Here is a 72,089-nt window from a genome sequence, read left to right as displayed (position 1 = left end):
ACTACTATTACAGTTAATATTACTATTACTGCTGCTACTGCTATTACTATTACTAGTGCCTACTATTAATGCTTCTATTCCTATTAGTTGTGCTGTTATGCTACTACTTACAATACTATTACGTTTACTATTATTGCTCCTACTACTATTACAGTTAATATTACTATTACTGCTGCTACTGCTATTACTATTACTAGTGCCTACTATTAATGCTTCTATTCCTATTAGTTGTGCTGTTATGCTACTACTTACAATACTATTACGTTTACTATTACTGCTCCTACTACTATTGCGGCTAATATTACTATTACTGCTGCTACTGCTATTACTATTACTTGTGCCTACTACTAATGCTTCTATTCCTATTACTTAGTTGTGCTGTTATGCTACTACTTACAATAAGTTACTATTACGTTTACTATTACTGCTCCTACTACTATTACAGCTAATAATACTATCACTGCTACTAGCCTACTGCTATTAGGCCCCACTACAGCTACTGTTACCACTGCTTTTTATCAGTCTATTAGTCCTCCATGAGGAAAGGAGCATGGATTGGAGACCGCCCTCGCACGTAGGCCGCTTGGATTGTCCCATTGTAGAATGGTGTGCATGCCCGAAGGCCCCCACGCTACATATTTCTCTGCGGACTGCTTCCGATCTTCCATACAGTCTACAGAATCCTTTTACTTTCCGCGTATGCATCACCGTGGTCCCTCAACGCCAGTCCCACGAGTTACCATGAGCCCAGGGGAGAGCCCACGGTACATAGCACTACCACCAGCAACTAATTACTACATACCACGGGGTCCAAGTTCGTTGGCTGCTCTCAGCCGAGTCTACGTCGGAGCAAGTCAGAAACATGGGAAAGAAATGGAGATGGTGATGAATAGGGCTAGGATTTTGATGAAATTGCATCTTTTTTCTAGTAAGCCAGAAACATTACTGCTTTAGTATTTATATGTTATATGATAAACTGAATGTTTTAAGACATATTTGTTAGGGCATTTTTTTTCATTTTTTCCCTCTTTCAACTCATAAGAGCATCTTTGTTTTATTCGGTTATTTTTTAGGCATTTTCACTTAATTTTGGCCATAAATCCCCATTATTAATGTAAAATAATGTTTATTTTCTTTGATATTTTCTCTGCATATTTTATCCATTAATACCCATTATTTTGTATAATATTTTAATCGTTTTTCTACACAAATATTGCCATTTTAACGTAGTTCACCCCATGTAATGTATCAGTCCAACCACCCCTTCAATATAAACTCCTCTATATCTGCTAATTCCGAATAAGAGTGGCCTTGTGGTAGACTACATGAAAACTAAAAATAAAGTAAATCCATGGCGCTGCAGCCCATGAAGGGCCAAGACCGACCAGCTGACTGTTGACCTCATGTCCACATGCCAAAGCACAGGTGAACGATCATACATGGAAACTACGTCAGGTAAAATAATTAATTGAAGTGTACTACTTAGAAAAAATCATGTAAAATTTAATTTAATCACTAGTCAAAATATTAAGTAGTAAAAAACCTCTTTTCCTACTAAGTCAATTATGTAAGATCAAATTTTAGGGCATTTTTAAGGGCATTTTTGAAAGATTTTTAGGTCATAAATGCATTGTTTTTAGGACATTTTTTCATAATTTATAGGTCATCAAAATCCTAGCCCTAGTGATGAAAGAGGGGAAGTGTAGTTTTATTTCTATATCCACTGAAGCTTCCTTCATTAATACAAATTTATGAGTACTATGTGTAGTAGCATTACTATTATTGGTACCAGTTAGGACCGTTAAATTTTCATTATAGAACCTGATTTTTATCTGATGTAAGTACAATTAAATTTCATAGTGAATTATGCACAACTGTGAGACAGATTTGCCTCGAGTAATTTAAAATCTTCGTTTTCGACAGTCTGCCCTCCATTGTCGGTATAACAGTTCTGCTACTCGTATATCTGGAAAACTTTTGAAGATTGGGCGTTTGAATCAATGAATGACTCATTTAAATTCATTCTTCAGTCGGTCAATCAATCAATGAGTCGAAATAACAAATAGAGGTATCGCCAGAGTTACCACCACCACTACCACTACGACGACCACCACAGCATCATCGACTGTTGTTATGACGCTTGTATAATTCAGGGGGTGATGCCTTCAAGGGTAATATGTTGGAATTCAGCTCGAGTAGAGACGTCACATGTTTCCACTCGTGTACGAGGGGACTGGCTCCATTTTGTAGAGGATTGTCACAAATGTCACAAGGCCAGCAGATGGTTTGTTTGGAGCGGACACCCAGCGATGAATGCACAATGAGGTGATCCTTCATCGGCCGGCAGCCTGATCCATCTTGTTCAACATAAACACGCAGCCATAATGGCAAGAAAATACTTGCAACAAAAAGGGACGCATGATGAATTAAGGCAGGCGTGTTTGTTTTTATTCAGCTGGAAACTGCTTTTAACCTAACCATTCGCACATCAGGCAGTCCACTTCTTTAACTTCGATCATTTTTTGGTCAAGGACGAAATATCCGCTACACAAATTCGGGTTTCATAACAGAGAAATATTAACCTACTTGAAGATATCTACCTCTAAAATGAAAGTTAGGACATTCGTAGAGAATGGCGATTAATAGCTCTATAAAGAAGAGTTGTTGGTGAGAAAATGAGGCATTTCATCTGTTTAAACTGTTACATATCACAAGATACAGTTAAGAATGTAAATACTAAATGAAGGGTTCAGACCCATAGTGGGCCAAGCGCCATTTACTAAAACCGTAGGAAACCAGGGTTATAATTAAGTTATTACCATAATTCAATGGAAACATATAGCAAGTAATATAAAGTATACACATTCAAACTAAATGATATGTCAATCTTCATTAAACTATGGTATTCACTTAACTTTAACCCTTGATTTCTCCGTTTTTAATTAATGGCGTTTGGCCCAATATGGCGCTGAACCCTTCAAATATCGACATTTATAAATAGGTGTAAAATAATTCTCATAGCTTTTAAACAACATACTCACGTACCTATAAGGTAAGGTACGCAAATAATATCGTATTTTCTGTGTTATTCATAATCTTTGAAAAATAGACATGATATTATGATCGCTTAGAGAAGAAAGTAACGAACAGATCAGAACTACAAGTCTTGAGTGTTGACTATTGCTGAACAATGACCTAATAAAAAAGAAATTCTGCGCCGATGATGTGAATATGTTAGGAAAAAATCCAAAAACGATTAGGGAAAACACGGAAATTTTACTTGAAGCAAGTAAAACGATAGGTTTGGAAATAAGTCCCGAAAAGACAAAGTACATGGTTATGTCTCGTGACCAGAATATTGTACGAAATGGAAATAGGTTACTATAACAATTGGAGATTTATCTTTCGAAGAGGTGGAAAAATTCAAATATCTTGGAGCAACGGCAACAAATATAAATGACACTCGGGAGAAAATTAAACGCAAAATCAATATGGGAAATGCCAGTTATTATTCTGTTGAGAAACTTTTGTTGTCTAGTCTGCTGTCAAAAAATCTGAAAGTTAAAATTTATAAAACAGTTGTTCTGTATACATGGTTTTGAAATGTGGACTCTCACTTTGAGAGAGGAACAGAGATTAACGGTGTTTGAGAATAAGGTTCTTAGGAAAATATTTGGGGCTAAGAGGGATGAAGTTATAGGAGAATGGAGAAAGTTACACAACGCAGAACTGCACGCATTGTATTCTTCACCTGACATAGTTAGGAACATTAAATTCAGATTTTGAAATGGACAGGGTATGTAGCACGTATGTGCGAATCCAGAAATGCATATAGAGTGTTAGTTGGGAGGCCGGAGGGAAAGAAACCTTTGGGGAGGCTGAGACTTAGATGGGAGGATAGTATTAAAATGGATTTGAGGGAGGTAGGATATGATAATCGAAACTGGATTAATCTTGCACAGGATAGGGACCTATGGCGGGCTTATGTGAGGGCGGCAATGAAACTGCGGGTTCCTTAAAAGCCATTTGTAAGTAAGTAATAGCAATGATTTTTAAAAATTTGTAAGGAACCCCTGATAGTGGAAATAGTTATTTCTTTTAAAGCAGATGTTGGGAGAGAAAGCCTATGTGTATGAATTAATCAACCTATATTATATTTGTATTCTATAATTTTGAAATATATATTAGTCCTACTTTTCACGTGCGATATTATTCTTCTCTAGTGTTAATATTATATTATATAATTCCATTGCCGCTGTAATTATATTTTAGCTCCTATTTTATTTTACTTATTTATTTTTATTATTATTATTTTTTATTTTAATATTATATCTGAACTGCGACCGAGCACGAGCGCTGCTCATTCGGTCTCAAATTTTGTTAATACTACTGTATCTTCTTTTTATATTGCTTGTATTATTTTATTTCTATTTCTCTTGTTTGTTTTGTAATTATATTCTTTATTCTGTATATTTAAATTAAAAAAAAAGAGAATTCCAAAATTTTGCTAGGAAGCTTGGAATTGTTTCTCTAGCGCCAATGAGTAAGCCCACTACCCCTACATGGTCGAATTCGCATTTTTGGACTTCTAAAGGGTGGGACTGATGGCTTTCAAACCTGATGTTTGGGTCAATAATATAACCTTTTCTTTTGTTTTTAAAGGCAATTACATCGATTCTTCTGTGGCTTCCATTTTCTGCTAGGCCGTGGACTTCTTCGAAAACCTTGAAGTCATTATCTCTTAGTGCTGCAGCTATAATGGAGTGAATGTTATGATGGCGCGTATTCCTTAATAAATCACCGTAAGATCAGGATCCCAAAACGTGTGCAAGTGTTTCTATCTCTCTGTGGCAGCGCCTAACTGTTACGTATCAGAAGATCAGAGGAGATTGTAAATACCAAATATTGACATGTATAAATAGGTATAAAATAATTCTCATAGCTTTTAAACAACAAACGTATGTATAAAATAAGGTACGCAACTAATATATTTTCTTTGTTATTCCTAATCTATGAAAATTATGATCGCTTAGAGAAGAAAGTGACAAACAAATCAGAAATACAAGTCTTAAATGTTGAATATTGTTGAAAGAGGACCGAATAAAAAAAAATTCTGCGCTGTAGCCTGTCGATATAGGTCTACGTACACCCGCAAGTAGAGTACATCACCCAATTTTGTGAATGAAATTACACTTGTATTAGTTTGAATGTTTTATTTTTGTTTCAGTTTACAAATGGAAATTATAGATCTATGGTAAGAGAAATAATAAATGAAGCGTATGCAATGATTTTTTGTTCATATAAAGCGACATTCGGAAATTATTAGTTTAGCTCATAACAGTTTTTCATTATGGTTCACTTGAAGCAGCTATATCATACGTGTCCATTATATCTTTAATATGACGTAACTCGCGATTACAAATCCAACGAGTGTTCACACAGATCTGAGATATTACCACAGTCTAGTATATACAGTCACGAAGCTCAATACGTAGTAAATATGCATCCATAGATAGTTGCTAACCACTAGGGTCGCTAATATCGCCTCATCACAGATAATGCGAAATAGTACCGGCACAGTCTATTGTTTCTAGCACCCTCACAACTCAAGCTTCGTGCCTGTATATACTAGACTGTGATATTACTGAGACAGGCCGCGCGGCACTGCTAATTTTAGGGTATGCGCATCTTCTGCCCCTCATGTCCGTATCGAGAGAAGGTGGCTTCATTGTCCGTGGTCACACAAGTTATAATGGTTCATGGCCTAACTGCTAATATGTAATATTGATTTTATGCCAAGTTTACCCAGAAACTCTCTCATTACAAGCACTGAATACCGGTGGGTACCGGCCAAACTGAAGCCCTGGCAGTAATAGCTACAGAAAAACAATATTGTGACATCTTTGGGACTTAATTGCTTCACAACAAATGTGTCGCAATATTAATAACTTTGCATTACTCTTAGGCCTGAGTACGAATAGTCTTAAATTGGTTCCACATCCTAGAGCAAGGAAGAACTGGAACATAAATAACAAGAGAAAATCAATTATCTTTATTTCTTCATTGTCCGTACGCTATTCACAGAAGTTTAATTAGTGGGAGGGTCTGCACCTGCGCTTGAAGAAATTCAATTTACCGACAATAATGAGCAAGTCATACTCGACACGATCTAAAACTGTACTATTGTAAGCCATAAATTTCGCGTGATGGCTATTGCGTCATATGCATTGTCATCTAGGCATTTGAAGTCGACTTATTTCTCATGTAGCAACAAGTAAAAGGAGTGCAAGGAGCGATGTATTGAATTGTAAAAATTTGAGTTTTCCTTGTCCCACAAGAGCAGAAATAAAGTTTACAACATCCATTTGCTTGTGAATAAATAGGCTAGTTGAAAAAGGCATTCCATGAAATCGGGGAAGATACGATGAACTGACTCATTGATCCCTCCCTATCACTGTCCACTCCTGGAACATAGTTGAATTAGGCTCTATACTTATGGTTGCCATACATCTAGAAATATCAGGATTGTCCTGATTTTTAGCTTTAAAAATTGTTCCGACCTTAATAAAAAAATCAAAATCTCGATTTTGAAGATGTTAATAAAAGGCAAATTTGAGGGAAATATATTTTTCTTTGACAAAATAAATGAAATGTGCATAAGACGATTTATTTCTTCGTGCTTTCTGATTATAAATCTGAGCATACATATTTAAAAATGACAAATATTATATTAAGACTAACTTAGTAACTTTCGAGGAATATCACTTTTGTTGACGTCGTATAAAATTTTGCCGAATATCCTTTTGCGAAGATTAATTCCATATGTAGATGAAATTATTGGCGATCATCAGTGTGGTTTTCGGCGTAATAGATCGACTATTGACCAGATTTTTTTATATTCGACAGATAATGGAGAAAAAATGGGAGTATAAGGGTACAATACATCAGTTATTCATAGATTTCAAAAAGGCGTATGGCTCGGTTAAGAGAGAAGTTTTATATGATAATCTTATTGAATTTGGTATTCCCAAGAAATTAGTTCGATTAATTAAAATGTGTCTTAGTGAAACTTACAGCAGAGTCCGTATAGGCCAGTTTCTATCTGATACTTTTCCAATTCACTGCGGGCTAAAGCAGGGAGATGCATTGTCACCTCTACTTTTTAACTTTGCTCTAGAATATGCCATTAGGAAAGTTCAGGATAAAACAGAGGGTTTGGAATTGAACGGGTTACATCAGCTTCTTGTCTATGCGGATGACGTGAATACGTTAGGAGAAAATTCACAAACGATTGGGGAAAACACGGAAACTCTACTTGAAGCAAGTAAAGCGATAGGTTTGGAAGTAAATCCCGAAAAGACTAAGTATATGATTATGTCTCGTGACCAGAATATTGTACGAAATGGAAATATAAAAATTGGAGATTTATCCTTCGAAGAGGTGCAAAAATTCAAATATTTTGGAGCAACAGTAACAAATATAAATTACACTCAGGAGGAAATTAAACGCAGAATAAATATGGGCAATGCCTGTTATTATTCGGTTGAGAAGCTTTTGTCATCTAGTCTGCTGTCAAAAAATCTGAAAGTTAGAATTTATAAAACAGTTATATTACCGGTTGTTCTATATGGTTGTGAAACTTGGACTCTCACTTTGAGAGAGGAACAGAGATTAAGGGTGTTTGAGAATAAGGTTCTTAGGAAAATATTTGGGGCTAAGAGGGATGAAGTTACAGGAGAATGGAGAAAGTTACACAACGCAGAGCTGCACGTATTGTATTCTTCACCTGACATAATTAGGAACATAAAATCCAGACGTTTGAGATGGGCAGGGCATGTAGCACGTATGGGCGAATCCAGAAATGCATATAGAGTGTTAGTTGGTAGGCCGGCGGGAAAAAGACCTTTGGGGAGGCCGAGACGTAGATGGGAAGATGATATTAAAATGGATTTGAGGGAGGTGGGATATGATGATAGAGAATGGATTAATCTTGCTCAGGATATGGATCAATGGCGGGCTTATGTGAGGGCGGCAATGAACCTCCGGGTTCCTTAAAAGCCAATAAGTAAGTAAGTAAGTATAAATATTATATTCGTTAGACCAAAAAATACGATTGTTGTAGTTAATCTTGACAGACACTCGAAAGAATGTGGCAGGTGAACGATGTGCGAAAATTACAATTAAATAGAATTCATTATCTTATGAAAAAACCTTTTGCTATGCAGAAAGAGATGGTTGTAGTATTATCACAATATCATATTTAAAATACTGAGGACCGTCAAAAACAACTGCCGCGAGGCCCCAACTAGGGACCGGCAATGTTTACACAGATAATTTCCACATAAATGTTTCGCTGTGAAGCTGATAGGGGGCGACACCGTACAGCGATCTGCTTTCTGCCGGGTGATATTATCTTCAAACGCGGGCCGCAGTAGTCACTTGTTCTAATGAGGACAGTCTGCACCGCGAACAACAGACCTTGAACATGAACCCCGGTGTACAGCAACTGCCTCATTCTAGCAGTGCCTCTATCGCACTCCTATTCACCATCATCATCTAAGGCCTACAGTCGCCCTGAGTGGCGCAGTTGTATAGCGCTGGCATTCTGTGCCCGAGGTTGCGAGTTCGATTCCGTCCCAGGTCGATGGCATTTAAAAGCTCATTTCATATCGAAGCTTTTATCGTGTAGTTTTCTTTGATTTCTGGTAGACAACCCTCTTACTGACAAAAGGTTTTCAACGCAGTCATCTGCGTAACTGACTCATCATAATTAGTAGGCCTATGTGGACAATTCCAGGTTAGAATTTCCTGCTCAGACTATGCAACAATAGTTTTCAATGTTGATTGGATTCCTGCATGGATATAATGCCAACATCTTCAAGCGAGAGGATGTGAATATTGTTGAGTGTTCGGTTAAAGATAGATCACTTCCGAAGCCTTTTGTGCAAAGAAAGGCTTACATCCTCTCCAGTTCTTTTGTTATGTACTTTCTTTCTTAAAACACCCATCCATTTCCTTCTTCACCAGTTCCTTGTCATCTCTTATAATATTTCTATCATACTTTTATAGCACTTCCACTACCGCTATTGAATTCATATTAAATTACCGTAAATGGGTTCTATAAAATATTAGTTTTAAAAGTATTTTCTTTCTTTCATTTGTCGGAAAACCTACAGTCCTATAAGATACAATAAAGTTACTAATATTAATATTTTTGTAAAACAGGACATTGCATACGTCACTCGTAACTATTAATGGAATTGTTCTTGAAGCTTTTGTGGATCATTTTTTGACATGTTACGCCTGTATTCGACCTATAGGCCTACTAGTAGAAAAAATTAATTATTTTTGGAACGGAAATTACGTTGACGTCATTCGATTTCGGTTAGCATGGAAATGCTTACAGTATATAATAGACCTACAGTATAGATAAACGTAACAATTTGAACGAGTCCATTTTTTTTACAAAAGGAGAGTTCGCATATATAAAGTTACATAACCTATTTGGAAGAGTTTATTATAATCCATGGTTGGGGCATTGCAATAGACTAGACGCATTAAAAAAATAATGTTATTCAGTTATGCTTTGATATGGACGCGAAACACGCGTGCACAGATATGTGCAACTAGGTATAGAATATTAATAGAACTACCAGGTTGACATTGCTCACATAAAGATGGGTAAATAAAAATAACAATGTCATGTAGGCTACTTATGCACCGTGTTCACAAATTATATTTTATAACACTATATCTAAACTAATTTTGAGCAGAAACATTGAACAGAAATACTTGATATTACCATGTGAACTTTGACATGCATTCCATATATTATGTGCCCCACATATGACACCGCAGATCTCCAGGCGGTTATCCCATTCTCGCCAAACCCTCTCAAGTTGTCTTAAGTGAAACCCTCTGCGGTCAGTGGTCAGACTTCGGCCTGTCACGCAGGCGGCTTGGGTTCGATTTCCGGTCAGGTCTGGGATTTTTCATTGTAAAATCTATAGTGACACTTGTGACGGACAAGGTAGCAGTTGGGGGTTTTCTCGGGGTTCTCCTGTTTTCCCCCATACTAGGCATTTACATCATTCTGTCACCATTTTTCCATTTCGTTATAATTCCGTAGCATTCCCCGATCGCCGGCTGCCTATGCACGGAGGTTGCTGGTCTAGGGACGAGTGCGGTTGCCTGCTCGAAACCTGGGTATTTTTTGTAAGTTGATTTATTATTTCAGTTTTAGCCTATTTGTAATATCCATTTCCTTACTAATTTCTTCCAACCAAAAGCCAATTATTTATTATTTTAACTATCTTTAGGAAGTAAATGTACGCTAGAATCTTTGAAGTGAAGTGACATTATAATTGGTCTTTGAACAGATTTGATTTTTGAATCTTAGCCTATATGTACTGTACTTTGTTGTATGTTGACGTCTACTAACCTATTAATGCCAATGATGATATAAAAGAAAAAACAATAGAACATAGCAATACACTCTTCATGTGATTAATTTCCTCCCGTTCTCATATATTTTGCCTACGAAAATATATTACAAATTTTTATTGAAGCTATTTAGAATAACCTTCCAACATAAAGGTAAAGTACGGTGAGTAAACAAGTCTTCAGTACATAGGATCGTGATTTTACGACATGTGGTGATATCTGGTAACAGTTGGCAACACTGACAAGACGGCAATATTTGCTGTTTGAGAACTATTCTTATGTGATTCTCACTATATACAGAGAACCTTACTGTGCTCCAACCACGAGAAAGTCTCCGCCGGATGAGACGAAGGAGGGTAATGCTGTGAATGAATGTTGATGTCATAAGATGTCATAAGGTCACACACGTGGGTACTCTTATCTCTATTGGCTAGCTCTCACAGCACAAACCATAACATTGATACAGACATATTGATACTACCCTAGTTACAAAATTAGATCACAGTTAATCTCCTGGGGTGCTATTCATAGACTTTCGCAGCACGCGCTACGAGGGTACTAAGCTAGCCCCGGCTATCCACTGGTTACTACTTACAGAATTCAAATCATATCCTATCGCTAACACTGGTTTATGAATACGAAAAACGCTGATAATCCACCGAAAGCCCGCGCTAAAAATGTCTATGAATACAGCCCCTGGTCTTTTAATCTCTTCAAACAGGAAATAACACATGCAGGAGAGCGCATGGTTTTTAAACTGGCGTTATAACGGTAATATTATTTGTCTACTTCGTTCCAATAGATGAGGCAATAGTAAGCACATTCCTTTCACGGTTAATCTCCTGGTTGGAGAACAGTAGGCCGTGTCTCAAAGCTCAAGTCCACACTACACACTAGTGACTAGCAACTAGGTGACTTGTAAACTACACACTAGGGAGCTTTGGAAATGTATGCGTGAAACATGGCCTTCTCCATAGACTATTTTTCTAAAAACCATGACATCAAGGTGCAGCACTGAATTAAGAAGGCAGTGTCCTAATGCAGTTTCATTACGAGTTATGTGGAAAAGGTACGGACTTAATATATTACAGTAATGTTTAAAACATTGTACAGAAGGTACTAACAATATCAGTGTTCAAAGTTAACGTGTTATTCTACATTATATTTACATTATTTGACTTCCAAAGCATTTTAAGATTATATAACCCCAATTGCTGATGAGGTATCCATGTTTGTTTAGTGAACAAGTCAACAATCGAGCAAGCATTTTCGTTTACTAGCTACTACGGACTTGATTGCTATGCACTATGTAGCTTTGGATCATAACTTCTGACGTCACATCCGGCTATTTAATCAACAATCTAGTTCACTTCAGCCGAAAATGTAGCTTTGAGACACGGCCTTAGTGTCGTCTGCCGATGTGGGTTTGGGAATGCGCCACTAAAGGGTTAGCGCAATAGATCTAAATAGGTCGCAGTGCTGGGCCCTAGTCCTGAACTGTTATTGACCCCTGGCTGTTATACAGCACATTAAATATTAGTAAATAAATAAATTATTATTGCAGAGCGTTCGCCTACGAGTGAGGCCAGGAAAGCGGCATGTACTGATACGTCGCTTTGTGCGCGCAGTTGTTGAGACACGCTCGACAATCAAGGACATCAAGGTCGACAAGTTATCAGTTGTGAGCCGGATGTTGCAGTATTTAACATGTACAGTGCAGTTTCTTGACACAGTTGTTTAAATATTCAGCGTGTGTGCAAATTTGTTAACAATGCAAAACGCAAAATTCGCGCTTCAACAGAGAGTTTTTATGTATGATGCATATGTGAAAACAGTCATGTAGAGAGGTGCGTAGGCAATTTGAAGTGAAATATCCGGGTGCTCCAATTCAGAGTAGAGAAACTGTTAGACGTCTTGTTAACAAATTAAGAACAACAGGGTCGATAAATGCTACAATTCCTAAGCAAAAACGAAGAGTATTGACGGGAGAAAAAAACAATGAAATCAGTGTATCATTTACACGCTCTCCTAATAAATCTCTAAGACGTGTTTCACAGGAAGTTAGTGTTTCAAAAACATCAGTCTTTACTGCTGCTAAACTTTTAAAATTAAAACCCTACAGAGTATAGTATAGAAAGCGGAAGCTTACGAATAGACGATTCCCGCAAGCGACACCGCAGGCAGACCGCTTTCCTGGCCCCACCCGTAGGCGAACGCTCTGTATTATTATTATATCTATTATTATTATTATTATTATTATTATTATTAATTATTGGAAAATTGACTGTTCTTCATAGTTTATTTCATTTGTTAATTAGACATATTTAGATCGTGCAGAAATTTGTATTTATTTATTCTATTGCCATTACCCTAATTCCAGTAGGCTTATATACGATACACGCAATCACAGGAATTTCTTCAAATCCCCTGTCACTTTTTGTGTAAAATATTACAACGTACTTTAGAGGAGGTGTGTGCTGCTATTTCTGAAACATAGTGTGACGTGGTTAACATTTTCGGAACACCCTTCCGCACTCTAATGATGCATTCCACTGTTCTCGGCCCCGTGTAATGCAGGCTGACGTCTTCATCGCGTATACTCAGGCCGGCCGGCAGGCCCCGCTCAGCATCTCTGTCCTGCAGGCTACCACACAGCCGGTTAACTAAATACTGTATGTCATATGTCCATGTCAGCCGCTTCGGAGATAAATTCATTAAAAATCCATTTCGGCTCTGAGGAGTTTGTTGTGCAGATTTTCACAAAGTGTCATAGGCCTACAGTCGGTTTATACACTTTTTTTTTCCGATGTCTCGTCAGGTCTAGAAATTCAGTTGTTCGCAAGCTATAGAACCTTTTTTACTCCCTTCTGTAGGCATTATGGATTTATTTCAAGTTATATAAATTGAAGTTATAAACAGCATTTCTCCAAAAGTGTTTGGAGATATAGAGAAATTAATTTATTCCTTACGTCAGCCGTGGCGAGAACGTGACTCGCGAGACATTGTGGCTCGCAGTGATAGCTATGCTTGCTTCTAACCTCCGCCACCCCCACCCTCTCACTCACTGGAGTCAAACTCCGTTCCATTTGTATTTGTCTCTGACCTGCGAGTGGCACATGTCTCTCTCGAAACCAAGTACGAAAGTTCCAAGTAGGATGGGAGGACGCATTTTTTTTGCTGTCAATATGTTGAGAATATTAAATGTAAAATTTGTTCACAGGTATTACGAGGAAAACGGTTCTATAACATAAAACGGCATTATACTACATGTTACGGATGAATCATTAAAAGGTTAAGTGTTATTGTTGTTGTTATCATCATCATCATCATCATCATCATCATCATCATCATCATCATCATCTCTGTACGTCGACCCTTTTTCAGCAGATGTACAAATAATGCGGTTAGCTCTTCAATTTGAACTCACTGATTTATTATGTGATGTCAAATGAAAGCTACATGTAAGAACTTGACAAATGTTGAACTTTCAAATCTTTTCCAAAAAATAAATATCCGAAGCTTCGTTCTTTCACTTGCTGTGTTGAAGCCATGTTCGCTACAACTTACGTTTGTGAAAAATTACTTTCAACAATTAAAATAATAAAAACCAAATTTAGATCACGACTGACAGACAAATACCTTCGTGATCAACTACGACTGGCAGTAAGTGACATAATTCCTGATTTTGAAACTTTGTCGCAGCTTGTGATATTGTCCATTTATTGTTCATTTCTTTCTTCGTTACACGTACTAAACATTAGTTTGTAGCCTTGTACTGTATAAAATTATATTTAAGTGCTTGACGTAAGGAAAATGAAAATCCGTTAATAAGTCAGACAGTTGGTTCACTTCCCCTTCGGGTGTCCGCCTCCCTCCATAGGTGCTATGCACGTTGCAGGTTACACAGTGGCTCGGCGCACGATTACATTTTCGCCACCGCTGCCTTATGTGATTGTGCATTCAACCGAAAACTTATTCAGAAAAAAACTGGCAGGGCATTTTAAATCCCGTTAATTGCGCAGCTACGTCTTTATTCCTTTATTTTCGCTTGTTATTTTATTAATTTATATTCTATTTAATTTTAATGAGATGATTATGAGAGTTAAATGATGAATGAACCCGAGGCTATAGTGCAGCCAGAACGATTAGATTAATGGGAAAATCCATGGTCCCATTGGGTATCGAACCCGCGGCCGCATGTTACGGACCTTATGAAAAATTAATTAGACTCTTATACAGCACTTAAACTGGGCGGCTGGGTTGCTAAGATGGTAGAGCAACTGGCTACTACACTAGGGCTATACTATACTAGTCCACCTTAAAGCGAGGAACATATGATGGGGACTGCCCTCACACGTAGGCCCCTTGGGTGGGCCCATTGTGCTACCCGGAATGAAATGATGTGCATGCCTTAAGGCCCCCGGACTCCCCTACAGTCTACAGAATCCCTTTACTTTTCCACGTAGGCATCATCACCATCGTCCCTCAACTTCGGTCCCACGAAACACCATGAGTCCAGGAGAGAGTCCACGGTACATAACACTTACTTACTTGCTTTTAAGGAACCCGGAGGTTCATTGCCGCCCTCACATAAGCCCGCCATCGATCCCTATCCTGAGCAAGATTAATCCAGTCTCTATCATCATATCCCACCTCCCTCAAGTCAATTTTAATATTATCTTCCCAACTACGTCTCGGCCTCCCCAAAGGTCTTTTTCCCTCCATCCTCCCAACCAACACTCTATATGCATTTCTGAATTCGTCCATACGTGCTACATGTCCTGCCCATCTCAAACGTCTGGATTTAACGTTCCTAATTATGTCAGGAGAAGAATACAATGCGTGCAGTTCTGCGTTGTGTAACTTTCTCCATTCTCCTGTAACTTCATCCCTCTTAGCCCCAAATATTTTCCTAAGCACTTTATTCTCAAACACCCTTAGTCTCTGTTCCTCTCTCAAAGTGAGAGTCCAAGTTTCACAACCATACAGAAGAACCAGTAATATAACTGTTTTATAAATTCTAACGTTCAGATTTTTTGACAGCAGATTAAACGACAAAAGCTTCTGAATCGAATAATAACAGGCATTTCTCATATTTATTCTGCGTTTAATTTCTTCCAGAGTGTCATTCATATTTGTTACTGTTGCTCCAAGATATTTGAATTCTTTCACCTCTTCCAAGAATAAATCTTCAATTTTCATATTTCCATTTCGTACAATATTCTGCTCATGAGACAGTCATATACTTTGTCTTTTCGGGGTTCACTTCCAAACCTATCGCTTTACTTGCTTCAAGTAAAACTTCCGCGTTTTCCTTAATCGTTCGTGAATTTTCTCCTAACATATTCACGTCATCCGCATAGACAAGAAGCTGATGTTACCCGTTCAATTCCAAACCCTCTCTGTTATCCTGAACTTTCCTAATGGCATATTCAATAAATAAACTACAGATAACGTTATTATTTATAACTTGATGAATACTTGAATTATTTTGAAACACGTAAAACGCGTAACGAAAAAATATGACGTGTACTCTTCACTGCACCGATCTCTTCCCTTGACACAAAATATTGTACACAGGCATGCATTTTTCTTATAAGTCGAAGCCTTCTGTGCTCGAGGTAGCGGGTTATATCCCAGCCCAAGTGGATGGCTAAAGTGTGTTTAAATGCGACAGGCTTATGTCAGTAGATTTACTGGCATGTAAAAGAACTCCTGCGGGATAAAATTCCAGCACACCGGCGACGCTGATATAACCTCGGCAGTTGCGAGCGTCGTTAAATAAACCATAATTTAATTGTTAATATAAATTGGGACAGTGATGCTCACCCTACTTATAAGAAGCCTGGGCAACTGTTAGATGTGAGCACCTGGACTCCAACCCGGACCTTGAGCTCTGTTACTTCTCTCCCAGCTGTGTCGGTAGCGGTACGACATCCATGCAATAATCAAGCTGTCATATCTTTTCTCTGTCATTCACGTCTCGCTCTTATCCCTTTGACCCTCCTCTCCTTCTTCTCCAACTTGATTCCTTTTAATCTGTGTACACCCGCTCCGTTTGAAATTCCACGCATCCGGCGCGAGCTTAAGGATGCATTCCATCGCATTCAGCCCAAGCTTATCCGAGAAGTAATGGAGTTCAGAACACTCCCGAAAGAGGACCAAATTATAATTACATTCGAACAGAAGGCTACTGAACCTGACATTCACTTGTGCAGTTCTTATTGGAAAAAAAAAATAATAATTTACTTCTTTTCTCCTTTCTTCTCCACCCCTCAGTAGTCCCACTGTCAGTGATAAGTAGAGCCCTGTGTTCGGTTACTTTGAATACAAGTTAGATGTACATCGATCGTATTAGCTTCGCTTGGTAAGGAGAGCAAGTTGCGAGTCAACAATTCAAGCTGCAGGGAAGCAGTCTTCCCGCACGCTCCGGTACTGCGTGTTTATGTTACAGTCAGAACGTGAAATCCATCAAAACCCGAAGGTTCTAGGAAATTCTAGTTCCGACAAAACTCTTTAGGAAATTCTAGTTTTCACTTACGTGATTCAGTTACATCTAGAAATAACTACTGCGTGTTCAGTTCAAAGTGTGTCATGGCTCGCTGTATGCCGTCATGCCGATGAGCCTAGAGAATTCAATCTTCCTACACTTCCGCAAAGGCGTATTACCTATGTGCCAGAGAAGTTGCCTGGCAAGTACGGCGTTCATTATGAAGAGTACTTACTGATACGTACGGTATTGCCGGTAGTGGCAGGAATGTGAACTGTTTGGAACACGTACTGTGGTGAGTTTTTTTCTTTATGGGGAGAGGGTTAAGACGATTACTTACGTATTTGTTAACTTAACTTCGATGGTGAACATGGACACGGAGCATTTGATTTGTGTTGTGGAATGTTGCCGTTACCGATGATAAATACCCTGCGTATGATTTTCCCGCGCAAAATACAGTTCGAAAGAGGTTATGGTAGCACACAGATACAGTGTACACACAGACCGCCATCTGTTGCTACGACGTTCAAGTTATACCGTACACGTTCTCAAGTTCAGATTGAATGCTTTAAATAAGAGGCAACTTCTCTGACATAAAAGCTGAAACTCGCTTCAAATCGCTGACTCACAACAGTGACGTCATGACACACTTTGAAATGAACACCCAGTATGGCTCTTTAGGAAATTCTAGACTTGACTAATATAATTAAGTTACATCTAGAAATAACTGATTGTTATTATAGTAAAAAGTCGTAACGATTTCAGAACGCGAAAATCCGTCAAAATCCGAGGAAATACACTTAGTACATAATTCAGTTACGTATAAAAAATAATTTATTAAAAAGACTTTAGGAAATTGTTACTTACACATGAACATTATTATTACTATTGTCGTTGTTGTTGTTGTTGACAAAATACTTTTATTACACAATAATTATTATATTATGGGATGCTTAAACATTACTAATTTTATTGTTGAAGTAGGAATAATTAATTATGTTACAGAATTCAATATTATTATTTTTTGTCTCACAAGTCACTTGTTGCGACAAGGCATGCTATTGTGACGTTTAGAGTTGCAGAGAATGTTTTTCACACACAAGCACCGGTTTGAAACAGTTTTTTTTTTTTTTTGCGAGCACAACGGACGAAAACTTGTCCGCTGCCGATGGCTTCTTTCTTTGCTGCAGCCCTCAGCGAAATTTCTGCATCTGGCACCTGTTCTCGTGTCAAGAAAATTTGAGGACATATATCAAATTCGGATATGAAAGAAAGAAAAAAAGAAAGAAAGAAAGAAAGAAAGTGTTATGTACTGGGTGTTGATGAAATTAACTACAATATCAGTTTTTAAAGTTCAGTGAACCTACCTGCAATATAGTTTATTCAGAATCTTTGCCACTTATGTTATTTAAAATGTGTATGAAGATGGTGAACTTGAAAAATAATTAATTGAACAGGTGAATGCAGAGCAGAAAGAAATGACAACATACCTAAGTGAAAACTAGAATTTCCTCGGGTTCTGACGGATTTGGCGTTCTGAAATCGTTACAACGGGTTTTTACTAATAACAATCACTTAATTCTAGATGTAACTTAATTATATAAGTCAAAACTAGAATTTCCTAAAGAGCCATAGTTATTTCTAGATGTAACTGAAATACGCAAGTGAAAACTAGAATTTCCTAAAGAGCTTTGTCAGAACTAGAATTTCCTAGAAACTTCGGGTTTTGACGGATTTCGCATTCTGACTGTATCATTTACGTCTGTCGTATACCTGTACTGCGTTCCATAATGTCTGACAGCCAAAGTAAATATTGTCGGAGAAGGAAGGGAGAAAAATAATTGCTACTCAACCAATGGCAGAGGTCACATTAAAGACTTATCTTCAAGTTGGGCGGAGATGAGACGCTTCAGACCGCCCAACTTGAAGATAAGCGTGGGATATGACCTCTTCCATTGGTTGAGTAGCAATTATCTTTCTCTTTTCCTCTGCCGGCAATGTTTACTTTGCCTGTGAGACATTATGGAACTCAGTAGTCAGTCAACAACAGAAGTAATACCCTAGATCATATTATATGTAACAGATAACTCATCGCTATGTTAAAATCGGCAGCACTTTGAAGAGAACAACCGCCAGGATCGCCATCCGTCCGCCGTAAACGAACACGAGATGACAGTACAGCCGCTAATGCAATTAAAATGGGAATTATGACGTGACTCCTTATGTAACAACTAGATGGCAGCGTAGTAAACCTGACAAAAGTTGTTAACCTCAAAGCCTATAAGGCCGACCTATCTGGTTATATATGATCTAGGGTAATACTCATGTACAAAATACCACTTGGATTTAACAACAACAAACCTATGTATTTAAAGATAGCTTATATGCCATAAACGATCACTTTTACCAAGGATAGACAAAGCAAACAAAAATTCAGGAGCCGGCCCCTATATTTTCAGGAGTTATCACATTTTGCCCATACATGCAATGAGAAACAACATGAATCCATACGGAAATTTCTCGAACACATTAAGAAAGATGAAAAATAAATTTCAGTTTGTATGTTGCAGATAGCTAGCTGGGCACCGCAATGTAAAACACCCAGTCAAAAAGCCCTATATTTCAACCAACATAAAACTAAAAGTATTGCCATCAGTTTTATCATGAGCAGCACAAGAATAATAATAATACTCACCTCTGTTTGCTCACAATAAGGTGTAAATTCAAACTTTACCCACAGGAATTTGAAAAAAGGAGTGATAAAATTAATTCATGCCCATGTAATCGAAATCATGTTCATGCGACCGAGCACGAGCGCTGCTCATTCGGTCTCAAATTTTGTCAATACTACTGTATCTTCTTTTTATATTGCTTGTATTATTTTATTTCTATTTCTCTTGTTTGTTTTGTAATTATATTTCTTTATTCTGTATATTTAAATTTAAATAAATAAAAAAAATATTTAATATTGTTTACCAAGGCCAAATTCTAACCATCGGTGCTACAATCTATTTAACAATACACCATAAAGTATTATAGTACTCATTTACATGTATTTGGAGTAATATAATGTAATCTAATTTCAAGCCAAGAAGACCTGATGTGAATATCTAATGGAAGACAAAATGTAGTTGGTTTGATTTACACGCAAAGCCCGTTCTCGCAAGCACCAGTGCATTTTGAGCAGGCGGGACCCTCCTGGTACATCGGCCGCGTTTTGACGTTCCCTCCTGGTCCATAGTTGCAGACGTAGTACTTGTTAAACCGTCCGTCATCGCCCTTGTACGCCACGAATCCACAGCCAACATACCGTGTTTCACCCCATACCAGCTGGGAGTAGTGTAGAGTTAGTTTATCGGGAATTGGCCTGCGAGAAGAAATACAAATTAAAATCACAATCAAAGAGAGCAGACAGTAAACGTGTTACCTCGAGGCAACTATACACAGTGTGTACATAAAATTTCTTTATATTGTATTGGAATAGACGAGAAATAAAGAAAACCGCAAGTGAATATGATGAAAGGTATATTTTAAGTTCCAACGGCCATACATTTGCGCTCAGAATTAGGTGAACAAATTGCAAATTACTTAATTGAAAATTTGAAAATATTATAGGCATAATCCTAGGTTTATTGCATCTAATATTTATAGATTTACGTTTATTTTATTTAATTTCATTTACGTTTATTTTATTTTATTTCATGTAATTGTAATTATTGTATACTATATATCACTGCCACCGGGTGTATACCCAATTGTAGTGTTAATAAATACTTACTTACTTAATTACTTACTTAGTTACTTACTTACTTACAACTTCACTGACGACGCTACGTTCCACACTTGTGGAAAAGTAAATCTACACAAGTCTTGCATAAGAATTATTGAAAAGCCAAATGATTTAATTTTATGAGAGAAAAATTCGCCTGAGGTTAAGGTAGTGGTTTGCAGTTACAAAAAAAAAGTTCTTCATAATCAGAGAGAGCAGACAGTGAACTTGTTATCGCGAAGCAACTATATACAGTGTGTACATAAAGTTTCTGTTTATTTTATTGGAATAAGGGAGAAATAAACTGAACCACAAGTAAATATGATCAAAGATTTATTTTAATTTGTCGGCCTGGGTAGTGTAGTCGGTATAGCGCTGGCCTTCTGTGCTCGAGGCTGCGGGTTCGATCCCGGCCTAGGTCGATGGCATTTAAGTGTGCTTAAATGCGAGGAGCTCATGTCATTAGATTTACTGTCATGTAAAAGAACTCCTGCGGGACAAAATTCCAGCACACCGGCGACGTTGATATAACCTCTGCAGTTGCGAGCGTCGTTAAATTAACCACAATTTAATTTATTTAAGTTCCAACGACCATAAATTCATGTGCAGAATTAGATGAACAAATTGAAAATGAAATTTAATTCAAAATTTGAAAATATTATATTCACTGACGGCACTACGTTCCACACTTGTGGGAAAGTAAATCCACACACGTATCGCATAAGAGCTATTGAAAGGCAAGTGATTTAATGTAATGGGAAAGAAATTCGCCTGAGATCAATGTAGTGGTTTGTAGCTACATAAAAAGTACTTCATTTAATGCACACTAACAGGATCTCTTTGCCTTGACATTCTCGACAGGGCTGATGTCTATTTCCCTTCATATTTATACGTACAGTATAACCCTAGATCATATACGTAACAGAGAGGTCATCGCTATGTTAAAATCGTTTGCACTTTGAAGAATAAACGAACACACGAGTTGGCAGTACATTCGCTAATGCAATTCAAATGGGAATTATGACGTGACTCCTTATGTAACAACTAGATGGCAGCGTAGTAAACCTGACAAAAGTTGTTAACTTCAAAACCTATAAGGTCGACCTGTCTGGGGTATGATCTAGGGTATAACTTGCATACATAACTCTAACAAAACATTGGAAACAAAGGCAGAGTGGAAGCATGTTCACTGGAAATAGGCTATTGCCATTCGCGGAATCGGAGAATAGTTTAAAACATAGGCTACTCTTTATGAACTCATACTTCTGCCAGAGAAATAAATCGTTAGTCACAGCATTGAAATAAAATGTGTGTGCTTACATGTCAAAGACATTGAAGAGGGCTATACATAAATGCTTCGACTATTGTATGAGATATGAAAAGTAGTTTGACACATCAGCAAAAATTCCAAATTATAACACACAATTATTGGTAATTATTATCAACTAGAAACTCAAATCCTCTGTCATCCAGAAGCACAGAAAAATATAGCCTATCCTACTACATCTTGGTAGGATCAGTGGTATATGATGGTGGAACCTGGACCATAGGAAACTGCGACTTTACCTGAATCATGGTCTGTGAAATAAAGTTTTTAAGAAGGACTGGTAAATGTATGAATTGGAAAAAGAGACAAACATTGATATTGTGGACGAATTAAAAATAGAATTGGACTTGTATCACATGGATAAATACAGACTCATTTGGAACAACCATGTGCCTCGTATCTACAGAAAATGTTTACCTCGAAGGCTTCCCGATTATAATTATTCTATTTTATTTATCTTCATAAATTGCCATCATTTGGTATTCTATATATTTGCATACAACGTGATTAGAGCAATTATTTCATTGGACCTAGTATTAGGAGTTTATTCTGCAACTGAATGTGAAATTCGTTCTTTAGACACTGTTTTAGTAATATATGCCTAATGAATAAAGATGAAGATAATGGCGAAGACATGGATGAAGACGAAGTTACATTGGTAGACGCATGTGAAGTTGTAGATTACAACAGTATATGCCTACTGTATAGGTGAATGAAGATGAAATGTTTGAAGATGATGAAGTAAATATTCATTGGTGAATGAAACGATGATGTTCAGTTTTGATCGCACTCATCATAGATGGACGAAGACGACGATTATGAAAGCAAAGCCCAAAAATTCATAATTCATTTCGGCATGAGTGAATTCAATACGCATTTCTAAAGTAATTTCTCTTATTCTTTCGAGCGTAAAAATATAATACGTTAGCACTACATGTGCCTTTTTCTTCCGGCATGTTCTTTTTCCAGGTTTACTTTTGTTACGGTATTCATTAGACTTAATTATTTAGACCCAGTTTCTGAGGAACAGTATTTAAGAGACTGTTGCTTCTGTATTTTCAAAAGTATTACGTTAATGTCTTTAGAAAGAAAGCCATTGAGATAGTATGATAATTATTGTGATGTAGTTTATGCTGTGGGCAATTTTATTGTTTATGATGGCTGTACTGTTTGGTTTATTTTTCCTGAACGTACCCTAATCTTCTCCTCCGCTGATTGGAGGAACGACACGCATCGCCGGCCTCGGCTGGGAGACCGGGCGAACGTGCAGTTGGTGAGAGAACTCGACGCAGTTACGATATCAAGAGAGAAACGGGCAGTCTCCCGTCTCGGCTGAGATAGTCGTCAACTCATCGTATTACGTGCTCGCGGTGGTCGGGTTACCGCGCTGATTTGGAGAGCTACGACTTTCGGCTGTGTGGTATAATTCACCGATGGAGCATCGTTTGGATATCATCGCTTTACAGACTAAGGGATGGTCTATTTCATTCTTAACAGCGCGCTGGCCAGCATTCCTAATTTTCATATTCTACACTACAAGGGATCGTTAACGTCCATAAACCTACAGGGAAGTTCTTTGATGTCGCTACGCCATTAATGTACACAGCGGCTCACTTGTTATGGTGTGCTTCGCAAGGATTTGAACTTTAATTCAGTTAAAGGTTGGAGACTACAACTTTATATGACTTATTACAGCCCGAGTCTATCTGGACTGTATTGTCAATGAGTGTTTAATTTGCTCTGTGATACATCGCCATTCTTACTTTCATTTTGATGGTAGACATTAACTTTCTCTCTTTCATTCTCTCACTACTTATATTGTTATCAGATTTATAATTCTTTGTTTTTTGTATTTTTATATTAACTTATCTCTCTCAGTTTGTTTATATTAAATTGTTATAATTATTATGGCTTTAGCTTTATATTTTTTGTGAAAGGCAGCCAAAAATACCTAAAGCTACGATCCTTTTCCCTTTCCTGGGTATTACTCAGGCACGCTGATACAACATTATTATTGTTGACATAAGACAATTTTGACGATGATATGTAAAAGAGAAGATTGTGTTTGATACCTAACTTGTTGGTGGGGAAGACAGGTTTTCCTGCAGTAGGCGCTTTATGTCTCTTCGATAGCTGTAATTATTGCTCTTACAGACTTCACATGAAGCTATTACTACTCTACTATCTAAAGTTTCTACTTACTTGAAGGATGGAACGATGTCTTTGCTGAAGTCATTCACCTCGTTGTACCAACTCTGCATGGCTACGTCCCACTCCTGCACGTCGGTTTCTTCTTCACCAAAAGACGACGAAGTGACCAAGTTCTGACCCACGGAGAAGCGATCTGGGAAACAGTGCGCGAAAACTCAGTTTTATTTAGTGTGTTATATAACGACGCTGTATCGACTTCTAGGTTATTTAGCGTCGATGGATTTAGCGATGGTGAGATGGTATAAGCCAGCGGTGACCAAAACTCGAACTGCAGTGATTACATGCGACAGACAGCCTATGAAGTAAGGAGACGGAGGAAAGGTACTTGGCATGAAAACTACAACCAGTGTTGGTTTGTATACTAACATCTTGATCAATCCCGCGGATAAAAATCTCAAGCTTTGCTGTATCAGTAATGTCACTGCTGTCATCAAAAGCCAATGAATAATATATGATTTTTCTTGCTCCCTTTTTAACCTTCCTCTTGAATATAATCAGGAATTTTCTAAATTCTCCTCTCGATACTAGGTCGAGAAATTCGTAGTTTTTCAAAATTGAAAACGTATTATGAAAAGTTATTTAAGCTATTTTAATCATTTCTCTTTTGAGAAATTCTGTTCTATTAAAAAGCTTTAGAGCACGAGATATTTCAAACCCCATTAGGTAGCTGACTTCCTTACATTTATTTATCTCATCTTTTCTTCCTGGCTATGATTTAAGACATGTCAATTCCTGGCGTTTAACAGTTCATTGGCACATAATATTGAATCTGTTTTTCAACAATATTATTATTAAATGAATAACTAATAAATAGTTACCCTCATCTAAAGCTTAAGAAGATTAAAACTGAGATAAAACCTAATAATTTTATCCTTCTAGGGAGGAGATTTGAAAATATCAATATTCACACACGCACAGAAGAATTATAGAAACACGTACTTAGTGGTCAGTAATAATAATAATAATAATAATAATGATAATAATAATAATAATAATAATACATTATTCAGCATGGCAATTAATGTTTCTGTATACTCCTAATTGAACCGTTGAGCAAAGTAAACATATATTTTGTTCAACAGAACAACAAAAACGTTCTCCTTCACATTCTTTACAAAACCAGCTCTTACTGCTTATAGAGACAGAGTTTGTAGAGCGATGTGATACCGCCACTGCTTGCCTTCAGTACGTGCATGAAACACACAGCAATGTACAGGAAATTCCTTGTACCCATTTGAATGTCTGTGATTACACACCCGCTTTGATCACCGCTGGTATAAGCCTATGGCGAGATGAGTCCGAGAATTCGCTACAGATTACCTGACATTCGCCTTACAGTTGGGAAAAGCTTCGGAAAAAATTAAGCCAGGTATTCAGCAGAAGCGGAAATCAGACGCACTCCCGAGCTCAACTCCGGGCTTGCAGGTAAACGCGCTTTCGCCAGAGCTATAGTCTACCAGTAAAATGCCTTCTTAGCTCAAGGTAAAATGTAACACTCCACGGCATTTTTAACGTAACTGACTTTGACTACATCCTTTACGTAGTCTAGAGTTTGAACGTACCCACATTTCTGCAGGGGTCGTGTCCGGAGCTAGGGCTACACTGGTCCGCCCAATACTGTGCTACTGCCGCCAACTCGCCGTCCCATTCCTGTAAATAGAATCAACAAAATCATCACTGTCATTATTATGTGATATTCATCGTCGTCATCATCATCAACAGCAGGTCTGGATTATAACTAGACTTCGTTGAATTGCCACACGCAGCATGCAATCAGGTTGCCGATGTACGGTAGTATAGAGGGGGTGGGCGACCTCCCGGTCTCGTAGTATAAGCAGTTCATATTAAGAGTAGTGACCGGTCCAAATAATAGAGCAGCTACAGCTAATGTATACCTAAGTAAACACTTGTTTTTGAATTACTGTGGTTGGAATAGTCAAAGCTTAACATTTGTTCAGTGCAGACAGGAATTCAATCAAACATACTACAATGAGAGTGTTGCTGTTACAAATAATTGCCCCTGGAATATCTTACCCCCGCAGCCAGTCTTGACCCGTTGGGGAACGTGGTTGGATGCTGTTAATTATTATGCAGAACATTACGGAAAAATAATGGAGGTAATTGGATAGCACAGACAGTTCCGCTGTTGCAGCTGTAAAATCATTGGCTTCTGAACAGCTATTGGAAGATATTCAGTTCATTGATTCTAATTTTAAAATCGTGTCCAAAAGCATCATCCTGTTAGAATCGCCTAAACTACAACTCTCAGAAGCCCTTAATATAGTGGATAAAGTATCACAAACCGTTATCCAAAATAACAATTCACTAATTTAAGAAAAAATGAAATGTAAGTTGAGAAACATTATTGCTAAAAATTGTGCCTATTCACAACTTCGTATTATAAATTATGTACTATCGGGTCACGACAAGGCATCTGAAGTAGTGACTTTCCGTTTTTCAAATATGTACGTATTACATCGTGTGATGTTTAACGTACATTTTCCCAAAATAAAACTGTTTAAGTGACCATCGGAGGAGGTTACTTTGCAGTCGCTGAAAATGTACGTAACTCTTCACTGCAATGCATATATTCAAGGATGATGTGAGTATCTTACATTAAATTTTAAGAGTTAATATATCTCACTATAAAATATTTGTGTATTTACATGTTTAGACATTTCCTACTTCAATGATCATTCATTATATTTCTTGACTGCAGAATAGAGGTTTTATTGTAACCGCAGTATACTGCTCAGTGTTTACATTAGAGGCATACTCAATCCGTTCCACGCCCCCTTCTCATACAGTCTATACCGCGTGCACAGTAAACCTTGCGATTCTTGTGGCAATTCCACGAAGTCTAATTATAACTAATGAACTGTTCATCAGAACCTTTTGTTGTACTACCTTGTAGCCTCTATAAGATTTCCATTCTACAGTCTTCTGTGCACGACGCCAGAAACTTTGTCTGCTACAGTGCTCCCATCGTTCTACCGAAGTTCAAAGGTGTTTGTCGGGCGTTGCATGCGTGCACTTCACCTCAGCCTGTTGTGCTGCTTAAGGTATTATTTATTCGTAGTAATGTAGTTAAAACTATAGTATGTTTTTAGGACTACGAAGGGAGTATCGTTCATGCAAAGTGTAGTGCAAGCTATTGTGTTTTTTTCTGATTGTTTGAAAATGTTGTATGGCATATTGCTACGAATTTTTGTAGTTTTAAGTTATGCAGAAAATGGAGGAAAGTTTCCGACATGTCATTTCAAACATTAAAACAGATTAGTCGAATAGGCCCTACTCGTATTTTAGAAGAACCTTCGGAGATGTTATAAATGTATTGAAGCAGTAGGACACATTGAACATCTCTTGTAACACAGGTGGCCTATGGTAATTACACCTATTTTCCTTTTTATTTTATCTATAAACATTTTGCCCGCTAAACAGAGTTTAGAACTTAAACTTTGTGCCATAGAAACGGGGCGCCGTCTGATTTAGCTTTAAATGTGCCATGCGTATCACAGAAAATGTCACTGAGTTTGCGATGATTCATTATATTATAAGGACGACCATATACTAGAGCAGCGATTTTCAAATGACGTGTCCGCGTAAAAGCCCGCATTTCTGCCAGTGGAATGTGGGAGAATGCTATAAAGTAGCGAGGAAGAAAGGACTAAAAATTATTGTCGAAGTAAATTTTGAAGTACCATAATATGATGCCTACATTATTGTAAATGGCTGATAATAAATATTTTGAGTCTCATATAATGTCGTAATGCAGATGTAGAGTTGTACGAGTAGATGTGCGTGTCGAGGAGAATATAGAGCAGGGATGCAAAACTGTGCTACAGTTGAAGCACACGTCATAACCCGGAACACGTGACTCATCCCTTCCCTTCAACCCTCGCGTCATTGTACGGTAGGGGGAGAAGAGAAGAGAGAGCAGTGTGTTTGCCAAACGTCACAGAAACGTCATTGAAGGCTCCGGCCTTGTGGATGGGGGAGGGAGCTCTTTCCCCATGTTTCCACCCCTTTCTTCCCTAGTTCTGCACCCGTGATGGAATGTGTTGCGTGCTGACTGTGCTGTTGTGCTTAGACTGGCCGCCATGCACCACACCACGCGTTCCTCTCCAGCCTTCGAATCCGTATAACATAGCTGTGGTGTGATTTGCCGTACCGCATAAGAATGTGGAAATAATATTTCAGATCTTAATATGCTACGCATTTATTTTTACAACTTGAAGAGCAACAAAACTGAACTGAAAAACTGTTTCTTGCCAATTGGATTTAAATTGCTTCCTGCTGAATAGATTGGAATTCAGACTGACGAAGAAGCTGTGGGATGGTCTGAATGCGAGTAGCCTCAACGATCTCCTTACTTACCAGCTTATGCATGTCGGCTGCGGGTGGCTGTGGGCCGGGGTTGCCCCGCGTCTCCTGTCCAAGCGCCACCCGACTGCGCACCTTGTTGTGCGCATCAAGAATGGCCTGTTTATCTTCATCACTCGTCACTCCGGAGTACCTCACATCTGATCCACATTTATCTCCGAAACCCTGAGATAAAATATTTTAACATTTTACTAACATTATTTACAAGTGTATTTAACTAATTGCAGATTTCATAACTTTAATGTTGGCTTATGAAATCCGTTTTGTATTACAAAGTTCGTTTGTTATTCAATATATTTCTTAATCTAACGAACATTATGGTTATGAGAAGAGGACTACAGTTTTTGGAATTTTTTTTTAATCCACCACCAACAGAAGCAGGCTTCCAATTACAGGTGGCTTACATAGATATATACACAAAATAGGCTACATAATAAGAGAAAAAAAAAACAAAACAAACAACACAGACGAAAGAAAGAAAATACATAATGGTAATAGATGATAGAATATAATATTACAGTTAATATAGTGCCAAATGTCAATATAATGATGCAATATTATTTAAAAACTAGAGTGAAAACATTATAATACACTTCTTCATAATTTAAATATTTAAGGAAATACAATTCTTTTTAATATTTTATGAAATTGTTCAATTGTTAAACTACAATCCAATTGAGAATCACAGTTTAAAGACAGAGAGTTGTAAGTATTAAGGCTGGTTCACAATAAACCGGAAACGGAAACGAGAACGAGAACTGAAATATTGTTAAAATAAATGTATTTAAATATGAGCATTCACAATAGTTAATTGTGAATGCTTACATTTAAATACATTTATTTTAACATTATTCCCGTTCTCGTTGTCGTTTCCGTTCCCGGTTTATTGTGAACCAGCCTTTACACATAACAAACAATGGAGAGTTCTTGAAGAAAACAGTTCTAGGAATAGGAATAATAAAAGTTTTCTTCTTCTACTGTTTTACAATTTTAAACTCTATTGGATTATTGTCATAGGTATCCTGCAAGCAAAACTCAGCTCGGACTCCTCGCGGCGCGCATGCTATACGCCTCTTACTCCCCTGCAGTAGGCGTGAGGGCATGATGGGAATGTGAGCATACGTCATCTGCGCGAGACAGTCACACCCGCTGGTTTCTGCGCACTAAGTTTTCCTTGTTGGATACCTATACATTATCATATAATTTACTAATGATCCTCTGCCGAGCAGTGTACAGATACGGAATTAAAATTTTGAGCGAGTCTTGATGGAGTCCACCTGTATGTAGGCAACAATTTCGCACGACTTTTCACAAGTAGCATACATAGAGGGGCTCTTGTTTATTGTAAATGCGCACTGTGTTTTAAGCGAAACATGTAGAATTATATAATAAGGGACCTCCAAATATTATTTCTGTATCTGTACATATGAGTGGCCAAAATTTCATTTCCTTTCCAAGTTCACTTGTAAGGCACCATGCATCAGCAAGCTGTTAAAATATTGTATTCTTGATTAGGTTGATTCATTTAGTCACTGCCATTCTTTTCTATTGCTGTGACTTTAAAACATGTAACTGTTTTGTAGCGTAAGTTAATTGCCATTTCGTCCACACCTGTGAAGTAACGGTTAGCGCGTCTAGCCGCGAAACCAGGTGGCCCGGGTTCGAGTCCCGGTCGGGACAAGTTACCTGGTTGATGTTTTTTCCAGTGTTTTCCCTCAACCCAAAATGAGCAAATGCTGGGTAACTTTCGATGTTGGACCCCGGACTCATTTCACCGGCATTATCACCTTCATCTCATTCAGACGCAAAACAACCTAAGCTGTTGATAAAATGTCGTAAAATAATATACTAAAAATTGCCATTTCTTACCGAATATATGCAATTAGTGTGGTCGTCGCAGACAGAACCGTAGCCACAGTCATCGGCGAGAGCCGCCACTGCCAGACCCATTACAAATATCAGAGCATTCATCGTTGATCACTAAAACAAATCAGACATTTTTAATTTACTTTCCACTTTCAAACTGAAAATTTTTCAGAAAACTAAACAAATAATACAAAGTACCTCTAGTGGTGTATGTTGAGAATAAAACACAATTTTTACGCTGGATCAAAATAATTGTGGTGAGTTTTGAATCCTGCCTGGAATAGGGATATTCGTTCGTTGTCAATGTCTTGTACTGTGCTGTCTGAGGAGAAGGTCTGATGTCGATCCTACTTTATACGAGTCCTACTCTGTGTCAAGATTGTGTCAGTTTGAGCTGAGTCCAGATAATGGAACGATTTTCGCTAGGAACAACAATATTATGGATGTACATAGTAGTATTATAGTAGAGGCACACAGTAACTAGACAGGTATCTACTGTTAACTGTGTGTTGTGCTTTCATTGAACCCTTATTATGCGCAGGTCCATTCTCCCTCTGCCAACAGAAACCCAGTACCCACGAAGTATGAAAGATCGCTGAAAGCCGTATGAAGAATGTGTGTTCCAGCAACCCACCAAGGATGAACTTCAAATTTATATCGTAAGTACTTTTTGAAGCTTTTGTTCCTTATCGGTCAGTATTCGCAAATATTTTATTTCATCTTTTCTTCATTGCATTCCGGTAGCTCAGAGAGTAGAGCAACTGCTACAGACTGGACGGTCGTGGGTTCACTCCCGAGTGATGGCGGGATTTTCTTGTTGCCATACTTTCAGAACGGCCCCGAGTTTCACACAGCCTACTATCAAATGAATACCGGGTCATTCACGGACTAAAAGTCGGTCGAAGCGTAGAGTCGACAACACCACCTCATTCTAGTGCCGATGAGCTCTACCTCCATGGCCCCCAAACACTATCGTGGCGTATTCATGTAGCCTATAAGATTGACAGCTTTAGTGCAAAGCATTCTAGTGTTAAAATATCTGGTTTATACAACAGGATTTATAGCACTATAATCTAAGAGGAGGGGCAAGAATTGGGAAATGCCTTCGTACGTAGATCGCTGGAGTGGGCCCATTGTAAGCGTACTACCACAGTCTAGTAGGCTATATACAGTCACGAAACTCAATACTTAGGGAATATGCATCCATAGATAGTTGCTAACCACTAGGATCGCTACTATCGCCTCATCACAGACAGTGCGAATTAGTAACGGCACAATCTATTGATCCTAGTACCCTCAACAACTCAAGCTTCGTGACTGTATATACTAGACTGTAATATTACGCGGAGAGAGTATACCTAAGATCTCCGCGCTACAGATTCCCCTGCGGGGACACCCACCGAAGTTCCCGATCCCACGAGCACCATGAGACCCGAAAATGCACACAGAAGTTCAGAGACAAACACTTACCCAAGCAGTAACGCAGCCGTTTGGTGAATTCTTCGCAAATATTTCCGTAAACTGGATCGCCGATCACTGAAATGTAAGGAGATAAGAAAATACAATAAATCACATTCAGAATTACACAAGATCATAGCTGAGCACCCAAGTCATAAAAATAACGTCATTAAAGCGTGAATGATTTAATATATAGCCAAATAGAAACGGGTATAAGAAAGGCTAAGTCATAAAATTAGCAGTACTTGCTAACTTGTTGCTCATAATCGATGTAGATATTCATTCTTAATAATTAATTAATTACCATAATTATAATGGTAGTAAATTTATTACAACGAGCATTCCAGTTTAGATTTCTCACGCTACTTTCCGAATTATGATCGTTTTCTATAATATTATAGTCTACGTATTTTGTCCTGAAATCATTTCACGTGGCTGGACACATAGGCCTACAAACCACCTTCTCTGTGACACAGAAGAAATTACATTCAAAATTTCAGTAATCGTAGGCTATTTATTTTTTCTTAAAGTGATGTCACTTCACGTATTATACTATTGAAATTTCACTGCAACTTTTGACATCTGCCGATATGTGAAAAGTATGTTCAGTACTTGTCTGAGCATGTTATTGGAAGCTACCCTAAAGGAAATTAATGTTAAAAATGCTTTGTTTAATTAATTAATAACCGTTTGTCAATATCATATTTCTATCAAACTTATTGTAGGCTATACAATCCATATCCGTCCACTTATCTTAACCCTTAAATTGGTAAAGCTTCATTTCTCACACTAGTTTATTAAACCGTGTCGGACTGTAAAGAAAACAACTATCGCAATGTCCATATTTTATATGTTGTACAATATTTGTAAATTTTATGTTTCTTCTGGAATTAATGATGTTTTGTTTAGTCTTTTCCAATTATTTATAATTGTGCTATTTCTTATTCTTTTTCTTCTCCATTGTTTTCTTTTTTTTTCCATTATAACAATTGTATGGTAAGCTTAGTCTTCTAGGCAGCCTACACTTGGAGGAAGCTGAATAAAATTTATTCGAAATAAAAAAAAGTATTGTAAAATTTTAATTTTCCTATCAATTCTTTCTATTGTTCTATTAAAGTTACAGCATATAGCCTATTAACTTGTTGTATCCTATAGGATACTTTGTCAATTTAAGGATTGATTGTTTCGCTTATTTCAGGTCAAAGTCAACTAGAACTCAGTTTATTTTAGTTGACTATTTAACGACGTTGTATCGGCTATTAAGTTATTTACCGTCGATGGATTTCGTAATAGCTTGATAGCATTTGACGAGATGAGACCAAAGATTCATTATAGATTTCCAGACATTCGCCTTACGGCTGGGAAAAACCTCGGAAAAAATCTCAACTAGGTAATCAACCAAGCGGAATGGAACTCAGGCCCGAGCGCAGCCCGAAACAAGAGTCAAATGCGCTACCTCCTGAGCTACCCCTGGGAATAACTGGAATCTAAACGGCCTAGTCTTGTTCTTCTTTGTGACTATAGAGAGTCTTATTCCTTTTTTGGGACCTGAAAATATCTACCATAGTAGTACGCGTAATGAGGATTGTTTGATTTCAGTGAACCGTATATGAAAATATTTCATTTTTATAACTTGATATTATGGCCATTTTATTTACATAGGAGTCTGTGCCCTTAAAAATACTACAGACTCAACTACTAGGCCTATATCCTTACTTGAATCAATACAAGGATAATGGTATAACAACTTATGTTTTATTTTCATAAAATAAATTTTAAAAGTTCTTAAAATTGTTCGCATGCATCAGTAGGCATACATACATTACTGAACTCCTTCATTAATTTTACATATAAAAGAGAAATATATTCCTTTGATCTGCCAAAGTACTGAAAGATTACTCGCATTTAATGTGGATTTGGAAAAGAACCGCGGCTTAGAGAAATGTACAAGTTGAGAAATTTTGAAGAACTTTTTTGTCATATGCTATTTCTTACCATACGAATAATAAATAAGTATTATACATGATCTGAGTAGAAATATGAAGAGAGAAATTAAGAAAAAAAAATACACACAAAAATTTTGCTTACAGTAGGTTGAAAAAATGCCAGACAGCAAAAATGGAGAAATTCTATCTCCACTAAATTATAACTTCACTACATGTTTATATACAGGGACATCATTTTATTTTTACTAACATTTTTAATATTAACCTGGCTATACCTTTAGAGAACTGGAAACACAGTTTGCTACCCCCTTCCACAACTGTAGTTCGATGATACTGGCGTAAAACACAAAAAATCACTCTACTAGGTATAGGAGGGAAGAAAAGTAGTTCATCCATTTACGTAAACTAGGAAATATCGCGATTTTCAGTTCGATAATTTTCATTAGGTTTTTGTTTAATCAAAATACAGTACTGTATTAAGAATAAGTACTGTCTACAGCACATTAGCGTACAATATAGAGAGAGAAGTTAAATTGAAAAATAATCATAATATGAATATTTAAACACATTTTTGAAAATGGTGGCCGTTCATTTCGATACAGGCTTCAGTTCTTTTGTGCATATTATCGCACTATAGACTATTGTACCTAATTCCAATTATCAGTTTCGTCCTTCGTACTAGTAACTCATGTTGAAATAATTCTGTACCTACTCTATAAAAGAGTACCTTACGTACTGTAAATTCAATCTTCACTTCTGCCCGACCCTCACAGATAAAATTACTCAGACATGCTATCTACTGCGGTTATGCCGCAGGATCGTAGAAAGGGGGGAAATCACGTGACAGTTAATTACTTAACGAGGCCCTTTTTATTTAAGTTATTTTAAACAGTTGTATAATATTACGTAAACGTCCAGTTCCTAACAGAAATTAATGTTTTCAGAAAAGAGCTAAGACAGGCCAGCTTTTACAGAGGGGTGCAGCAGAAGCAGGTGGGGGAAATCGGGATGCGACGTAGGCAAACGGACAGTACCTGTGCTAATATATGATTCAATATTGAAAGCTCTTTCGTCACTGGAAAACGCGAACATATTTCTGGAACATACTATACTCACTAACTCAGTGCTGTTTACTATATGCGGCCTTCATTCTGTGTGAAGGACAGTTGGAACTTCATTAGTAGAAGCTATGGGAGTGAAGTACATTCAAAAACTCAGGTACAATAAAAATTGAAGTAAAAATAAAATGATGTCCCTGTATATATATACACACACACATTATTTCCTGCCTACACTGTTCTGAAGTAGGCCTATGAAGTATATTTCTGATCACATTCTCCGTGAAAGTCTAAAATCCCATATAATAATGGCTATAAGTATTTTATCTGCAAGGTTCGGCGCATGCGAAATGAAGTAGTACGAAGAACCCTATAGAGCATGTGTCATCTGACTGTACGATAAAAACGTTATTCAAATGCAGTCTTTCTTTGAAAGTTAAAATTTATTCGTACTAGAGTCTTCCTTTTCTTACTTTGGATTATAGTACCTACCTCTGTGTGAGTTTTCAAGCAGTGTTTCGACGTGATTATTCTGTATGACCTCCTGTCAAAACTCTTACACTCAAATACACAAAGATTTTTAAATATGAACACTTACCCAAGCTACGACACCGACTGAAGAGCTCGTGGAAATGCTCCATTATATAGTCATTTTCCGCACACTGGGGTGCTGATCACTGAAATGGAAGTTGATAAGAGAATATCATAATTCATATTCCATTTTACACAAGACAAGCGTTGATGGAAATCAGTCATAAAACATATTCTTGGGTAATGAGTGAATGATTTGAAATTTATTGAATACAAAGCTGGTGCGATTGAGTAAGAGAAAGAAATTACGATATATCACTATTTCAACACATATGCGAACAGATTGTAAAGCAGCAGTGATGAATAAAAAATATATCACTATTTACTAATTAATTTTTGTTAATCTATATTGGTATTTAGGCCTACCGTTAAATATGTTATGATTTTTTAGCTTTCTGTCTCTTTACTTTTTATTATTTACACGTAGAAACATACATCCGCCATCCCCCAAAATTTGATGGAAACGAAAGTATGCCCACATTTTAGCAGAGTAGTTAGGAGAATAGACATAAAGTACCACGAAAAACCAGAGGTATAATTATGCCTACAGATATATTCAGAACAACGATAGGAGATGAAGCAAGTTGAATACATATGCCATGAAAAATCAGATGTATAATGATACCTAGAGATAAATTTAGGATACCGTTAGGAATCAATCAAATTTAATTCAAATACCACGAAAAAGTAGAGTTGTAATGATACTTAGAAATAAATAGAGGACAAGGTAGAGGATGAAGCAAGTTGAATTCAAATACCACTAAAAATCACATGCGTAATTATTATAGACTTCCCTGAGGTAAATTCAGGTCAACGAGAGGAGTGCTAGCAATCTAGCGAAATTAATTCAAATAGGCCTACCACGGAAAAGCGGGGTCCGGCCCTTTTTCCAGGGGCAATTCACCCAAAGTGACCTTTCACACGGATAAATACGCTAGGGCAGTTCAAGCTGGATAATTAGTCCAATAAGATTCATCCTATAATTACATTCTCACCCAACTTATCCAACAATACCAAGCTGTCGTATCCATAACAACAGCAGTTTTGTTCATCGTGTCTTAACTGCAAAATTTTCGGTGATAGGTTTAATTTATGGGATTAATATTCTTTTAAAACTAAAGTCAGGAGAACGATAGGAATTCAATCAACTTGAATTCAAATGCCTTGAAAAATCAGATGTACAAATTATAACTAAAAATAAATTGACGACAACGATAGGAGATGAAGCAGGTTGAATTCAAATATCACTAAAAGCCAGAGGTAAAATGATACCTAAGGGCAATGGGACATCAAGCAAGTTGGATTCGAATACAGTGAAAAACCATAGAAGATCAAGCAATTTCAGCTCAAATACCACGAAAAGAATAGACATAATATAATGATTCCTAGAGATAAATTGAAAACATTGATAGTAGATCTGGAGGCTGAATTCAGATACTTCGGAAAAAAAAGAGGTAAAGTAATACCTAGAGATAATAGATCAACTTGTTGGATTCCAATTTCAAGAAAAACTTTAGAGGACGAAGCAATTTCAACTCAATATCACAAAAGAAACAGAGGTACAAAGAAATAAATTAAGATCGATAGGAGATCAAGCAAGTTGAATTCATATGCCATAAAAACTGAAGTATAATGATGCTGAGGACAACAACGACATATGGCAATGAAGCTTGAATTGAAATTATAAAATCTATGATCCAACAATTGGCTATTTTCAAGTAGTTTACAAGGATCAAACTATTGATGTGGTGGATCTTACTGTTATTGTTAGAGGATCAGCGCCAAAATTTGTAGTTAATTTTTAAAAGGGATTAGTTTTGGGCTAACAATTATTTTTATATCCTACTTTAATTCCATTGAAAGGGATTTACAAATTGTTCTAAATTATTTATATAATGCTTTTTAATGTCATTCTTATACAATCTTTTTAGGAACTTTGGTTACTCGTTCTAATAATTGTTATATCATCCTTTGTTGACACTGTATTCTTTATTAACCAATTATTGTAATTTTTCTTTTTTTGTCTTGCTGTCTCTGTTCTGTTATTGTATTTTTATGGTATCCTTTGTCTTTAATGACAGCTCAAAATTGAGAATTTTTAAAATAAATATCGACACGCTCTTCAAAATATTAAAATAATCCCGAATAAATATGGAGATTTCCTCCTAGTCTACACGACGGCTGCAGTAATATCATTTTTACTTGTTAAATTAACTTGAGAGTTTCATGCGATTCCCAAATAGTCTTAGTGGATGGTAGGACTACATTTAATTATGTGCGATATATTTCGCTCAAATGGGAAGGAAAATGTTGAATTAAATTTATACAGTTCATGACAAAAATTTGAATCAGTCGTAACAAATTATTTTCGTTCAAAGTAATTTCTAGCTTGTCCCAAATAATTTTGTTTTCTCTCAAATGGCACGGCCCCCAGTTGTCACTGTTTTGTAACATGTCATAAAGAATCGTCGGGTGCAAGGAAGTAAATTAGCTTTCTTAATCGCGATATTAGATGTAAATGTCACTCTGCAATACAGCAATATTTTACGTTGAGAGACAGGATAGCCGTTATTGCCTCTGTACGTCACTCATTTTAATCTATTACTTTCCTTCCGCAAGTCACGGAGAAACATTTTGTCTGCAATCTGGATCGAATATGCACTCTGTTAGTTCTTAGTTTGTCGGTCTCCTAGTCGGTCAGTTGGGCTGGTGGATTGGTTCACTGAATTGCACACAAAAGGGATTTTATAGTGCATAGAAGCAAGATATCTGACTTTGAATTGTGTGGTATGGGTAGCTACTGTACATGCTTGTAATTAATTTTAGAAATTTAAATATAGACTTACTCGTAGGTATATTGGAATCGCTTTAATAGCATTTATGAGAACTTGTCTTTAAATAATAGAACTATTACACTACTAGCCGTACCCGTGCGCTCCGCTGCACCCGTTAGAAATAAATATAAAGTAATTACATAATTGAAATAGGACATTTGATCCAAGGAACATTCGTGTTTGATATAAGGATAAATCGTTTATTATATTACTTAAATTAAATTGTATTTGTTTAATTAAAATGCGATCATTTTGATCCAGAGACCACTCCTTTGGTCATAAAAATTATTTTAGGAAATACAGGAAATGAATGTACAGAATAGCCTATCAAGTTTTCTGTGCATAAGAAGCTATTTTAATCTTACCTGTCCTCGATTCACTCAGAAGTTACTGTAATAACATTATAGCATTATGTCCATATAGAGAAACTACACTTTCCAATGGTGAATTAATAATTAATTATACAAATCGGTTAATTTAGCTTCCGATATTACTTCATACAAACACAGAAACATTATCTGTAGGCTATCTTTCATAGCTTTCGATTGTTGCTGTCCAAGGCCCCTTATAGACGAAGTCATTTTTTTTTTAATTTCATTATACGGCCTTAGATGGCAGTTATTTTAATTTTAAAACTCATTTATCTCATTAAATATCTGTCCTATCAAATTTTTTCAAGGAATAAAATGTATCGCAAATTATTTTTTAAAGAAACTTTTGTTATGTAACATTTTTCACAAAAATCAATAATAAGCGAGATATTTCGATTTATTTAATTCAGGCCCCCTTATAACCCCCCTTTTAAATGTATTTTGAATGCCATATAGCCTAAAATCTAAGTTACAACGAACTTAATTTATATTCCAATTTTCATCGGAATCCGTTCAGCCATTATCGCGTGAAAAGGTAACAAACATACAGACAGACATACAAACAAAAATTTCAAAAAAGCGATTTTCGGTTTCAGGGTGGTTAATTGCATATGTTAGGACCAATTATTTTTGGAAAATCGAAAATTACCAGAAAATTTTCGGCTACAGATTTATTATTAGTATATAGATTATAGTATTTTAAAATACAGCTCTAAATATTTTACTTATTTTTTATGGAACGAACACTGCTACACATAATATACATTATACCTAGTGTTCTGCCCAAGGGCAGGTCTTTCACTGCAAACTCAGCATTATCCAATCTTTTCTATTTTCTGCTTTCTTCTCAGTCTAGACTTAATCTCATCTATCATCTGATATCTTATTCTGCCCCTAAGTCTTCTCCCGTTCATCATTCCTTTCAGCGCATCCTTCAGTAGGCAGTTTCTTCAGCCAGTGACCCAACCAATTCCTTTTTCTCTTCCTGATCAGTTTCAGCATCACTTTTTCTTCACCCGCTCTTTCCAACACGGCTTTGTTTCTTATTGTTTTTTTTTTTCATTCCACATGCTCCATTCTTCTCCATATCCACATTTCAAATTCTTTTAGTCGTTTCTCTTCAATTCGTCGTAATGTCCATGTTTCTGCCCCATACAGTGCCATATTAAAGTACTTCACTAGTCTCTTCCTTAGTTCTTTTTTCAGAGGTCCACAGAAGATGCTCCTTTTTCTATTAAAAACTTCCTTGGCCAATGCTATTCTCCTTTTGACTTCCTAGCTGCAACTCATGTTACTGCTTATAGTACACCCCAAGTATTTGTAGCTGTCCACTTGCTTTACTGCTTCGTTTAATATTCGCACGTTTGTATTCTTTGCTTTTCTTTCGACAACCATTGTCTTCTTCTATGCATTTATATTCATCCCACAGCTGTCATTTAGCTCCACTAGCATATCCCTTAGTATCGTCTCCTCTTTTGCTAACAACACCATATCAGCAAATCTTATGTAGCTACTTTATTCTTCTTCCCCCTACGTCTCATGTTATGAAAACAGTTCTTCACTAACTCCTCCAAATAGATGTTGAACAAGGTAAATGATAAAGACATTTTTGTCGTACTCCTCTCCCTATTTCACTTCCTTCTGATATTTTTTCTTCTCGTTGTTTCATTCAAAGATTATTGAACAGCTTGCTCTCTTTTCTCTTCAGGATCCCCATCAGTTTTTTTTTTCCAACCCACTGTGTTACAGCTGACGTCAGCATTTTTGTCGTGTGTCCTTGATATAGTGCCCAGTTTGTGAGCATGTTGCTAGTACAGCTGACAATGGTATCACTTCCTATACACGTCACATTAGCCATTTGCCAAACATAGTTGTCAGACTGACTGCGGCAAATGTAAAACACTCGCACTTAGCGTTCCCATTACTTATTTCACACGCCAAAAACGGTGACAAGGATTGTAATAGCATTTTCTAAGTCCACAAATACTATATATACTTCTTTATTTTTCTCTAGGTATCTTTTGCCGATTGTTCGTAGTAGCACAATTGCATTCCTTATATCTTTTTGTCGGCCTCGGTAGCATAGTTGGTGTAGCGCTGGCCTTCTGTGCTCGAGGTTGCGGGTTCTATCATGGCCCAGGTCGATGGCATTTAAGTCCTGAACTCGTTACATTTATTGGCATTATTTTTCTTCCGTTTTGGGAGCAACACTGTCTCCGTAAAATCTTCAGACCGTTCGCCTTTCTTATATATTTCGTTGCATAATGATAGAATTCCCTTCTTGTTTTACCCCCCTGCTGACACTAAGGCGACCTGGCCGACTCACGTCTGCCGTGCTTTCACGTCCCTCATTGAAACCTCTAACCCACGTCGCCACTGTTCTGTACGGTAACGCCGTTTCCCCACATGCTTCAACAAGATCTTCATGGCATTGTCTTGCTGTGCGAACAAGGGCACATTGAATTTTCAACCAACTTCGCTGCTCTTGTTTTGTGAAAATGGCGAAAACACAACCGTTTACATCGATAACTCACACAAGACTATCTCTTCTCGCCACAGCGCATGCGTTTTGAATCGGAAGAGAAACTCCATTTACTGTGAGGTAGGTTAGACATAGATTAACATAATATGGTATTAACACGATATGATATAAGTGACAATAATTAATTCCGTCTTGTTTCGCTTCCACAGCAGTGTTGGCACTTTTAAAGTTCCAACTCACGTATTTTAGAAACAAATGTTTGCTAAGTAACCAAAGTGGAACAACTGAAACAAGTTTAATGACATAATGCTTTCTATTGTGTTGAGAAGGAAAATTTTTGGTTTCCAACAGTGAAATCCCAAAATTATTATTCTGGAAATAATCACTGTAAAAGCCTCTGATCCATTGGATTGTTTCTTCTTCTTCTTTTTTTTTTAGGCTTAGATTTATAAAATAATTTTCCAAGATCACAAGTATACATAAGTACGCACGATATGAATCAACCACAGAAATTCGAAGAAGAAGAAGAAGAAGAAGAAGAAGAAGAAGAAGAAGAAGAAGAAGAAGAAGAGCAGCGAAATTAATTCATGTCCGTAATAGAAACCAAGTTATTATTTTAAATGTTTAACAAAATACAATTCTAACCATCAATGCTTCAGTGTATTTAATAATCATAATCTTTTTTACATATTGACATGCATTTGGCACAATATAGTATGATCCCATTTCAAGCCAAGAACAACCGATGTGAATACACATGAAGAAGCAATGTAGGATACAGTGTCGAATGCGTTGGTTTGATTTACACGCAAAGTCCCTTCTCGCAAGCACCAGTGCATTTTGAGCAGGCGGCACCCTTCTTGTATATGGGCTGGCTTATGATGTTCCCTCCTGGTCCATAGTTGCAGACGTAGTACTTGTTAAACCATCCGTCATCGCCCTTGTACGCCACGAATCCACAGCCAACATACTTTGTTTCAGCCCATATTAGCTGGGTGTAGTGTCCGACTGGTTTACCGGAGGTTGACCTACGAGAATAAATCCAAATTAGAATCTCTTTCAAAGAGAGTAGAGAGTAAACTTGCAACCGCAAGGTAACTAACTATCTTTTATAAGGTTCATTTGAAACCCATTTTTGTACAGTGGATTTGGATTTTACTGCACTTATTTCAAAGATATGTTCTGGTCCTGTGAATGAGGTCTGAACCCCATTCTTGGCCACAGTGCCAGCTATCTCATTGTCCTTTATGCCTTTATGACTAAGCATTCAATACAGTTCAACTGTATGCGGGACGAGAGTGATTGCAGTTCCTGGTAACGTTATCATACCAATTTTGAATTGAATTGGTGGGAACTGAGTACTATAACTGCAGCTTGACTATCAGTGTGGATGAAAATTTGTCTGTTCTCATACCCTCTTTCAGAGCACAGGCTTGCAAATTCTTGAATAGCAAACATTTCTGCTTGAAAGACAGTGGCAAATCGACCCAGTCTGATGCTGCTGCGTGTCTTAGTCGATGCCTCAAAGATGCCTGCTTCTGATTTTCCTTTTAACCGGGAGCCGTCAATATTACCCTTCTATCTAATGTTTGTGCTTACTTGAAGGCTGGGACGATGTCTTTGTTGAAATCTTTCACCTCGTTGTAAAAACTCTGCGTGGCTTTGTCCCACTCCTGCACGTCGGTTTCTTTAACACCTAAAGTCGACGAAATGTACACGTTCTGACCCACGTAGAACCGACCTAGAACAGTGCATGAAAATTCCATTTTTTTTAGTCTGTTATATAACTACGCTGTATCGGCTACTAGGTTATTAACACCGATATAATTAGTGATAATGAGATGGTATTTGACGGGATGAGACCAAGGATTACCTGGCATTCGCCTTACAGTTGGAGAAAACCTCAGCCAGAAACCCAACCAAGTAATCAGCCCAACCGGGAATCGAACCCATAGCCGAACTTAGCCCTGGATCAGCAGGCAAAGGAGCTGTAGCCTGAGCTATACCGGCAGAATGCCTTCTTAACTGAGTGTAAAATGTACACTCTGTAGGATTTTAACGTAACTATGACTACAACATTCTTCATGTTTTGAAGAGAATTTGAACGCACCAACACTTCTGCAAGCGTCGTGTCCGAAGCTGCACTGGTTCGCCCATTGCTGTGCCACTTTCGCCAACTCGTCATCCCATTTCTGTAAATAGAGTCAACAAAATCACCATCATTATTACGTCATAGTCATCGCGGTCATCATCACCAACAGCAGGTCTGGGTCAGAAAAAATGAACTGTATCATCAGAACCATTACCTTTATAGGTAACTTATGAAACCGGATTTCGCTACAGACTAGGGCTCCTCAAATTCGTCACAATACTGGATGGTTACTGATCCTAAAGATTCCGAAATGATCTTCCCCTACGAAGACTCGAACCTGCTCTCATTCCGTATCTCTAGTTCAAGTCATGACATGACGCCTCACACCATACAGTTACTTCGTTAGACAGAATGTTTCATAATGAATTATAAATAATAAAGTGCTATCGAGAAGTCTCTCCGCAGTGCTTGTGTAGCCGAAAATCCACCACACAGAGAATTCAAGTGTATTTGGTAGAGAATTCAAGTGGCAGCACTGGCCGCTAAGCATATGATGGACTGGGAGTGTGAAGTTGTCAAACCGGAATGAATGGGAGAGTGCCAACTTTCTACAGGGTTGTATTGTAGGGTTACTAGAACTAATAGAGCTGCGGAGGGACTTTTCGATCGCACTGTATTATTTAATGTAATGTAGCTAAACATTTCAAATAGGCTACTTTGTGAACGTTTAAGACACCTAGATTTTACAAAACCTTTCAGATCGAACGTTCGATTGTAATGACTATTCCACTGTCGCATTGTGCATATTATTTTATGGACGTGTTTGTACGAGTGCACAATGCTAATTTTTTATTGTTAATATTATGATATAACTTATTCAGTTTTGTGTGTAAAATTGTAGTGTACTTTGTAAATTTGTAGTGTTTTTTGTAACGCAGTTTTACTCCTGGTTCAGTGTTAGAGAAGGCCGTATGGCCTTAACTCTGCCAGGTTAAATAAATCATTATTATTATTATTATTATTATTATTATTATTATTATTATTATTATTATAACTAAGTTCAGTAATCAAAGTAACTTTGAATACGCCTACAGATTTCTATGAAAGTTTTGTTATGAAAGCAATGTGTTGATCATGAAATTCATAAAGCATGCATTTATCCCAGCAATTTGAATAATAAGCATACAGAATTATGCTGAAATGAAGTGGAAAAGCTGTCTCGTGTCGATTGGACTTTAACTGCTACCCCTGATCACATATAACAGATTTATCAGTCTAATGGACTTTCAAGACAACTTTTATCAATTTCGCTAGTGACTGAAATAGAAGTCACGTTATAATCCTGATGGTATTGTATGGAGTAATAGCTTGCAGCAATGATCCCATCTTGCGATTGTTATCAGAAAATACATTTTCGACGGTGGAGATCCAAGTGGTTGTACGCTTTTATATGTTGCCATTTCATGGCCAATCTGATGTGTGCGTGCGTTCGTGAATGATCAGGGCTATTACCCACTAAATTGATTGGAATTCAGACTGTCGAAAAAGCTACTGAAGGTTCTGAATACGAGTAGCCTCAACGATCTCCTTACTTACCAGCTTATGCATGTTGGCTGCGGGTGGCTGTGGGCCGGGTTTGCCTAGCGTCTCCTGTCCAAGCGCCACCCGACTGCGCAGTTTATTGTGGGCATCGACAACGGCCTTTTTGTCTTCATTACGCTTCACTCCGGAGGATTTCACATGTGAGCCGCATTTTGCTCCGAAACCCTGAGATAAAATATTTTAACATTTGATAAGATTCCTTAGAAGTGGATTTAGCTCACGGCAAATTTCATAACTTTCACGAGGGCCGATGAAATCAATTCTGGGTTATGAAATTAGTTTGATATTCAAGGTATCATTCTTGATCCTACGAACAACAATGGTTATGAGAAGTAGTCTGCGATGTTTGAAGTTTTATTCGTCTACTGCAGTGGTTCCCAAACTTTCTGAAGGCGCGACCCACTTTGGCGAGACTTTAGTTTGCCACCCTCCCCCCCCCACTACCGTATCGGTTCTTGACTCCACTCCAGAAATACAATCTCCTGTAAAATCATAAGTACTAACTATAATTTTACTCAAAACCTGTGGATACCTCGAGAAGTACGATATTAAAGTACAGCTTGTTTTGAGTAGACTATTTTCCGAAAGAAACTCAAAACAATTACGACAGTCACAAATGAATGGATACTGAATCCTTTGCGTTCAACTGTCTGGAATTCAAAAAAATATGAAGGAAAAACTCATTGAAATATGTACTAACTAACAGGATATTAAAACTAGACCTTTTCTTCGCAGAGCGTTCATTAGTTTTGCATCAAAATGATAACTCGAGTTTGAAAAAGAAGCTCTTAAATTTTTATAACATTTGCAACATCATATTCATGCAAATTAAGTTTCTCGTATATGATTACCATCAAAACAAGATCGAGAAATCTCGAATTTGAAAATATCACTGTATTATCGAATACTTATTCCAGATTTGAGAGGCTACGTTCTGAAAAACAGGCACATTTATCAACAGTAATCTCACTAGAGGTTTTGATTTTATCGATAAATCTGCGAATGGAACACGAGCAGATTTATCTAGAGAAAATCAAAACTCGAGTGGGATTTAATTGACTATTACACGATTAGAAGAAAGTATATAAAGATTAGAAGTAACAAGGTACTCCAATACAATAAAATATTAATTGACTTACGAAAATGCAACTTCAAATGTATTATTGCACCATTACGCTAGATGGCAGTTGTGCCAACTATGTAATCTTCATTGAACTCTGTAGACGGTTACTAGTCAAGAAGGCTTTGTTGATTCAGTTTCGTTTTTATTAAAACATTTGCATTTCACTTCAATCATCCGAATCCCAGTAATCAACGTCACTTGATAGATGATTTTCAATAAATCTTAGTATTAAATAATCTCTGATACGTGACTATCCATAATATCATATAGCAGAAGCTATAACATAACCTAAATAATATAAACATGTGTTAGAAAAGTTTTAATTAGGGATGATGAAATAAACAAGAAAAGTTTTAATTAACGATGATGAAATAAAAAATAAACATGAATAATTTTAAAAGAAACAATTATTGAAAGTACAATTTTCAAATTTGAGTGTTTTAGTGGTTGGTGGTTCAGTTGATGTTATATTGGACGTGTGCGTAAAAGAAGTGAACTCGTTGTTGTACATGGTGTATTCCTCAACTTATTCAGGATTTCCGAATGGTGCTCTTCATTTATTTGTAAATAGGATTTCAGGGAAGATGCATAGCTATGACCAGTGATTCTTATTAATTCTTGTTATTGAATGCCAATGCGAGTCATATTTGAAACTGCTGTGCATCGACTGGAGTGGTTTGTAATTTTCTGTTTTTTTGACGTCCAGACCAGTGCAGTTTGAAATGTTGGCAAACAAAGAAACAAATGCTAGGGACGCGATAAAATTAAACAAATGCTAGGGACGCGATAAAATTGTGCGATAAGCAGCCATGATTGGTTGAAATACGTCCTTTCCTGCCGTTTTATTGGTCAAAAGTAGTATGACGTAGTAAAAGCGTAATAGTCACGTTAATTATTTTTTACTTTAGCCTATAATTGTTGGAGATTTTTTATTTTCTTTTTAAATTTTCTGCTGGAGAACTAATGATAATAATCAACGTGATGTCAGACACATACAGTAGGCATATATATGTATTTAAAAGATTGTAATTGAAAATTATATTCACTAATTAATTAGATTTTAACTGTTATTATTTGAATTGTAATTATTGTATGTAATTAAGTTACCACTGCCACCGGATGTTTACCCACTTGCAGTGTAAATAAATACATACATTCATACATTTTTCATACTTCAACGATCTCTCAAAATATTCTATTCTTTGTTCAGTTGATTCATTTAATGGCTGCCAGTTTCTCGTATTGCTGTGACATTAAAAGATATAATTCTTTCAAAGCTTAACCTAATTGCTATTTCTTACCGAATATTTACACATAGTGTGGTCGGCGCATACAGATCTGTAGCTACAGCCATCGGCTAGAGCAACCACTGCCAGACCCAGTGCAAATATTAGTGCATTCATCGTTGATAACTAAAAAAACAAATAAGATATTTTAAATTGACACTCCTCTTCCAAACTGGAACATTTTCAAAATAATATAAAATAAGTAATGTAATAAGTAATAACATTTTTGTTAGCATTTGGTAGTGTATGCAGAGCACAGTTTTAACGCAGGATGAAAGTAATTGAAGAGTTTATTTCCAAAGTGTCGTAAAGCCATGAAATCACGATTTTTTTTATTTTCTTATAACTAAATTCAGATGTGATTGCGAATAATTTGTAATTTCTTTTATTGCCTGTATACACATACGAGTATACTGTGTTTCTCGTGTCATTGGAAATGGTAATAATTACCTCATGTAACCTGAAGTTACGACGTTTTGATACTAAATTATTTATTGCCATAAGTTATGTTCTGGGTGGCATTTATGAACATTTAGATAGTTTAAACACAACAGTGTTTACCTACATTTCGCACATTGATTATCAAGTGAAGTTTACCAGTTATTGCAGCACTTAGCCTACATGAGCAAGATACATTTCAAAATAAATTTTCAAAACATGAAGTACATTAAATTGTCTTCAGTCATCGCCATCACTGTCATTATCATGAATATAGCCAGCTAGAGAAAACATTTGTTATTAAAACGTCATTGCAGGATGGTTCTCAGTTATGCCGAGTTTATTATTTACAATCATATTTATGTCTTTCATTTTCTTTCGTTTCATTGTCTGGTCTAACTTTTTATCGGGGCTTCAACTCCTCTTCAACTTTGTGTGAAAACATCCTGACATCCCTGAATATATGCGTTTGCAGACCACTTTTTGCACTTATCTCAATATATTTCAACTCTGAGATGTTAAAATCCAGTTTCAATTTAATATGCTTCTTAGCTGAGGATTTCCATGTGTTGAGATGCCAGTTCTTGCCAAGAATATATAGGTGTACAGTGCCAACATTTTCAAAATATTGTTATATTCAGTAGGAAAAGAACACTTCCGGTTTTTCGCACCATCTTTTCGACCCATCCAAATAAATGAGTCTCTAATACTATTCCACTATCAGCTGTAAGTATCCATGTTCCTGTATCACGTGACGTCCAGAAAGCAGCGGATTGGTCAAAACGGAGTAAGACGCATTGGAAATAAATTTAATATTCATTGGATTTGCGTCACTTTGCAAATAAACGCAGTTTTCAGATATCTATAAACATAGGATAAAGACGTGTTGAGTCTAAAACTTTGGTATGATAAAAGAACTTTCTCCTAACAAACTAATTAAAGTAAGTTCTTAATTTAATTTAATTTGTACGACTAATTTATTTAACAATTTAGTATCGTATAAATATGTCCCGGTTTTCTATTTTCAAAACTGCTCACCCTGATATAGGGGATACTATCACTTTTCATTTATAGTACGCATTTTAGTGCAAAGTATTCTAGGCTAGTGTTAGTTGAAATGGCAGGTTACACCAACCGGATTTCTAGCAGTTTATATGAACATATTTTAAAGTAGGCCTATATAGACTAGGCCTAGATATGAGCATAATAATTTATTAAAAATTCCCTTTTATGAGGTTCAGAAGATTGTAATGGAAATTCAGAAGGCCTCTCTTCAAATTTTACATTATCATCTATATGTTAACACGTAAATTTTTGTTTTAATGTACAAATCGAATCATTATTTTGCTAGTTTCATTTCCCTTTATCTTTTATGTTTGTTAATTCCAGATCCCAATGGTCAACCACACTTGAGGACGAATGATTTGAAATTAATCTTAGTAGTATGAACTGAATTTGATCTCAACTCTGTTACATCAATGACATGCCCTGTAATGAAATTATTTGTTAACTAAGTTTGTAATTATGATACTTACCTTCCGTAGTCGACTGACTCAGCTGAATCTGAATATCTGGGATTTGTTTCCAGTCTTTTATACGATGCCTTTGGGACAGATTGTAACAATTTATGTGATATCTGGATAACAGGTGCGTCCACAACTGTTTGCAGTTGCTTCAAGGTGAAGGAATAGTTTATAAAGGGTCTTCCAATAAGAGTGTCATGCTTTTAACATGAAACCAGTCGTATAAACGAAAGAGGTTTATTTATTTATTTATTATTATTTTGAAGCACACTTAATGTCATTACGTATAGAAGAGAACGTTAGTTAAATGGCCGCCGCCCCTTCGTTGGGTTGCGCGTATACGGGTCTTCCAATTTTCAGTGACAGATAAACATAAACCAGGCTCAATTTGACGAATAACGCGCTTTATATTGTTCCTTAGGCCATTAACTGTTTCTGGCTTTGTTGGCCAGAAATCATTGATTTAACGTAACCCTTTAAGAAGTAATCAAGCGGTTTTAAATCACATGATCTCGGGGGCCAATTAACATCACCACCACGCGAAATGATGAAGTCTCTGAACATCTCTCTAAAAAGGTCGACTGATTCGTGAGCAGTATGACACGTGGCGCCATCTTGCTGAAACTAGACTTTTCTGAGATCTATACTTCCCAATCGAGATAACAAATAATCCCATTTAATAGCCCGGTATCTTTATCCATTGACAGTAAGAGCCATTTCTCGTTCATCCACACCACACAGTAATATTTTGAGGATCAAGTGGTCGTTTTTGAATATCCAATGGATTTTTAATGCTCCAAAATGGGCAGTTTTGTTTGTTGACGAAACCTTTGTTCTCTCGCAGGGACGATTACGCACACTGTACACTTCACGTAATCACGAAATACTTCGCGAACGGATGATCCATTTTGATAATAAATTTTAACGATTTCTATGCGTTATAGAACGCTGTAACGTTTCATGATTATTTTTCAACAATTTCTGTAACCGTGAGAAAAATATGACTGCTATAGCTTCATAAACACGGGAGCTGTTATAATTATGTTAAAAGTAGGAGACACTTATTGGAATATCCTTTATTAACACTGTATGCAAATAAGCCACAAATATTTGAAAACAGGGAAGTAAAAAGTATGTGCTAGTAACAGTCCAATGACAATTGGCTTTGTTAAGTTTTATTTGATTGAACAGCTGATAGTATTTGTCATTTGGTGAATAATGATGAAATAACTTACGTTCTATTATGACAATGTGACACCTATTTTCAGTAGCTATATTTTATGCCTGTGCAGCTGAAACTTCATTCATGATAAATACAGTAGGCCTATCGTAAAATGTTTAGTGAATTGTCAGTGTAAGGCGTTGCCTTTCGTCCTCCATTCTAGGAAACAGCAACCCGAAAGATTGCACCGCAGCTCGAGGCTTACAGTGTTTTACTATGTCTTTATGTGGGAATGGTTTTGAGTCCGAACGGTCGCTGTCTTATGGATATAATGACTCAGCAATATGATCCTATCTGTCGATTCAGCCATGTTGCCTCAAGATCCGGCAGAGTTCCGCTAGAGTGCTCTTTCTCCTCCGACCATGAACCATGCTATTGAAATTATTATGAATATTGAAATGGAGAGTGACGTTGGAAGGATAGAGGAAAACCAAACGTGTTGTGTTCCGAGACTCAGTATCAAAGAAGATGAAGGAAACGCTAGAGTCAAATAAGATTTTCTAGTCGTATAGGAAAATACATATTTTGAAATTAAAATTAAATTTTAATCATTGTTTTTCAGAGTAAGGGAAAAAATTTAAGTAAGATGTTAATGCACTTCACATTCAATGTATTCTACATGTAGATTCAACTTACTACCCTGTCAGTGCAGAAATCTTGTGTAGCTTCGAGAAAGATTTTCTTTTGAGCTAGGCTTATTATTTTTTTAGTTGGTTATTTTTTGGTTCGTTGGTTGGTAATTATATACCAAAGTTAGAATTTGTAAATTATTTTGAGGAACGTCGTTTAACTTATGACAAAGCGTAAAATAAAAATGATAACTAGGGTTAGGATTTTGATGAAATTGCATCTTTTCTCTAGTAAGCCAGAAACATAGCTGCTTTAGTATTTATAAGTTATGTGATAAGTGTTTTAAGACATATTTGTTAGGGCATTTTTTTTTGCATTTTTTGCCTGTTTCAACTCATAAGAGCATTTTTTGTTTTATTCGGTCATTTTTTAGGCATTTTCATTTAATTTTGGCCATAAATCCCCATTATTAATGTAAAATAATGTTTATTTCCTTTGTATTTTCTCTACATATTTTGTCCATTAATACCCATTATTTTGTATAATAGGCCTATTTTAATCGTTTCTGTACATAAATATTGTCATTTTAACGTAGTATACCCCATGTAATGGATCGGTCCAACCACCCCTTCAATATAGACTCCTCTGTGCCTCTTATTTCGGATAAGAGTGGCCTTGTGGTGGACTACATGGAAACTACATCAGGTAAAATAATTAATTAAAGTGTACTTAGAAAAAATTATGTAAAATTAAATAAACTCAAATGTTGGTAATAGAATTTAATTTAATTACTAGTCTAAATATTAAGTAGTACAAAACCTCTTTCCCTACTAAGCCAATAATGTAAGATCAATTTTAGGGCATTTTAAGGGGATTTTTAGGTCATAAATGCCTTGTTTTTAGGACATTTTTTCATGATTTATAGGTCATCAAAATCCTAGCCCTAATGATAACATATATACGTAATGTAAGCGTAAAATGAATGTAGAAACAGGAAATAGTGCCACAAAACAAAGAAAAAGGTTAATAATGTGTCATGGTATATTCATATGTTGGTAGCTCGGAGTCCGGAAAAAAATTGTAACCTGAAGTTCATTTTCCGTACTGGTTTGGAGTACACAGAAAGAAGTAAAATTTGATATAGTATGAAACAAAAAGATTATTCAATTGCAATTTTTAAGCCTTCTTTGGAAGTTGAAATTGATTCCTGAAGTTGGTACTAGCGCCTGTTTATTTTCTTACCTTTGCTTTGTAGTAGCCACCTGTGTGTGACTTTTCAAGATGGATTTCGATGTGATTATTCTGGACGATACCCTGTTAAAACTCTTACACTCAAATACTCGTAGCTTTTAAACGTAAACTCTTACCCAAGCAATGACACCGACTGGAGCACTTGTCGTTAGGTAACGCTACATTATATAATCATTTTCTGCATACTGGGGCGCCGACTGCTGGAATGTAAGGTGATAAGAGAACATCATAAATCATGTTCCATGTCACACAAGACAACCGCTGAGGTAAAAGCAGTCATAAAATTTATTATTGGCTAATGAATGAATGATTTAAAATTTATTCAAAACAAACTGATACGAATGAGTAAGGGCCAAAAATAATGTAATACCACTATTTTGCTGATTTGATTTTTGATAATCTATATAGTTTACTCTTAAAACTTTTAATGATTTTTCAGCTTTCTACCACTTTGATTCTTCATTATTTACGCGCTTAATACATGGGGACAGGCACACATGCGCCATTTCCAGAAATGATAATTTGTAGTTGAACTTTGGAATGCATATTCCAGGAAAACGGAAGACATTGGAGTGGTGATGTTGGGGGATCTTGTAGAGCGAATACCAAAAAATGTGTCCTCCATTGGTTTTTTGCGTAACATTGACGGTTTGGCCGTAATTTCACTGAACATCGGTAAGAAAGTGTGTGATAGGAAAACGTGGCAACCACCATTTAATGACGATAGGAGCAAATTGGAAACACGACTAGAGCGGGAAAGAAGAAGTGCACAGCCACCAATGTTCATTCCTTACGCGTTAGGTTAGTGAACCTTTCATGCAGTTACGTACATAATTTTGCAACTTAAACGTTAATGTTACGTGTACACATGCTGCAATGTTGCCATCTGTTCGCTTTTTAATGATATTTCAAAATCCGTTCACAAACAACCAAAAAGTTATTAAACGTTTATGTTTAACTCCCTTCCCGCATTACAGTTGAACTGTATTGGGTGCTGGTCATAAAGGCATAAAAGGCAATGAGATAGATGACACTGTGCCCAAGAAAGGGGCTCAGACCTCATTGATAGGGCCAGAACCCATCTTTGGAATAAATGCAGTAAAAGGCAAATCCACTATACAAAAAAGGGTTTAAAATTAATCTTATAAAAGATGGAGGAAGATTCCCAGAACTAAAGTCTACAGACTAATAATAAGAAAGCCTAGTAAAAATCACACCGATACTCTATTGAGATTGAAAAAAACAATCATTAAGAAGAGCTATCTGCTTCCTAACTGGGCATGGTGCTTTCAAAAAACACCTTCAAACAATGGGAAGGTTCACTAAGTGAGCTGAACACTTCAGTGTGTTTGAGAAATTTTTCTGTTTTACTATGTATGGTATCAGTTACCTGTATATTAGACTACTATGCCTAGGCTCTGAATACTTCTGGCAAATCAATTCAATGGCTGGGTTTTCGTGAAGAAAATATTTCAAGGCTGTAGTCATAATCTTATCCCTATTTTGGGGAGCACAAGAATCAGACCACATTATGATTTTTTCAGATTGGGAATATTGATTACAATATTTTTCAATATTTTTAGTAGTGCATATGCAATGTGGTTATCTGAGCGACCTGTGACGAATTCATTTCACATGGCGCAGTAAAACTTATTTATAGTGGATACACTTTTTCTTCCTTTGTATTCTCCAAAACGTATATCCGGGTCAGAATGAGATCTACTTTGATTCTACTAATAAACGAAGTTTATGAGAAAGAAAGAATAGAATAAATAAAGAGAAATGAGAGAAATGAAACAAGAAAGAGAACAGAAAAAAATTAATAAATACAGAAAAAAGGAAGAAGTAAGAAAATGAAAAAAGAAAAATAACTAAGTAAAGGAAACAATAAATAGGCCCTAAGTAAAAAAGAATTATAAAATAAAGAAGCAAATAAACAAAACTGAAGAAAGAAAAAATAAATAATGAAATGAAAAAAAGAAGAGATAAGGAAAGAAAGAAAGAGAAAAATAAAAGAAAAGCAACGACTTGTCTTCTCTGGATACACCGTATTTCAACAATTCATAAGTTATAAATTATAACGGCTGCGGCAGCAATGAATGGTAATAAAACGAAATGTGAATAACTTATTTTATAGGCCTACAGTGTTGAGTACATAGCACTCAGGGGAAAATTCTGCCAAATAACCCATACTAGGAATTTGATACTTTCTTCTCCTTGTAAAATCGTTGAAGCATGTTTTATCCTCTGATATGTGGGCTTCGATCTTTAGGAATGAAGACAGATTACAGAGTCTATACCTCACTATTAGGCCTACTGTTCTAAATAATCTAAATATGTTGACAAATTATGTATTGTATTCATATTAACACAGCATAAGATGAGTTTCTACGAATAAATTATAATATGAGAAAAGTGCAATAACCACACAAATGTTGTTTGAAAGCTTTGATATCTCAAATACAAACGTTGGAACTTTAATACTGACAACTATTTATTTATTAGTAATACAAAAATTATACCTGTGTGAACCTTCTACCGTCCTTCAATGTAGTCACCAACATTGTCAGCAACTCGTTGCCAGCGATGTGGAAGTCGTAGTATCCCAGTACCGTCGCCTGTTCTGTTGATGTTTCTGAAGGAGCGATCTACTGCCTACAGAATCTCGGGAACAGTTCGGAATCGAATGCCACGAAGTGGTTCCTTCATCTTTGGGATCAAGTCATAATCACAGGGGCTTAAGTCCGGTGAATGTGATGGATGGAAAAGCACTTTCCAACCCCAGCGACGGTACAGATCAGTTACAGGTAGTGCCACTTGCGTCGGAGCATTATCCTGCAAAATGATGGGAGAGTTCTACAAAAAGTGTTGCCACATCCTTCACAACGCTGATCTCAGATTATGCTCCAAAAATGACAGAAATACTGTACATCAACAGTCTGTGTTTGCGGTACGGTATGTGTTAGATGACGCCATCACAGTCGTACATAAGAATCACCATAACGTTCACATTAGTAGGGGTATGACGAACTTTTGTTTTGCGTTGTGACCCGTAATGACGCCAATCATTTGGTTGCCGTTTAAGTTGAGATCTGTCCCATGCCTCATCAAGCACAATAATACGGCGCAGCGTAAGAAAGCGTCTCCATCACAACTATAACGCTCCAAGTGAGTTTGAGCGGCGTCGTTTCGCATCCATCGCTGCGCTTCCGTCAAATGGTGGGGAACCCATCGCGATGCAATTTCCCTCATTCTCAGGCGATTCTTTAGAATATACAGCACAGTTGTATGTGATAAGCTTAGCCTAACTCACGTATCGTCCGACGTCGATCTCTGTCTAACAGCGAGGCAACAACCTGCACTTGCTCGTCACTGACACTAAGGCGACCCGGCCGACCCATGTCTGCCACGCTTTCACGTCCCTCATTGAAACCTCTAACCCACCTCGCCACTGTTTTGTATGGTAACACTACATACAGTCCCGAAGCTTGAGTTGTGAGGGTGCTAGGAACAATAGACTGTGCAGCTACTATTTCGCATTGTCTGTAATGAGGCGATATTAGCGATCCTAGTGGTTAGCAACTATCTATGGATGCATATTTACTACGTATTGAGCTTCGTGACTGTATATACTAGACTGTGGTGACACCGTTTCCCCACATGCCTCAACAAGACCTTCATGACATTGTCTTGCTATGCGACCACGGACACATTGAATTTTCAACCAACTTTCCAACTTCGCTGTTCCTATTTTGTGAACATGGCGAAAACACAACAGTTTACATCAATAACACACACAAGACTATCCCTTCTCGCCACAGCGCATGCGCTTTGAATCGGAAGGAAAACTCCATTTACTGTGAAGTATGTTAGACATAGATTAACATAATATGTTATAAGTGACAATAATAAAATTAATTCCGTCTCGTTTCGTTTCCACATCAGAGTTGCCACTATTAAAGATCCAACTCACGTATTTTAGAAACAAATGTTTACTAAGTAACCAAAGTGGAACAATTGAAACAAATTTAATGACGTAATGCTTTTTATTGTGTTCAGAAGGAAAATTTTTGGTTATTAACCTTGAAACCTCAATCTTATTATTCATGATATAGCCTAATCTCCTTAAAAGCCTCTGTTCCATTGCATTGTTTCGTCTTCTCCGTTCATTTTTTTAGGCTTAGATTTATAAGATAATCTTCCAAGATTGTAAGATGGACATCCTCTTTCAGAAGTGTACAGAGGTACGCAAGATATGGATCACCGAAAGGAATTCGAAGACGAAGAGCAGGCAAATTAATTCATGTCCATAATCGAAACCAAGTTTATTTTAAGTGTCTAAGAAAATCCAGTGCTGACCACCAATGCTACAGTGTATTTAACAAGGCTATATCACCGTAGTCTTTGTTATATATTGACATACATTTGGCATAATACAATATGATTTCATTTCAAGAAAAGAAGACCTGATGTGAATACCCATGGGAAGACACTGACAATGTAGGATCCAATGTCGAATGCGTTGGTTAGATTTACACGCAAAGCCCGTTCTCGCAAGCACCAGAGCAATTTGAGCAGGCGGCACCCGTCTGGTATATTGGCTGGCTTATGATGTTCCCTCCTGGTCCATAGTTGCAGACATAGTATTTGTTAAACCATCCATCATCGCCCTTGTACGCCACGAATCCACAGCCAACATACTTTGTTTCAGCCCATATTAGCTGGGTGTAGTGTCCGATTGGCTTACCGGAGGTTGACCTACGAGAATAAATCCAAATTAAAATCTCTTTCAAAGAGAGTAGAGAGTAAACTTGCAACCGCGAGGTAACTAACTATATACAGAGTGTTCATGAAACTTCTTTAAATCGGAGTGCAATAACCGAGAAATAACGTAAACCACAAGTGAATATGATCAAAGAGATATTTTTAAGTATCAACGACCATAAATTGAACAAATTGATTATGAAACTTGATTGCAGATATCACATTCACTGACGACACTACCTTCCATAGTTGTGAGAAAGTCAGTCGACACAGTTGTTATATAAGGGGATCATTCCATGCAAAAAAGTATGTTTTTGAACTATGATGTCTCAAAAGTTAAGAATATTGTAGTAGGTTATTTTGTATGTTCTAAATATGAATTTCAAGCAATACTATATTTATACCTTTCGTAGTTTGACAGCAATCAGAATTTAAAATATTGGTTTAACAAAGAACACGATTTCATTCATTCAAGTTTTCTTACTATGTAAAGAAAGATGGAAAAGTGATTTTAATGCAATTCGAAAAAGGAGAGCCTTGTTTTAAATGCCCTTAAAATGAAAATATATATATATATATATATATATATATACTTTTTAAGTAGTTATCCACCGTAAAATAATTTTAAAAAATATAGAACACAAAATGCAATTCATTTTTACAGAAAAAAAACATGTGTTTAATTCTTTAGGGTATATTGATTCCACTGTGAAAATGTCAGAATGTTGACTTAAATATCATGTCAGTTTTTAATAAAAATAACTCACCGGAACAAAGGAGATTAACATGTACCTCTCCCGTCGTATAGAAATTTGCGCGATCAAGGTCAGGGAGACGGACGGTTGAGATTACTCAACGTTATGAAGTCTCGCGAACGCTGAGACCGCCACACTTAGCAAGCGAATTTTAACCGTCGGAACAAAAATTAACAATTTTATTAATTTAATTATTCACAGGTTTTTTTAAATAAAGTCATAAAACTTGGGAGATGGATTAGGAATAAGATTTTCTTAACCCAGATAAGACTGACGTCCTACATATAGGACACCGGACGTTTCACACAAATATGTTAATAACAATGACTATGACAGACTAAATATAAGAAAAAAATTGGAGGCAATTTATAACACATAAGGATTATGGTATCATGATTGCCGACTATGAAAATCTTACACAACAATGTTAAAAAAATAAAACGTCAGTCTTATCTGGGTACGAATGAAATTCGCATGAATTTAATTAGTTGCATTCGAATATAAAACTATTTCCTTTTTTCAATGAGGTGTTTTATGAGCATGCCTTAATATTATTCGGATTAGTCTTTAAGGTATTAAAATATTGTTATTCAGGTTTACAGTGGCGTCTGTTTAGTTTCGATGACACTTCAATAGAGTGTCTAGAATATTTTAAATGATGGGTAACATGTAACTGCCACCCATTTTTCAGTCATCTGTATGACTGAAGTACACTATCTAACAAAAAGTAATTGGGCACCCAGGATTTTACGTGCTAGATGCCATGTTTCGGCGGCTACTATGCAGTGGTATGCAGACAATAATGTTCACCGTTTGGACTGGCCTGCATAGAGTCCTGATCTCAATCACATTGAGCACCTTTGAGACGAATTGGACCGGCGATTGAGGTTTCGAGAAATGCGGCCAACTTCCATTGTCCAACTGAGAGCCATATTGCAGAAGGAATGGCGACGCATTCCAGTGGATATCCTATACAAACTAGAGGAGAACATGCCTGAAAGGGTGGCTGCTGTTATAGCAACAAGAGGTGGTACCACGAGGTTCTAAAGGGGCAAAAAGAGTGTCCAATTACTTTTTGGTAGATAGTGTATTAATGATATGGCGGTCATAGTTGGCAGTTTAATTTATTTTCATAATAACATTATTATATTAAAAGCCCAAAATAATTCATGACCTCGCTGGCGTATTTTTAAAATTTTGTATAGAATGACCCAAGGGTTATTGAAGAGCGAAATGATTTAATGTTATGGAAGAGAAATTCGCCTGAGTTCAGTGTAGTGGTTCGTAATTACAACAAAAGTGTTTCATTTAATGCACACTAACAGACTCTCTTTGCCATGACGTCCTCGACAGGACTGTTCTCTTACATAGCCCTAAAAAAAGAATGGAAACAAAGACACAGTGGAAGCATGTTTAATAAGCTGAAACTGCATATCGTCGTTGTTCCTGCAATAACTCCTATGTGACATATTTATCGATTTTCATATTTTTGCTGTATCAAATAACTTAAATAGTGATACAGCAAATTATAAAATCTCCTATATGTAATTATATTTCCATATATAACCAGAAATGTTTCACATTGATAGATAGAGACTAAATTTGGAATATGCCCTCCGCATTTACATAGCATGTTCATCTCAAAGGCTTCTTTATATTTCTTTTCTCTTTACTTTTATAAAATTCCATTATTTGGTATTCTAGATCAGTACGTACAAATGACTAGTTATTTACAATTGGCCTATTGTTAGGAGTTTATTTCACAACTGAATGTAAACTTCGTTGTTTGGAGACGGATTTAATAATATATACATAGTGGATTAACCCAGATTTTCCCACCGTCCTTTTTTAAGGACAGTTGCAGTGCCTTCGGATATTATGTCATTGTTGGTGTTAGGGACATTTTATAAGTTGTGCGATAATGTTGGTAATATTTGTTAGCTTTAGAAAATATACGTTCCTTCTTTCAGTTTATTTCAACATCATTTAACCGATTTTTGAGAGTAACTAATGTGCTACTGTATTTTTATCACAAAAAAATTTTGGGCTTATCTGGGTTAAGATTAAGATGATGCCGAAGATATAGATAGGTGGATGAAGACGAAGATGCAGTGGTAGATTAAGACTAAAAATCGGAGACAAAAGTATGCTACATAGATGGATGAAGACAAATGTTTTTAAGATTATGACGAAATTATACGTAAGTGGATTAAGACGATGATGTTGAGTTTTGAACGTATTCACGATTTTGCAAACGTGTTCATAGATGAAAAAAAAAAAAACGATGATGATGAAAACACCGTCGAAAATAACCGTAACCTTATCGAAATTAGTGAATTCAGCATGCGTTTGTAAAGTAAATCCTGTGATTCTTTTCAGATTGAGAAAGTGTAATATATTAGCATTATATTTCCATTTTTCCAGCTTGTTCTTTTTCCAGATTTACTTCTCTTATAGTATTCATTTGACCTTTAATTATAGAGTAAACTAGGGTCTGTTGGACAGTCGGGCATGTTGGACACTCTGTACTTTAACGTGTTACCACGCCACTTGTAGACGTAGGCTCAAGTACTCTGCTATATGTAATTAATCACTGATCACACAATGTTCTAGTTATTCATCTGGAATTTGGTACAGGTTTTTACAATAACTAACTGTATTATGATAAATAATTACGAACACACATAACCTAATCTGATATCACAAAATATAAGGACCATTTTCTCATTATGTATTAAACATATGGTTCTGAAATTGTGTACACATTTGCTCTGTATTATATGTAACAAGTCCCTGCAGAAAGAATTTTAAAACTTCAATTGGATTTTCCAAAATACATTTTCAAGAATATAGCAGTTTTTTTTAAAATACATTATTGCTTTGCCAAATTAAAGTTCTTTAAATATTCACCTAAAACCAAATTTTCTGCATGGAAATTTGCATTAAACAATAATAAAGAAGTGTGTAAAATTGCATTACGTTATTTCAAATCGGTTCTGAGAAAAAGGTTTCTTATTTATTGAAAATTGGTTATTGCGGATAACAAGTCGTAAAGTTTGAATATTATGCATGGCACATGATTAATTAGTTTTTACCTCCTATAACCCACAGCAACAACAATAACAACAGGCACTGGTTATAGCAAGCGAAAGAATTGATACATAAATTATTCTAAATCCTAAAGAAAAATAATTTAAAAAAATCAAAAAAGCTAAGTAGGCCTGACTGGAACACAGAGGAGGGGCGTGGTACTTAAGGAGCCATGGTTTTTTAAATTTTAAAACTCATTTAGACTAGTTTTTAGAAAATGTGATTTTTTATCAGTTTCCACCTAGGCCCTACATCTCCCCATAAGGCACTAACAATGGTGCTGTATAACAAAGGAGATCAATCGACTGGTAATATGTTTGGTACGTAACTTGTTGGTGGGGAAGACAGTTTTTCTTGCAGTAGGTCCTTTATGTCTTATTAATGGCCGTAATTCTTGCTCTTATAGACTTCACATGAAGCCATTATTACTTTACTAATTATAATGTTTGTAATAAACAGATTAGGTCTAAATTGGCTATGGAGAGAACTAGGGTCTATAAACACGAAAACTATTGGAAGAATAGTAAAAGAGAGGGCAAACGAAATTTCGAGACAAGATATTTTTAGTAATATTAAAGACCTAGGATCACTAAAATACTATAGGGAGGTTAAGCAGTTTTGGGAACAGGAAAGATATGTTAGACTAAATTCAAGGGAAGAGAGAAGAGGAATGGCATGGTGGAGATTAGATATCTGGAGACTCAAGAATAAGAGAGGGAACGTAGAGAAGGATAAATGTCCTTTGTGTGGACTAGCTGAAGACGCAATGCATATTGCGCTAAAGTGTCAGGCAACGAATGATTTGAGACACAGTTGGGTAGATAAAAAATTTCTACAAATAAACGCTATAGTAGCTTATAAAAAATGAATGGTCACCTAAATGCCAGCAATCTGCATAAATTAGGAAAATTTCTTTTTAGAGTTAAAATTAGATGGGAAGAGAAAGTCAAAGCTCTAACGGAGATGGAATTATAAATGTTGAGCAGTCACACGGTAAGAAACTACGAAGAGTAGTCAATGAAGTTAACAGAATAATTCTTTAGAGATTGAGCATAAAAAATGAAAAAGCTACGGTAGGAGTTTTAAATACATGATCTATACTTATTATTAGTTGTGTATTATTATTATTATTATTATTATTATTATTATTATTATTATTATTATTATTATATTATTATTAGTTTTATTATTATTATTATTATTATTATTATTATTATTATTATTATTATTATTATTATTAGTAGTAGTAGTATTATTATTGTAAAGAGAGGATACTTATATGTTCATTATGTATTAGTTTTTGTTATATTTGTATTGAGAGTGATGGCGGATTAATAAATGGAATACATCTAATCCGTCATGACGTAAACATAGATTGATGTAATAAATAAATATAATGTTTGTTCTTACTGGAAGGATGAGACCATGTCTTTGTCGAAGTCGTTCACCTCGTTGTACCAACTCTGCGTGGCTTGGTCCCAATACTGCACGTCGGTTTCTTCCATTCCAAAAGTCGACGACATGTACACGTTCTGACCCACGTAGAACCGATCTGGAACAGTGCGTGAAAATTCCATTTTCTAGTCTGTTATACAACTACGCTGTATCAGATACTAGGTTATTAATTAGCATCGATAGAATTGGTGATAATGAGATGGTATTTGACGGGATGAGACCAAGGATTACCTGGCATTCGCCTTACAATTGGAGAAAATCTCAGCAAGAAACCCAACCAAGTAATCAGCCCAACCGGGAATCGAACCCACAGCCGAGCGCAGCTCTGGATCAGCAGGCAAAGGCGCTGTAGCCTGAGCTATACCGGCAGAATGCCTTCTTAACTGAGAGTAAAATGTACGCTCTGTAGGATTTTAACGTAACTATGACTACAACATCCTTCATGTTTTTAAGAGGGTTGAACGCACCCACATTTCTGCAAGCGTCGTGTCCGAAGCTGCACTGGTCCGTCCATTGCTGTGCCACTGCCGCCAACTCGTCGTCCCATTCCTGTAAATAGAGTCAACAAAATCATCATTATTACGTCATAGTCATCGCGGTCACCATCACCAACAGCAGGTCTGTGTCAGAAAAAATGAACTGTATCATCAGAACCATTTGGGGAGAAAAGAACTCTCCCGTCTCCGTCCTGTCTTTCCTGTAGTTTCTGCTGTTTTGTAGGTAAGATTTGGTTGCACAGAGCCCTTCGTAGATCACGTGTGGTTAGCATGATGATCCCCCCCCCCCCGCCTTTATAGTTGACTTATGATACCGGATTTCGCTACAGACTAGGGCTCCTCAAATTCATCACAATACTGGATGGGTACTGATCCTAAAGATTCCGAAATGATCTTCCCCCACGAAGACTCGAACCTACTCTCATTCCGTATCTCTAGTTCAAGTCATGACGCCTCGCACCGTACAGCTACTTCGTAGGACAGAACATTACATAGGCCTATTGAAGTATAATAACCTAATATTATTTAATGTAATATAGCTAACGTTTCAGATACTTTGTGAACAATGGTAAGGCACCTAGATTTTACGAAACCATTCAGATTGAACCTTCAATTGTAGGTGATTATTCCCCTGTGGTATGGTGCTTATTATTTTTTTGACGTATTTGTACGAGTAAGCCTACAAGTGTTAAATTATTTATTATTGATATATGACATAACTAAGTTCAGTATTCAAAGTTACTTTGAATAGACCTACAAATTTCTATGACAGTTCTGTTATGGAAGCAATGTGCTGATCATAAAGTTTATAAAGCGTTGGGATAGTAAAAAGATGACGTTCAGAATATTAATTACAATAAGCCATATTGACTGTACAAATGAAAAAAGTGCAATTAATAAGTTATCCGACCAGTAATAATCTCATTTCCCAGAACAGGGAAATTAATATAAAATATCTTAATATAGCCCTATGCATTTATCCCTATAAAATTATGCTAAAATGAACTGAAATAGCTGTCTCGTGTCGATAGGACCTTAACTAATAACATTTTTAATTTTTAATCTTCCTCAACTTGGTGAGGTTGCCAAAGACAAAGAATGGTAAACAGTAACATTTAAGATGTGACATTAAAAATGTCTTACAAGAAGTTTGTTTACAATAAACTGAAATTTACAGTAAATAATGTTTAGAATAATTAAAATTTGTAGTAAAATAAAAAACAGATAAGAAATAGAATGAGAAAATTCAACTGTAGTTTGAATTGAAGTACAAGTATCGCCGTAAAATCTGCAGAGAACCCTTCAAAGCTATCAAAGACATTTCCTTAATTGTTGTTGGGACTGCAAATTTATGACGGAATGAGACGAATTGTTTTGTTATGGTCCCTCTAGCGCCCACCATTAATCCGATGACTTCTGCATCCCTGAGTTTATACGATGTTTTGTAATAAGGGATAGTTTGCCCTTTTCTCGGTTTTATTCTGATGCATCTCGAATCTGATGGTCCGATCCAGAATGTAACATTTTGTCTCTCCAGGTTTAAAATCTACTGAATTGATTGAAATTCAGACTTTTGAAGAAGCTACAGAACGTTCCATATGCGAGTAGCCTCAATGATCCTACTTACCAGCTTTTGCATGTTGGCTGCGCTTGGCTGTGGGCCGGGACTGCCTAGCGTCTCCTGTCCAAGCGCCACTCGGCTGCGCAACTTGTTGTGGGCATCGACAACGGCGTTTTTATCCTCATCACGCGTCACTCCGAAGTACCTCACATCTGAGCCGCATTGATCTCCGAATCCCTGAGATAAAATATTTTAACATTTGATAAAATTTCTTACAAGTAGATTTAGCTCATGTCAGATTTCATAGCTTTCACGAGGGCTGATGAAATCAAATTTTTGGATTATGAAGTTAGTTTGATATTCAAGTTATCATTTTTGAACCCACGAACAACAATGGTAATGAGAAGTAGTCCGCGATATTTGCAGTTTTATTCTTCTGCTGTGTTACATTGGTAAACACTATTAAGTTGTCACATTATATTATATTTACCGTACGATGAAAGAGTAATGGAACGGAGAAAAATTCTCTCCGGCGCCGGGATTTGAACTCGGGTTTTCAGCTCTACGTGCTGATGCTTTATCCACTAAGCCACACCGGATACCACCCCGGCGTCGGACAGAATTATCTCTGATTAAGTTCCAACTCTTGGGTTCCCTCTAGTGGCCGCCCTCTGCACTACGTCATAGATGTCTATGAACGTAGGACCGAAGTCCACACATGTGCTGAGGTGCACTCGTTATGAGTGACTAGTTGGCCGGGATGCTACGGAATAAGCGCCGTCTTAAATCACGAAGTGATTTACGCATATCATATATATTATTTTCCATGCAGATATTCTGCGTCATCATACGATGAAAAATGTACTTCGGTACATTAAAATAATATATATATATATATATATATATACTTACCGTGCTTTAACTGTCGAGATAGTTAATGTTGATGAAAATGATAGGAGAAAGCAGAAGTAGCTTTGTCTACCAGCACTTTTTCCACCACAAACTTAGTGACCTACCATTAATTTAATCCTGACGTAGGAGGTCAGTTATAATTGCTGTTATTACTTCTGCTACTGTTACTGCTGCTGCTACTACTACTACTGCTACCACCACCACCACAACTGTTACATGTTTACGCCTAGATCTAAGCTGGATAATATTAGTAAGCTGTCATCAATCACATATTTACTGTCACAGTTATGACGTAGTATGACATTATGATGTTAGTCAACTGTAAGATATCAGTAGTGTCTTTCTTTTCTATAAAGTATCCAGTTATGTTGCTCCATGAATGGTCGAAATATATTCAGTGAGTTATCTTTTTAAATTTTCTGCTGGAGAACCAATGATAATAATTAGTGTGATGTTAGCCACATGCGTTCTGTTTCTTGTCCTTCTTCCTTTCAAGGTTCCGATCTCAATTCCATCTCTAATGGACCTTTCTATAGATCTGCTGTTTTAGGGTTGTACTAGTATGTTAACATTCTTGATAGTCTGTTACTATCCATTCTGTGTAAGTGATCTGTCCAATTCTGTTTCTGTTATCTGCTGTTTTACTTGATATTATTATTATTATTATTATTATTATTATTATTATTATTATTATTATTATTATTATTATTTAGTAGTAGCAGGGGTAATAGTAGCAAAAAGTAGTTCATGAGTATTACTCCAGAATAGTTTTAACATGAGATGTCTGTACTTGATTTGCCACTTGTTTAAAATGTTTTGTAGAAAAATGTGCCTGATCTACTAATTATTTATCAACATTAATCTCACTAGAGTTTTTTTATTTATCTAGAGAAAATCAAAACTCGAGTGGGATTTAATTGATTATTACACGATTAGAAGAAAGTATATATAGATTAGAAGAAATAAAGTACTCTAATACACTAAAATATTACTTACTTACTTACAAACGGTTTTTAAGGAACCCGAAGGTTCATTGCCGCCCTCACATAAGCCCGCCATCGGTCCCTATCCTATGCAAGATTAATCCAGTCTCTATCATCATATCCCATCTCCCTCAAATCCATTTTAATATTATCCTCCCATCTACGTCTCGGCCTCCCCAAAGGTCTTTTTCCCTCCGGTCTCCCAACTAACACTCTATATGCATTTCTGGATTCGCCCATACGTGCTACATGCCCTGCCCATCGCAAACGTCTGGATTTAATGTTCCTAATTATGCCAGGTGAAGAATACAATGCGTGCAGTTCTGCGTTGTGTAACTTTCTCCATTCTCCTGTAACTTCATCCCTCTTAGCCCCAAATATTTTCCTAAGCACCTTATTCTCAAACACCCTTAACCTATGTGTGGATAAGCATCAGGGCTTCTACCGCGTTGTCTTGGTGTTATTGGCTGACGTTTCGACCGCTGTGTTGTGGCCATCTTCAGAGCAGTTGTTGGATAAGTAAATTGTCTGCCAGCTCTTATATATATATATATATATATATATATATATATATATATATATATATAGTAGTCTCGATGGGGGGAGTAATTGCAAATATATAAGAGCTGGCAGACTATTTCCTTATTCAACAACTGCTCTGAAGATGGCCACAACACAGCGGTCGAAACGTCAGCCAATAACACCAAGACAACGCGGTAGAAGCCCTGAAGCTTATCCACACACCATGTACACCAGCCGCGGAAGCCTACGCGAACATCCTTAACCTATGTTCCTCTCTCAGAGTGAGAGTCCAAGTTTCAGAACCATACAGAACAACCGGTAATATAACTGTTTTGTAAATTCTAACTTTCAGATTTTTTGACAGCAGACTAGATGATAAACGCTTCTCAACCAAATAATAACACGCATTTCCCATATTTATTCTGCGTTTAATTTCCTCCCGAGTGTCATTTATATTTGTTACTGTTGCTCCAAGATATTTGAATTTTTCCACCCCTTCGAAGGATAAATCTCCAATTTTTATATACACTAAAATATTGACTTACTAAAATTCTATTTCACTAATGTTACCTCCACCGGAAAGTTTGAACGGAGCCGCCATTTTCAGTTGGCTATCTATGCGGTAAAAATGACGATCGCAAAGCACGTTTTATAATACCGTAAAGCATTTGCAGTCTGAAATGTTGCAAACAAAGAAACAAATGGTAGGGAAGTGATGAAAACAGAAGAAATAAAGCACTCTATTGCAATTAAATAGATATTAATTGACTTACTACTCGTAGAATTCTGTTTCACTAATGTTAGCTTCACCAACAAGTCTGAACGGAGCTGCCATTTTCAGTCGACTGTCTATGCGGAAAACAAATGACGATCGCAAAGCATGTTTTAGAGTACTGTAAAGAATTTGCCGTTTGAAATGTTGACAAACAAAGAAACAATGCTAGGGAAGTGATAAAATCAAACAAATGCTAGGGAAGTGATAAAAATAAATAAATGTTAGGGAAGTGATAAAATTGTAGGGTAAACAGCCATGATTGGTCCTTTCGTACGGTTTTATTGGTCAAAAGTAGTATGACGTAGTAAAAGTGTAGGGCTAATAGTCACTTGAAATCAACATGTCCTCCTATGTAAAGACTGCCTTCGTTTTCGAATTTTCATTTCCTTTCTTATCTGATCCCTTTCAAAATTTATGAAGTTAATGGCTCCTTCACCACTTCTATTACGTTCTCTTTCGACGAGCTCTTAATGTTCTTACTTTAGTACCCATTTCATGACCAATTTATTTTGGTAATCCCTCTTACTACATCGTTTTGACACGGCTGCACCAACTTAATCTTTCCCTCTCTCTAATGCAAATCACAGAAACCTGCAGAAAAGTATGTTCTATTATCCATGTGCTAAAAAGAATAAATGTTCATCTTTTCTCTTGTTTAAAAAAGTCCCTTGTGCAGACGCTTGTGTTTCCCTATTTTGACTATGCCGACATTTTACAGACTAACATTTCCAGCAACAACAAAACGAAATTTCAAAGTGATCATAATTTGTGTGTATGTTTTGTAAGCAATGTTCGTAAATATGATCATATTACCCCATCCCTGGAAGCAATTGATTGGCTTAAACTAGTTAAGAAAATAAATTTACATTCACTTCTCCTTCTCTTCGGAATCTTGAACTCTTCTATTCCTTCGTACCTGTCGTCTCGCTTCACTTACCTTTCTTCCCACCACAATCTGAACTCACACTCTAGCCGTGAAACAATACTAACAATACCATCCCATCGCACCTCCTCATACTCATCCTCTTTCACAATAGCCCTGCCAAGACTCTGGAATTCGCTACCTGCTACCATCAGGGACTGTCGAAATAAAATTGAATTCAAACATAAACTTACTAGACTAGACGGCATTTCGGAAGGCGGTCAGCTGCTACATGCGCCGTAGCATTTCTGGCATGTGACGTCACAAGCTTGTACAGAAGAACCAATCAGAATCAGTCTATAACAAGTACTTCCCGAGTTCGTTTGTTCACGTGTGAGTGTTTCAATACATTGAATAAGTAAAACTAACATTTACTGTGTATGTGTAAGATAAATGAATGGAAGAATAAGAGTGTAAAAAGACAAGTATTGCACAGGCAGGCGCGGAAAACTGTGTTTAAAGTGTATAATTATTTTAAAAGTGTTGACGAGCAGAACGCTGCCGGCCATCTTGATGCTGACTGCAACGTTGCCAACGCGCAAGAAACGACTGCAGAAGCATGTGATGTGGGATTGAGAAACGTGTAAAGAATATTTTGGTGAAGGAAAAAGTATTTGTTTGGTGTCATGCTTACAGTAATCAACGGCTAAGGTCATCATTGTCTTTCGATAATTTAAATTCACTCCTGCGCTATTTGTGTTGCACGTGCGCGTGAAGTACGATGTGGCAATGTTGTACGCTGCCTTGCTCTCTCTATCTGTCTCTCTCGACACAAACGCTGGCAGACTACCGCCTTCCGAATTGCAGTCGACTCTAGGCACTTGTTTAGTAATTGAGACTCGTTTAGATATGGCTTCTTGTAAATAGTTCTCACATTCTATCACAAAATATTTCAATATCCGGTAATTTCATTGCTATATAATTTTATTATTCTAGGTTTAATTTGTATTTCAATAAAAAAGGATTTCTTTGTTCTTAACTCCTACAATAAATTGTCTAGCCTTAATTAATCAGATAATCTTTTCGTACTTTGATTTTCATTGTAATTGTAATTGTAAATTTAATATTAATTGCAATTGTATTCTTCATATTGTAGTTGTTATCCCATGGCAGAAGGGAAAAGAAAGCCTAATTGCTATTTCTTACCGAATATATGCACATAGTGTGGTCGGCGCATATAGAACTGTAGCTGCAGTCATCGGCGAGAGCCGTCACTGCCAGACCCAATGCGAATATCAGTGCATTCATCGTTGATAACTTAAAAAAATATATATATTTTAAATTGACACTCCACTTCCAAACTGAAACATTTTCAAAATAATACAAAGTAGATAATGTAAATAACATTGTTCTTAGCCTACTGTGGTGTATGCAGAGATTAAAACACATTTTTAATGCTGGACGAAAGTAATTGAGGCGATAGCAGGAGAAAGGATTCATAAGCAAAATTCATGTTTCGAGAAAACAATGATTGAAAGATTAATTTTTATGTAATTTCGATTTGAACGCACTTTTATCGAAATAACAATTTGTATACTGTTACAATAATATTTATCTAGAAGTTCTTGTTAAATAATGCATTCCGACTTCAATAGTGTTATAAATATATATAGTTTATTAGAGCATTTTATAGACCCTTTTTATTTTATCAAAATACTTTCAATTTGATTAAATTTTAGCAGAAATTGAACATCAGCATTGAACAGCGCCCATAACAGAGGTTTACAAGTTCATAATTCTGTGTTGTTCGGGTAAAGGGGTATAAGTCATTTTTTTGTGTAGATGGAATTTTGTTCCCCAGATGAACACACAAGTTAAATTATACAAGTGGTTGTGCAAAAATCAAAAGAATACTAGCAGTTGATGTGTTTTATTTGTGTAGAAAATTATTTGCAGTAAGAGTTTCAAGTTTAATTTTCATTTATCTCCAAACTCATTTTATGACTTATCTCCCTTTACTCAAACAACACAAAATTATTTTATTAAAATTATATTTCTTACATATCTCTCATAGTTACGTTATAAATTGTAACGCATACGTAAAAATAAAGAATATAAGTTGGTACAGAATACAGTTTGCAGGTCATTTAGTATTAATCTAAAATGGATTCACACTCACTTCAAAGTTTATCTTCAGAGTGCAGTTAACACTTTAGTCCACATCCTGGATACTCACTTTGAGGATCATCTTCACTGATGTTTGCTGAGTTTCACAACTACGCAAGGGTGCATGGAATGATGGGTTCATTCTAGTGATGAACAAGGATCGAGAAAGCAAGACTAACAGCGCCCGCAAACCCGAAAACCCGCACGACAATATTGTATATGTAAAGACTGCTTGTGAGTGTTTCGAGACGTCGAGATTGATCACACTCGAAGACCCGAACGTCAAGCAGCCTTGAATCGCCACAGTTGTTTATACCTGACTGAACTTTTATCTACTTTGGCAACTGTTATATATGTATAAACAATCAAGTAGCCTATTTGAAACATCATCTCTACCTTTCAGTATATAATAATCCGTTCGCTAATCTTTATTTAATTGCTATGTCCTTAATAAAAGGCTAGGAATTTTTTGTTCTATGTTTGAGACCAAGTGTGCAATCTCAAGTAAAAAGAAATTAACGTTGTGTTTTATGTTTCTTAGAAATGTAAATTTATTTGAGAATTGGTTCTTCTCTGTTTGTATAACCATAGGTAATATCATATAATAAGAACCAGAACATTTTTATAACTAAGATACTGTTCTGTTCTGTCTTTTTTTGTCTCTCTTAAACATTTATAATGTTATTTATTTCAATGATGTATGTTATTCAAAGTTACGAAATCTTTCCACGCCGACAAAGTGCCATTTCGAGAATGATGAGCGAGACTCGAAGCGAACGAGAATGACGAGGCGAGACTCGAAAGACAAATCCAACGAATACAGCGAGCGAGAGCGGCAGTTAATTTGTTCATCTCTAGTTCATTCAATTAGATATCCTACTCTCTGTTCACAAGATATTGAAACGAAACTACGTAAGTAAGTATATTTTAAAACGGAGAATCGAAATAAACATTCTCCTGAAAAAGGGCCTTTAGAGGTATGAGCCAATTTTCCGGCTACCGCCTCAATCATGGTGGGTTTCAATTGACTCCTACCCTGTATGAATTCGTGTCAGTTTGAGCTAAGTTCACAAAATTAGTGAAGGATTTTCGTTAGCAACAATAATTAGAGATGTATTAAAGTACTAGTAGAGACACAGTGTAATTAGATAGGTATGTACTGTTAACTGTGTGTTGTGCTTTCATTGAACACTTATTGAGAGGAATTTCTTTCTCCTTGTTCCAACGAAATATGATGGATCACGTAGAGTCATACGAAGAAAATGTGTTCCGGCTGTCTGTCAAGAAAATATTTCAAATTCATGTTGTAAGCTTTGGGAAGCCTTTGTGGCTTATCGGATAATATTTGCAAATATTTTATTTCATCTTTCCTTTATAATGTTAGGCTAGCACAGTTGGTAGAACGATTTGC

The 72,089-nt window shown here is 36.5% G+C and overlaps 3 protein-coding genes across 4 annotated transcripts; all 3 read right to left on the bottom strand.

The window, feature by feature from the left end:
* Positions 1-19,356: 19,356 nt before the first annotated feature.
* On the bottom strand, positions 19,357-37,017 carry LOC138696672 (venom allergen 5-like). The gene is made up of 7 exons (XM_069821906.1): positions 35,550-37,017; positions 31,960-32,025; positions 30,493-30,603; positions 28,618-28,788; positions 25,803-25,890; positions 24,232-24,373; positions 19,357-20,300 (listed from the first exon to the last, which is right to left on the bottom strand). The coding sequence occupies exons 3-7, from the start codon at positions 30,592-30,594 to the stop codon at positions 20,075-20,077; spliced, it is 729 nt and encodes a 242-aa protein (XP_069678007.1). The 5' UTR covers positions 30,595-30,603; positions 31,960-32,025; positions 35,550-37,017; the 3' UTR covers positions 19,357-20,074.
* A 4,861-nt stretch (positions 37,018-41,878) lies between these two features.
* On the bottom strand, positions 41,879-52,483 carry LOC138696668 (venom allergen 5-like). Of its 2 annotated transcripts, none has more exons than XM_069821895.1 (6): positions 52,328-52,483; positions 47,348-47,458; positions 44,918-45,088; positions 43,340-43,421; positions 42,829-42,970; positions 41,879-42,257 (listed from the first exon to the last, which is right to left on the bottom strand). In XM_069821895.1, exons 2-6 carry the CDS (start codon positions 47,447-47,449, stop codon positions 42,032-42,034), a joined length of 723 nt encoding a protein of 240 aa, XP_069677996.1. In that variant the 5' UTR covers positions 47,450-47,458; positions 52,328-52,483; the 3' UTR covers positions 41,879-42,031. The 2 variants fall into 2 exon arrangements, with proteins under 2 accessions (XP_069677996.1, XP_069677997.1); XM_069821896.1 differs by lacking the exon at positions 52,328-52,483 and adding an exon at positions 49,306-49,384.
* Positions 52,484-56,646: 4,163 nt separating this feature from the next.
* On the bottom strand, positions 56,647-70,775 carry LOC138696667 (venom allergen 3-like). The gene is made up of 6 exons (XM_069821894.1): positions 70,749-70,775; positions 69,719-69,829; positions 64,525-64,695; positions 62,868-62,949; positions 62,356-62,497; positions 56,647-57,094 (listed from the first exon to the last, which is right to left on the bottom strand). Exons 1-6 carry the CDS (start codon positions 70,758-70,760, stop codon positions 56,869-56,871), a joined length of 744 nt encoding a protein of 247 aa, XP_069677995.1. The 5' UTR covers positions 70,761-70,775; the 3' UTR covers positions 56,647-56,868.
* Positions 70,776-72,089: the final 1,314 nt, after the last annotated feature.

This window comes from Periplaneta americana, chromosome 3 (assembly GCF_040183065.1).
Source record: "Periplaneta americana isolate PAMFEO1 chromosome 3, P.americana_PAMFEO1_priV1, whole genome shotgun sequence".
NCBI classification, from domain to species: Eukaryota; Metazoa; Arthropoda; class Insecta; order Blattodea; family Blattidae; genus Periplaneta; species Periplaneta americana.
Note: the sequence above shows the minus strand (reverse complement) of the source record. Positions and strands in the feature narration are given on the sequence as shown.

Bases quoted from the DNA above. Each gene is read 5' to 3' on its own strand.
- LOC138696672 (XM_069821906.1), bottom strand. From the start codon at position 30,594: ATGAATGCTCTGATATTTGTAATGGGTCTGGCAGTGGCGGCTCTCGCC. The intron at 25,891-28,617 runs GTAAGTAAGGAG...TTCTATTTACAG, and splicing joins CAGCCGACATGCATAAGCTG to GAATGGGACGGCGAGTTGGC. The intron at 24,374-25,802 runs GTACGTTCAAAC...ACTGTTTCCCAG, and splicing joins CGACCCCTGCAGAAATGTGG to ATCGCTTCTCCGTGGGTCAG.
- LOC138696667 (XM_069821894.1), bottom strand. The intron at 62,950-64,524 runs GTAAGTAGGATC...CTCTATTTACAG, and splicing joins CAGCCAACATGCAAAAGCTG to GAATGGGACGACGAGTTGGC. The intron at 62,498-62,867 runs GTGCGTTCAACC...GCACTGTTCCAG, and splicing joins CGACGCTTGCAGAAATGTGG to ATCGGTTCTACGTGGGTCAG.
- LOC138696668 (XM_069821895.1), bottom strand. From the start codon at position 47,449: ATGAATGCACTAATATTTGCACTGGGTCTGGCAGTGGTTGCTCTAGCC. The intron at 43,422-44,917 runs GTAAGTAAGGAG...CTCTATTTACAG, and splicing joins CAGCCAACATGCATAAGCTG to AAATGGGATGACGAGTTGGC. The intron at 42,971-43,339 runs GTGCGTTCAAAT...GCACTGTTCTAG, and splicing joins CGACGCTTGCAGAAGTGTTG to GTCGGTTCTACGTGGGTCAG.